This window comes from Haliotis rufescens, unplaced genomic scaffold (genome assembly GCF_023055435.1).
Source record: "Haliotis rufescens isolate VD_foot unplaced genomic scaffold, xgHalRufe1.0.p SCAF_20, whole genome shotgun sequence".
Classification (NCBI taxonomy): domain Eukaryota; kingdom Metazoa; phylum Mollusca; class Gastropoda; order Lepetellida; family Haliotidae; genus Haliotis; species Haliotis rufescens.
Window position 1 is genome coordinate 11558233 of NW_025963891.1, and position 72089 is coordinate 11630321.

At 41.6% G+C, this 72089-nt stretch overlaps 3 protein-coding genes across 4 annotated transcripts; 2 read left to right on the forward strand and 1 right to left on the reverse strand.

Annotated features, from left to right (window-relative positions):
- The first annotated feature begins 2233 nt into the window (after positions 1–2233).
- LOC124131507 (aconitate hydratase, mitochondrial-like) lies at positions 2234–20090 on the forward strand. The gene is made up of 21 exons (XM_046494802.2): positions 2234–2372; positions 4408–4482; positions 5137–5216; positions 6142–6208; positions 6582–6653; positions 6847–6966; positions 8515–8607; positions 8873–8942; positions 9622–9710; positions 9828–9978; positions 12226–12330; positions 12865–12956; positions 13890–13995; positions 14548–14705; positions 15633–15891; positions 16630–16835; positions 17297–17394; positions 17791–17884; positions 18044–18176; positions 19094–19215; positions 19623–20090. Exons 1-21 carry the CDS (start codon positions 2340–2342, stop codon positions 19752–19754), a joined length of 2355 nt encoding a protein of 784 aa, XP_046350758.2. The 5' UTR covers positions 2234–2339; the 3' UTR covers positions 19755–20090.
- Positions 20091–20846: 756 nt separating this feature from the next.
- LOC124131498 (VPS35 endosomal protein-sorting factor-like) lies at positions 20847–56206 on the reverse strand. Of its 2 annotated transcripts, XM_048400837.1 has the most exons (27): positions 56133–56206; positions 54128–54218; positions 52992–53177; positions 50967–51105; positions 49778–49854; positions 46988–47116; positions 43663–43747; positions 42477–42554; positions 40593–40657; positions 40247–40326; positions 38879–38972; positions 36934–37011; positions 36608–36777; positions 35444–35555; positions 35162–35278; positions 34315–34368; positions 33540–33683; positions 31014–31099; positions 29841–29921; positions 28997–29159; positions 27775–27852; positions 26579–26693; positions 25242–25378; positions 24106–24271; positions 22986–23104; positions 22351–22497; positions 20847–21284 (listed from the first exon to the last, which is right to left on the reverse strand). In XM_048400837.1, the coding sequence occupies exons 1-27, from the start codon at positions 56150–56152 to the stop codon at positions 21201–21203; spliced, it is 2895 nt and encodes a 964-aa protein (XP_048256794.1). In that variant the 5' UTR covers positions 56153–56206; the 3' UTR covers positions 20847–21200. The 2 variants fall into 2 exon arrangements, with proteins under 2 accessions (XP_048256794.1, XP_048256793.1); XM_048400836.1 differs by lacking the exon at positions 40247–40326 and having other exon boundaries at positions 40513–40657.
- A 4490-nt stretch (positions 56207–60696) lies between these two features.
- LOC124133755 lies at positions 60697–71296 on the forward strand. Its single transcript, XM_046498281.2, has 6 exons — positions 60697–60811; positions 62014–62048; positions 65034–65104; positions 66760–66981; positions 68064–68171; positions 70178–71296. The coding sequence occupies exons 2-6, from the start codon at positions 62016–62018 to the stop codon at positions 70386–70388; spliced, it is 645 nt and encodes a 214-aa protein (XP_046354237.2). The 5' UTR covers positions 60697–60811; positions 62014–62015; the 3' UTR covers positions 70389–71296.
- Positions 71297–72089: the final 793 nt, after the last annotated feature.

A 72089-nucleotide genomic window follows, 5' to 3' on the forward strand; every position in this document is an offset into this window, starting at 1 on the left:
TGTATGTGTCCCTCGACATGGTGTGTACAATCACTGAAATGTCCAGGCTATATTATTTACCGACTGTCAGAGAGAGAGAGAGAGAGAGAGAGAGAGAGAGAGAGAGAGAGAGAGAGACTAATGGTTAGCTGTTCATCATATTATTATTCTTTAGAAAGATCGTGTACATTATGTTTCATCACCCATGTTAATATACTCTAAAAGAAAAGAATCGCAAAACGGATATTTTGGGCCATAAAAGCAAATATAGCGGACCAAGAGGTGCAAAATGAAGAGGATTAATGTGTTATAGTGTCAGTGGCGAAATGATCACCACAAGGACATGCAAACCATTAATCTGGAAACACGTACGATTCGGAAAAACGCACCCTGTGCATGAACCAAAGCGCAATGAGCTGCACGTACTTCACGTGCAGCAGCAATATGAACGGTATTAGAGTGCAAGGGCTTTTGATTGCCTGGCATCTGCGTCAATCGAAAAGTGACACTTCAACAACATGCCAAGATTAACAGAAGTGCAAAGAAACAACGTCATAGGCCGCTTGCAGGCAGGGGAATCCCAATCAGCTGTAGCCAGAGTTTTCAATGTCGCGCCCAGCACCATCACAAGGCTTTTGGGCGACCAAGAGTAACCACCCCCGCCCAAGATCGCTACATCCGACTGCCCCACCTATTTATACGTGAAATGACGACAACAGCTGCCTCGATCGCATCCCAAATAACCGGACTGCGCAGAATCTCCGACCAGACCAGCAGCAGATCTACGAACAAGGCGTCCTGTTTGACGCGTCATATTTAGTCGACAACATCGCCAACAACGACTGCATTTGTGTTCTCAACACAGGGTCTCCTCAACTGCGATGGAAAGATGTCTGGTTCAGCGACGAATCAAGATTCCTCCTCCGTCGAGGGAGTAGAAGAGCACGGGTCTACAGACGTCGGGGAGAACGTTACGCCGGAAACTGCGTACAGGAAGTGGAAAGGTTTGGTGGGGGTAGCGTCATGATGTGGGTGGATATCTCTCATCATGGCAGGACAGGTTTGGTCAATATCCAGGGCAATCTTACGGCTCAACGATGCATCAACGAAATTCTCCTGCGACACGTCCTCCTAAATCCAGCCAACGGCAACGGTGTATTCCAGCAGGACAACGCTCGACCACATACAGCACGGATCACTAGAGCCTGTCTACACAACAACAACGTCGTTGTTCCCCCCTGGCCCTCCAGATCCCCGGATTTGAACCCGATAGAGCACCTGTGGGATGAATTGGATAGACGGCTACGCCGACGTCAACCACAACCCCAGACGTTGCAGCAGTTGGCTTTTGCGTTGCAGGCCGAGTGGGCTACCATTCCCAAGGATGAGATTCGCATGGGCCGGAGATGTCAGACCTTCACCTTGGACTTTGCCTATGTACCGATAACTGAGATGACTACAATCACCAAGTGTTCTCTCGACATTTTGGCTCTATACCTTGTACGGTTCCTCGTATTTTTTAAGAGTGTGTTACTCTTGTTCATAAAGGTAAGGCATCAACTCTTATAAAGAGTACACCTAAAATTTACCGACTGTGAACGTTAACCATTGCACTGAAGTATTATCATGTTCCATGGTTTAATTTGAAACACAGGATATATAATTCGCTTTATACCTTAAATTGGAGGCTTGGAGTGGTGGAACATTTTCCAATGATTTCCGAGGATGGGTCTTTAGAAAAATGAGAGTGATGTGAACATGTACTCAACGGTTTTAAATACATTATAACTTGCATGTATTTGACTACAAAGATAATCTCTGCAGTGTGTCTTTTCATATCAAATGTATCAACGGGATTGGACGATAAAAGTAAAACGCCGAGGAATTTTTCGACAATTGTTGATATATTTGATATTAAAGGCACGTGGGTGAGATTCTACTTATCATCCAAATCAATTTTCCAGCTTTTAAATTCGTAAACAGTAATGAACAGTGTCTTAGGTGTAATACGTACAGCTAAACAGGCTTTAGTGACAAAGGGATTATTGTGATGTCATTTGATTGAGACGTCATAATCTCCAAAGTGTTGTGATCCAAGTGATCTCATCCAAGCGAATATCTTCTGTGGAAGCCAGTTAAAAGTCTTATTTCATTTCTCTTAAGACGTATTTATCACTAGTGAGGCTATGTAATTTCTTAAGTACTGGTTGATATGTTCTTACGAACATAATAGGTTTACTCGTATATATTTCTTGCACACGGTCAAAGGGAGGGCACTCTCCAAGCCTCGTTCCGGTGTACACCCAGCGCATGCGCTTCTCTGAGTATTGGCAGGTGCAGTGACATCTCCATAGAACAGCATGGCTCATACGCTCAGATTCGGGACGCCAAAGGTAAATTCAGTATAACTCATTCAGGACGAGAGTGATTTGTGTTGCATGTCTGCAGTACATGCTTTCGAAAATATCACCTCTGACAAATATTTTTGTAGAAAGAGAAAACTGCGTCTAGGTGATATGGTAACCGGCATCACTGAGTTTTGAAGGTCAAGTCTTGCACTGATAGTTTGGTGGAGACAAATGTTTCACTTACGTTTTTGCTTTCGTATTCGAAGTTAGTGGAAATTGGTACTCATGGAGAGGATGTCACAAATTTATCTCTAAATATTAAAAAACTTAGACACAAACATAAAGTTGACGAGACATCCCATTGTCTTTACAAATGTTTTCTGATGTAGCCTAATCAAATCATCTGTTTGTTTACGTTTGCAAGACCTTTATGAGCGCTTGTATTGGTCTCAACTGAATTATGTGTATGAAATCAGTCGTTAATAAAATTGCTGATACCATGGTAACAACATTGCTCACCCAACACAAAGACATGAAAACTGAGAAACTTCAAAACACTGATCTTTTTGAATGGTTCAGTCAAGTGACTTTGTTTTATGCATTACTTTTCAAACATTATTTTTCTTGCATTAGGAACTACGGAACTACAACACACTAGGCCTATCTATTGTCTAAGCCAGCTTCTTTGTTGTTAAACATGGTAACCAGCATTGAATTGGGAATATTGTAGAACATGTAGAATAAACTAAGTAATATTATTGTGGTCTTCCTCTATCCACATGATTCAAGTTAGGGAAATATTAAAGTTGAACCACGGAACTCTACTTTAAATCTTGATTGCTGAGTAATATTTGGTGTTATCTATATTGAGTGTCATCATGTTTTGCTATCACTAAATGTTGCGCAATGCATGTCGTCATGATTCTGCCATGTCTAGCTTAATGACACGATTAGCGGTGGACTAGGTCATGATTATGGTGATTGCCTTCAGCCTTGCCTGCAACTTTGTTTGTTGTTATTATTATTAGTTACATGGTCCTGTCATGCAAATTAACTCAAAACCATGATAAGGCAACAACACCTCATCCAAAGTAAGCCAACAAGATTCTTCTAACAGTACAGACTGTATTAATACTTTGCAGTCAGTAAACTTTAACCTTGAGACCCAATGTGTAATTTTGACATAACAGCTGTAGAAACTAACAATTTTAGTCCACCAATCCTTATAATGATAACATATAGCAAAATCCTTAAAAATGGCAAATGTCTACTAGTCCTTATCATGCCTTAACTATTGGGCAGTTTGGCAAGGACTATGGGAATGATGCCAGTTTCTATCGCTGCATAATATGATAAGAGTCTGTATTAATGTTTAACAGTACCTGAATGTTCATATCTATATGTTAAGGATGGTTAGCATTGTTAAACAATGAATTTTTGTTCAGATATTGTCTGCATGTATTATTTCTTGTAGGTACTTGCTTAGCTATTAGACATGCTGAATAAAAAAATTGTTTTGTAATTGTTTGAAATTTAAGTGAGTCCTGGTGTTTGCAGTAGTCATGGTATTTAACTCTAGGGTGTAGGGACCCTGAAACATTCCTAATTTGAACACTACAGTTATGACAGGACCCCTTGAATTACATGCTTATTTTGAACACCGTTTCAGTGATTTTGAAGAAGACAAATGGCATTATGACATTACATGATTTCATCAACATTCTTCTATATCATTACCAAATTTAAATAAAATCTTCAGGACATTTTGGAATATGATCATGTCCTGGAAAATGAACTGACCTGAAACCTTGTGTTTGTGTCAGTTGTCAGGGGTAGAAACTAACATGTTTAGTCCACTAGTCCTTATAACATGTATAATGATAACATATAGCAAAACCTTTAAAAATGGCAAATCTCTACTGGTCCTTATGATACTATTGGGCAGTTAGGCAAGGACTACAGGACTAGTGCCTATTTTGAATGCTGGTTGTTTTGCTGTTGATGTAGTTTCTAATGACATTATATCCTGTGCTTGTTGCTGCTTCTATCATGTTTATTGTATTGGCTGTCTCTGTTCCAGGCATGGAACCTGCTGTCCATGGCAGGTCAGGCCAGGCTCATCCATGTCACCCCTGTAGCAGCTTATGCTCAGAAGGTAGGTTTTAGTCGAAGAGACAAAGTACAGTAATAATGGTTTGTTTAGTCAGGGATTTATTTAGGGTTCTAGATATTCCAAACACTGATATATTTGAAAATTGCCTCTTCAGTTTTATTGGTCCTGTTGTCAGTGAAGAACATCATGTACATGTCACAGTTTCATGGTGTAGATAGTCCCCGGTTAGCTTTCCTTGTCTGAATGGCCTAGTGTTTACTTTGAACATGTTAACATTCTTTATCAATTTCATAACAGGTCAGGTCGCCATCGTAATTTAAGGTTAATTAAACATGTTAAAGGTATTTACTACTCAAATTTTCCATCTTCATGATATTAGTAACTGTTTTTTTGTGCTACCCTGTTTGTGTTTGATTCCTAGAAAGTCCATCGCTATGGCAATATCAACAATGAAACATGCCATTCAAGACCTAGCAATGTATATACAATGTAGTAATTAAGACCTTTTGACAAAACACATTTTGTAATTACATTTTCCATCACTGGTTCCTCTAGACATGCTAGACATATAAGTATTATAAGATATTTTCCTTCATGTTGTCATACATTATGCATGTTGTACTCAATTATTGCAGATACATTTTCTAACCCTGATACTGAACAGATTAAGTGGAGTTTTGTCATGGTTTGATTCAGGTGGCAATGAGCCGCATGGAGCCGAACAATATGCTTGACTATGACAGGATGGACCACAACTACGGCATAGTCAAAAGCAGGTTAGTCTGGTGCTAATCCAGTGTTACCTTTTCACCCATAGAAATCATGGATGTCCTTGATCAAATACCAAGAGGATGCTTGAGCATTATTAACATTTCAAAACAAACGGTTTGTCATTTGTCACGCTACTTCTATGACTACAGTTAAAGTTATGAAAAGTAAATTGTATTTGGTTATTACCCCCTTTGCATATAATGCAGGGGGATATAGTCGACGCCTCATCTGTCTGTCTGTAATCATTTTGTTTCCTGAAGTGGTGCCTTTTGCTATTTATGGATTTTTTGCATTTTTATTTTTCTCGATTTACATTAATGACTTTTTATCCAAACCTGGTACATGCATTAACCAAGGGCTAAAGTGGTGTCTTTTGCTATTGAGGAATTTAAAACAAATATGATTTTTTCCTGTTTTCCTGGCATTTACTGTGACTTGGACTCAGTTCATAGTGGTGTGTTTACCTGGACCGTATCTCTTAAAGTAATAGGTACTGTTTCTTGAAACTGTACACACACAAAATTCATTTTGTCAACTGGTGCCTTTTGCTTTTAGGGACTTACTGTTATATTTTTTTCCGTTTCCATGGGAACAAGTTTGATTTTGACTCAAAGAAATAGAAATACAGAGTTCTGAATCCCAATTCCATGCTATTGTTTTGATAGCTCCATAACTACTCTTGCATACAGACAGACAGATGAGATATAAATTCTCTCATTAAGTTGGACTTTAAGTAACAGTCAGATGATTTGATCTTTCGCAATTTGTCGGGGCAGGGGGGATTTCTCATCTTCTGTTGACTCGTTTTACATGGACGTGTAAAAAAATGTGCACTGCCAATTGTCACATTTATCCGGAGCCTGACCATACTGACAGGTTCTGACAAATGGATATAGTTATCATAATATCAGTTTGTTTCTCATTATTCAGATTGAATCGACCCCTCACACTTTCGGAGAAAATTCTCTACAGTCACATTGATGACCCGAAAAACCAGGTGAGCAATTATTATGTTATCAATCATGTTAATGAAATGTAAATCTGTAAAGATCCAAGGTAAAAAAGGTCTTTAGCAACCCATGCTTGCTGTAAAAAGCGACTATGTTTGTTGTAAGAGGTGACTAACAGGATCGGGTGGTCAGGCTTGCTGACTTGGTTGATGCATGTCATCGCATCCCAGTTGCGTGGATCGATGCTCTTGACGTCTGGTCCAGCCTCGATTATTTACAGACTGCCATCATATAGCTGGAATATTGCTGAGTGCAGCGTTAAACAAAAAACAACAACAATAATGTAATGTAAGACATTTATATCTTAATGAACCCCTTTTTCAACGTGTTGACTAAAGTACCTGGATGTTTATCTTCCAGGCGATTGAGAGAGGCGAGAGTTATTTGAAGCTGCGACCTGACAGGGTGGCTATGCAGGATGCAACAGCTCAGGTTGGTACTTTCAGTTCATTGGACACAGGTTAGATAACCTGATTTTTTTAAGCCTAGGAAGTCTAAAGAACTTGTATTTTGTCAGGTGAATAGTGAACTGTGTCAGTGTGTTTTTTGTGTAATTTAGGCTTTGTTTAACAGTTCCATGTAAATGGGGAAACTAATTCCTAATGATGCTGAGATGTGCTTCCAGATGGCCCTGCTGCAGTTCATCTCCAGTGGCCTGCCCAAGGTGGCAGTTCCATCCACAGTCCACTGCGATCACTTGATTGAGGCTCAAGTCGGAGGAGACAAGGACCTGGCCAGAGCAAAGGTTTGTAACTGGATATGTAAAGTAACCTTGGCTGTATTAGCGTTAACATTTGGTCTTGAAATATACTAATAAATAAAAATATTCGTTCATCCACTGTGGAAAGAGAAAGAGTGAGGCTTGTGGGTTTTAAAAAAATATAGAAGTAAATAATTGTGTTTGTTTTTGTTAGGGGTGATCTAGTTTTACTGAACTTTGAACAACAGCAAAATGATGCTAGCCCGATTAGTTTTGATAATCCTTGTTATGTCTGAAATGAAAGATTTTTGGGCTTCAGATATCGTAGACCCAAAATACAACATGATACAATATTATCCGACCTCAAGTTTTATGTTGTTTAGGACCACCCTTAATATTCTCAAATTGTGGATACTGCATGAATGAATTGTACGACCATGACATCAGGCAAATCCAGTTTCATTCTCTACCTGATTTTATTCCTGATCTTCAGGAAAGTTGTATACCTACATCATGTACATAGGAAATAAGAAGAATTGAGCACTAGACCTGATCTGTGCGGGTCATGCCCTCTGTAGCCCTGTCACTACTTGTGTGGTGTTTCCCGGAGCAGGCTGAGGCTGACCTAGATAAACCAGCAGCTAATAGGTGTGAGGCTAGCACTAGGCTGCTGCTTCATGTATAATGCTGCTTACAGTTACACACAGGCACGAAACATTGTGTACTTGAATAAACAGGATTATGTCATGAGCTCTGATTACACAGTGCATGAATGCAATAATTCCTAACTTAGTATATGGCAACACCACTTGAACATGTGGAGTACGGCCCTGTTAGTCCCCTAGCCCAGCTTTCTGGACGATTCTTGTTTTTGGTGGTGTTCCAAACGACCGAGCAACTGAACACAATTTTCCAAAATTGAACACAAACGATTTTGCCCCCTCTCAGGTTCTGTAATAGTTTTGTTATCTGAGGTTAATTCACTACTTACCATTTAGTACTTGGAGAAAAATTGTGAAAGATTGAAGCCAGTGCGTTTTTGTAAAAATATCATGCTGAAGTATTTTGTTAGGGGTGATTTACTTCTTTTTAAAAACAGCAAAACGAAACAAAACGATTAATTTAGATAATCAATCAGTTTTGGGGAATGTCTAAAATGAGTTAAGGGACATTCCTGTGTACCCATGATTTGTGTATCTAGAAATTTGTTACCGTGATGTACTGTCTTGATTAACTGGGTCTCGCTGTATACAGCAATGTTATGTCAGCTCTGTCATAACTTGTTGGCTAGAGGTGGCATGATAGCCTGAAGTGACACAGCTTGTAGAGGTTTGTCAGTTTGTTGAAACCAATGATCACAAGCATGGCATTCCCAGGATCATGATCAAAACAAATATGTGATGTGAAACCACATAAGGCAGATTAAGGGATGCAACACAGCAAATTGTAATGCCTTTAACCACTTGGCAGTCTGTACTCCTGTATAACAGCATGCAGTTGAACATCAGCTATGGAGTACAGAAGGCTGTAATCAGCATGATTAGTTTTCCCTGATTGATGGGAATGATATGGAGTCCATTATTTCTGTTTCAGGATCTCAATAAGGAGGTGTATGATTTCCTGGCTTCTGCCAGTGCCAAATATGGCGTGGGGTTCTGGAAGCCAGGCAGTGGCATCATTCACCAGGTGGGCATGGACAACAACTTTTGGACTGTTCTTTAACATGTTTAGGCTGTCAATGTTTTTCTTTATATAAATTTTGTTTCAAAATAATGAACATGTTTTTCATTCAGGTAAAATCACATGGACAATGTATGTTACATTTTGTTTGAAAAAAACGTCATATATCCAGAATCAAAAAGGTTTTATGTATTAGAGCTGCATTAACATTATGATGTTGACGGTGTGTGAGATAACTTAGGATATCACCAGTGTGCTCATGTGTCTTCAGATCGTGCTGGAGAACTATGCCTTCCCTGGTGTTCTGCTCATTGGAACAGACAGTCATACACCTAATGGGGGTAAGACTAGCTATTTGTTGACTGTTTTAATAACAAAGGGAAACAACCATATGAAATGCAAAATGATCGAATTTTTTGTGATTTCACAGGTTAAGTGTCTCAAATGTAAGGCAATCAATGTTCATACTTGGAACTTATTAAGGAATCAGAAAAAAACGCCACAAAGGTAAATTGTTGCTTTCGATATTATCACTGAATGGTCATGCCCTCTGTAGCCCTGTCACTACTTGTGTGGTGTTTCCTGGAGCAGGCTGAGGCTGACCTAGATAAACCAGCAGCTAACAGGTGTGAGGCTAGCTCTAGGCTGCTGCTTCATGTATAATGCTGCTAATAGTTACACACAGGAACAAGATGGTAACATTTCTGACTATTTGCTTATAATTCTCTAAAGTTTGATGTGAGTGTACATCACACTGATCTATTATCCATTGATTAGCTGAGGTTTAATATAAGTAAGGTAAAGTAAAGACATGGTGAGTTTGCATCCTGTGGCTACCCAGTCATTGCACTGAGGATCCCTAGCCCTGTGTGTCTACTCACTTTGTATGTTGTTTTATGCCTCTGTTGTTTAGTAACCTGTTGCGAATACTGGGACCTATTCTCACCTGTGTCCACCTGGATGTTCTTGATAATGTGTGATGTACACAACTGTTCCGTAACCAAGTCGTCTGTGTTGCAGGTGGTCTGGGCGGTCTCTGTATCGGTGTCGGTGGAGCTGATGCTGTTGATGTCATGGCTGACATTCCATGGGAACTCAAGTGTCCAAAGGTGAGCAGATGCTTGTTTCACTTTCATGTTTCATAAAAATAAAAATATGTCTTTCACAAGTGTATTTTTGATCTGTAGTAGACTGTAGACTGAGAAGCATGCCTGGTCTGTGTTCAGGTGATCGGTGTGAAGCTGACAGGTGAACTGAGTGGGTGGACGTCGCCCAAGGACGTCATTCTGAAGGTGGCTGGCATCCTGACTGTGAAGGGAGGTACTGGGGCTATTGTGGAATACTATGGCCCTGGTGTGGACTCCATCTCATGCACGGGTAGGTGGCCTAGCTGGGAGCACTGACTGGGGACTCAGTGTGGGTCATGTATCTGAACAAATTAAGTTCACAATAGTGATAATGAAGCATTTGTCTCAATTGAATGCCTTTTCAGATGGCACAATTACTTTTAATTTTTAAACTTACCCTGTCTCTCCCTATGCATTTCTTCCTTCTTCGATCCTGGTGTGGAAATGATCGCAGTGAGGATTGGAGATTTTTGGACAGTCGAGATCGGGATTGATGTTTTATAGACAAGGGTATTATGTGGATCGGCAATGATGTGACAGGCAGAATCGTGATAATCTTCATCTCCTTCATTCCTTGCTCCTATCAATTATGACAGTATAAATCTCCGAGCTATATCATTTGCGTTCTATCAGTCTGATATTCAAGCTTTTGTGCATATCATATCTACCGCTCTTTGTGAACATGGCTTGCATTTGTAAATGTCACATAATCCAGGTGATGTTTCTACTAAGGTACTATTGCCTTTCCCGATGAATCATTCAGCTGACGTTGAGCCTAAACCGATCAGACAGGGAGGAATGGCAGGAGTGTTAGCCGAACCTTCACCATGAGGTTCATCGGAGAAGCAATAATCATGAGTGGGATTGTCATCGATCTCGAGATCGATACCCTCATCTAAAGAGGGAAGATTGTCACATAAGACTGCTTGATTATAGGGTCAACAGGGTCGTCATGCGTTACCCACGTCTTGGGATCATCATTCTTAACCATCATTATTTTCGCTAACATATCCAAACTCTGGCTAATGTTATTGAGGTTTATGTTAGCATTCGATGTATCTGTACCAGGAGAATATGATTAGAATCAGGAATGTTACCCCTCTCAGGATGGACATAGGTGAGATAATGAGGATCATCTGGATCGTTCATCTTACTTTCACCAGCGTTGATAGGAAAAGATTCAACATTTTTTGCCATTTTCACTTATTTACATACATTAAACATCACAAAGATCAACTTCACGTCACCCATTCTACAGGGAACTGACTGCATATACAGCATTATTTCTTAAGAACTTGCAACACCACTCTGTCTGCCATACAGTTCACACTGGATTGTCATGTGCTGGGTTTTTGTGGATGGAGATTTGTCTACGAGTTCGGCAATAATGCAGTATTCCATGCTTCTGTGCAAGGGTGATTTACATATGGTGTGTCAGGACTTTTCTTGTTTGTTAACAAACCCAATTTTGCTGGAATTGGAACAGACTGACCTCATGCTAGCTTGGTGCTTTTTACAGGTTGGTTTGCATGAACAATTGTAAGTACTGCTGTACCCTCGATGGTGTGGCGCCTGACGATACTGATTAATAAGTGACTGGGCTGCTAGCTTCGATGACTGCATGTGGAGCCGTTCACACCTTTTGTCGTCACCTTGATACAAGAATAGGGAGCACATCTATACGGCCCCTGGGACATTCCTGGCATTCAAATGTGATTGCAGTTGCAGATCACGACCGGTTCAACTATCCCTGACTGAGTGGCAACTCAATCCAGAGATATTTCAGTTCTACTGGAAATCAGAAGTTGATCTGTTTTGCAACCAGATATAACTATCAAGGTTCATCCAATGCATCTGCGGGGGGAGAGGCAGTCTTGCAGAACTTCCCGTCCCGGGCTAGGGAGGATTCGTTCTCTCTAGTATCAACCAGGGGTGAATTCTCGATTTCTCCTCTTCTCGTACAGAGCATACGCAATCATTGTGGTTGTGGTTGATATCTTTGAAGCGTCGAAAGAGATGCCAATTGCATCCATATGACTGTGTTGTTTGAGGACCGTCTTGTACACACAGAGGGTTCCCACATTAAACATCTACTCAACCATCCCCGCATCACTATACGAATGAGAATGAGTGTGCTGAGGTCGTCGTGTGTCCAGTTCGGAGTGTGTCCAGTTCGGACGGGGTTCAGGTAGCGAGCGACCCATTGTTTATGGTGGTGACCATGGCGACGGCTGGTATGTGTTCAGGGAAGGTGTTCTTTTTTAAGCTGGAATCTTGTTAAGCATCGTTTGCACACCAGGATCAAAGAAGAGGAAAAGCATAGTGTGAGGCAGGATAAGTATATATAAATATACAATTTATTATAAAATTTTCATTTATAGATGCAGAGTTTTAATCATACTTCTCAGATGATGTTACACTGTCATAGTAAGAATTATGTTTGAGTTGAAGAATATTACAGGATAGCTGATGTAATTGTTTGGTGATGGCTTTGAAGGTATGGGCACTATCTGCAACATGGGTGCTGAGATTGGAGCCACAACGTCTGTGTTCCCCTACAACTACAGGATGCAGGACTACCTGAATGCCACAAACAGATCAGGTAGGTCTTTCAAAGGGACCATCTCAGCTGCTTCATGGTAGCTGTACAAGGGGAAATAACTACACCGACTTCTGTGTGTTTCCCTGAATATCACGAGGGGAGACAACCAGGACTGACCAACTTTCAGCTTTGTACTACTTCCACTTCTTGTACTACTGAGATTGTCTTTTATCAAACCTAGACATATTATTGACCACTGTATACTGATAGATATCATCAGGCTACCATGATAACAGTCTGTGATTTTAGCCACTCGTCAGAAGCCAGAGTCTTGTAAAAGTCTGTTCTGTCTAGTGAGCTCAGATATATTAGTCCATATGATAACACTAAAATTGAAGATTATGCTTAGAGTCAAATTTGGACTGTTAACCTAATGTTTGCTGAGACTGATAAATAATAATAAGTTGATAGGACTACTAACATTGATGACTACATCTTGATCCCACTCAATCAAGTCACTCCATCTGCGTGCCATAAAGGATCTGTAGGTAGCTTTGCTCCTGATGATGAAGCCCATTGTTCTGTTGTCCCCAGATATTGCTGACCTTGCAAACAAGTACAAGCACCTGCTGTCTGCTGACCCTGATGCAAAGTATGACCAGGTCATCGAGATCAACCTCAGTGAGGTCAGTGTGATAGTCTTACAAATGTGATATTGCTGCTGTTTGCCCTGTTGCACAAGATAGACTTGGCCTATTTCATCTAACTGTCAAAACACCTACGCTAGAACAAGATTATATATGTAGTCATTTGATTTTTGTCCATCGTAGTAGTCACAACTTGTTTCATGAACCATCTATTCCAGTGATAAACCAAGGATTTATAGACCTTAAGCAGTGTGAAATCAGAAAAATGATTACTAAACCAAACGTTATAACAATCCGGAAGTTAACTTAAAACTCATAATCAGCTGAAATGGAAAGTGATTGTGTTAAACGAATTAGACATCAAACATACCTAATGTGCCCTAGGGCCCTCGATATCCAGTTTTGATGAGTTATTACAAGAATGTGTTAATCTGCAGAAATCCAGCTTAGATATAGCCCTGCTATTGTGTTTGAAGGACTTGCCTGTCATATGATCCAATCATAGACTTTATATGAGGTCAATACTTGTCTTTAAAGACCCAAAATAAAAAAACAACAATATTGACCTTATGCTTTTTCAGGTCCATAAAAACAAAGCGATATGACTTTCATAAGACTGTTAAAGTTGGGAATTAAGATCACCTAAGCACTATGATCACTTTGTGGAAAGGGGCCCTGAGGGGTCAATATGCATTTCTGTCAAATGACATGTGACCATTTCCTGGCTAATGAATATGGAGGGGCGGTCGGGTAGCCCAGTGGTTAAAACGTTCGCTCGTCACGCAGAAGACCCGGGTTAGATTCCTGACTTGGGTACAGTGTTTGATATCTCTGGTAGAGTGCTCAAAGCGGCGTAAAACCATACTCACTCACTCACTCACCCAATGAATATTGTGGAAATCTTTGCATCATATAATTATCCTTGCTACAGACATGTTTCACTGAGATAAGAATGTTGTGTTTGTGTTACAGCTAGAACCCCATGTGAATGGTCCTTTCACCCCTGATCTTGCCCATCCTATCTCCAAGCTGGGCAAAATAGCCAAGGACAGTGGGTGGCCAGCTGAAATCAAAGTTGGTGAGTGTTTTGTTTTACTTGTCTGATCATTATGAAACCAGAGGAGTATGTGCCCATGGATGAAGTTAGTGTAAGCTTTACTCACATGACCCTTTGTTCCTGCCAGTAACTGTAGCATCACTTCACTCCTGTTGTAGACCCGTGAAGATCCAGGAGAATAGGTCTTTGGAACCCACGCTTGCCATAAAAGGCAACTATGCTTGTCGTAAGAGGCGACTAATGGGATTGGGTGGTCAGGCTCGCTGACTTGGTTGATGCATCATATCCCAATTGTGTGGATTGATGCTCATAATGTCAGTCACTGGATTGTCTGGTCTAGACTAGATTATGTTTCAGACCGCCGTCATATAGCTTGTCATAAGAGGTGACTAATGGGATTGGGTGGTCAGACTCGCTGACTTTGTTGATGCATGTCATCGTATCCCAATTGCGTGGATTGATGCTCATGATGTCAATCACTGGATTGTCTGGTCAACAACAACAACAAACAAACAAATTAACAAACAAACACTTCCTGTTGTAGAGATGTAATGTTAATACCTTGTGTTTAAGGTCTGATTGGAAGCTGCACTAACAGCAGCTACGAGGACATGAGTAGGTCTGCCAGTATTGCCCGTCAGGCTATCAATAATGGGTTGAAGGCCAAGAGCAAGTTCACCATCACACCAGGCTCGGAGCAGATTAGAGCCACCATTGAAAGAGATGGGCAGGTATGTCTGTTTCAAGATTTATATTCTTATTATGTCCAGGTTAATTTGATATCAAGCTCCTAAAATTGTATTGGTCATGTTTAGAACGACATCTAATCCTACCCTCTGTGAGCCTTCCTAAGCAGACTATGTGTCCCTAACACTTCAGACTGATGATCCGACGAACCGGGGGATAGTGATTACAATATGTCACGTGGTTGATTGTGTATCATATCTGTGTGGTGTGGATCAGTACTAATACTATCCACCAATGGTTTGTCTGGTCCAACTGTTTACAGGCTGAGGCATGGTATCTCAGTGGGCAAGCACGACTAAACCGACATATGTCCGAACCAGTACAAGCACGCACACCCACGTCACTATATAAGGCTTAAAAAAAATAAAAGAATTAGTTCTCAGGAAACGAAATAAAGTGCAGGCGAGTGGTGTTTTATTTTGATTTTGCTGGCTCAAGCTAGTATGTAACCAAATGTACAGTTGTGTCAACCTTGGAAAGGGCCTCTCTACATAAACAAGCATACAAACTCCTATTGTCACCATGACCATAACACGGGATGCACAGTAAAGCAGTGTGCATGTAAAGGGAAGTAACTGCGTGCTATATTGGAGCGCATTGTTTTTAAGCATTAGGATTTTTTATTTTTTTGAAAATGGAAATAAAAACGAAACCTGCGGTGGACTTTTAGATGATTCGGGCGGTTCCTGAGAACCAAGACTATTATTTTTTTTAGCCAAAGTGCAATAATCTTGAATGCAATGTTTAACCCCATTTTACATCTCCCACGTTATTTTGTTGATACTGTTGGAAAACTGCTGATTGCAACTTGGCACAACATTCACTCAATTATGAAATCCTACTAAAAGGCAGACTATAGTGCTATAGACTATGTACCAATGTATTTGACAAGTTAATGTTAATGTGAACAGGCACAAGTCTTGGCTGAGCTTGGTGGTGTTGTGTTGGCCAATGCTTGTGGCCCATGCATCGGTCAGTGGGATCGTAAAGATGTCAAGAAGGGAGAAAAGAACACCATCGTCACTTCCTACAACCGCAATTTCACTGGCCGAAATGATGCCAACCCAGCCACCCATGCCTTTGTAACGTCCCCTGAGCTTGTAACAGCTCTAGCCATTGCTGGTGACCTCGGCTTCAACCCTCTTACAGATGAGCTCACTGGAGCTGATGGTGAGTAAACCTGTCGTCTTGTTGATCAACACTTACATGAAAGAGTCTTTGAATCCAATTAAGAAGTGATACACTTAAGGAAAAACAATTATGGATAACTTTTCTTATCTCATTACTTTTTTTGTTGTTCTTACACCTACATGTATGTTCTCTGCTTCAAAGCATTTATTCACCTGATGAAGGAATGAGTATATACTCCAAAACATTGTTCCTAATAGTAAAGAAGTTGACATCCAGTTCTCTTCCTTACTTCAGTGTACACTGGTTACACCAGTTTGGAACAAATGACATTTTCTGTTTAGTGAGATAGCCTAGTGATTAATGTTTCATCGTGCTCAAGATTTTCTGCTCCCACCATGGTATAATATTGGCAACAATACAAGATTTGTGTAAAAATGCATAGTTTTGATCTGGGTCTACTCACAATATTGTTTAATTTGCTTGTTTGTCACCTCAAACCTTCAGTCAGTTTTGAAATGTTTGTGCATTAGGAGTGATTGAGTATGGTTTTACGCTGCTTTTAGCAATATTTCAGCAATATGGTTGGGGGACACCATAAATGCATACATTGTTCTCATGTAGGGAATCGAACCCGGGTCATCGGTGTGACAAGTCAACGCTTTAACCACTAGGCTACTCAACCCCATGAGGAGAGTGTAATCAATGTAAGGTTTGCATGCTGTAAGGTTAACTGTCTTATAACATATTCTTGTATGGCCATTTCCTCTGATTTCTCAGGTAAGAAGTTCAAGCTTGAGAGTCCCTATGGTGATGAACTGCCCGCTAAAGGGTTTGATCCCGGCCAGGACACATACCAGGCCCCCCCAAGTGATGGCAACCGCCTCCAGGTGAACGTGTCACCCGACAGCCAACGTCTACAGTTGCTGGCTGGTTTTGACAAGTGGAACGGCAAGGACATCCTAGACATGCCTGTTCTCATCAAGGTGAACAACATTCGAGACACTTAATGCACTGCAGTAATGACTTTCTATAGTTGGTCAGCTCAAGCGAGACACATGATGATCCAGGGTAGAATAGGTCTTCAGCAACCCATGCTTGCTGTAAAAGGTGTCTATGCTTGTTGTAAGATGCGACTAACATCACTGGATTGTCTGGTCCAGACTCGATTATTTACAGACCACCGTCACATAGCTGGAATATTGCTGAGTGCGGTGTTTAACAACAAACAAACCAAAAAAAGGTTCAAGCGAACTAATGATCTTTGACTCCATTTTTCTGTCTTGTCACCTGAGAAAGATGGATTAGATTCTTTACAATGTTTCAATTGTTTTTTAAAAGTCCCCTATGTGTAGTTACTGAATATCCATAAATGTTGCAATACACTATAAACTGGCTATATTCCTCCCTGTCTGCTGTGTGTTGACAAGATTTGTCCCATGTTTAGGCGAAGGGCAAGTGCACTACAGATCACATCAGTGCAGCTGGACAGTGGCTCAAGTACCGCGGCCACCTCGACAACATCTCAAACAACTTGCTCATTGGGTAGGTTCCTAGTGGACTATTTACTCCTTTGGCGTCTCCTTCACTCGTTTGGGGGATCAGGAGGCCTAGGGGGCCCAGTAATCTAAGGCGCTGCAATTTGCTGTTCGGAGTTACATTCCTTGGTTATGCCAGAAAACTTAAGGTTGTGGGTTGAAATCCCGGTTCTCCTTGATTATGTGTCTAGGTTTGTCAGCTCCATACCCATGGTCCTGGGTTTTACCAAAAGTGGTAAAAGTCTGAGATTTGAATTATTTATGGCTTTCCTCCGACGCGCCCTGATACAGCTGGAATACTTTTGTTAAACCAAACTCACTAACTCACCTTTACTCTTTCTGTGAGTATTCAGGTGAGCGTCTTCATGTGCCCTCGTATATCCAATATCTGCTCCTGTTTCAGAGCTGTCAACTCAGAGAATGGTGAAATCAACAAAGTACGGAATCAGTTGACAGGAGAATTTGGTAGTGTGCCAGAAACAGCTCGTTATTACAAGGTATAGTCTAATTTGTTTTCAAAAGCATATTCAGAAATAATCTCAGACTGTGTCCTAAACCTACATATTCGATGGAGTGGTATGATGCATGGTGTGTGATAGTTTGGCTGAACCGATGTACTTGACAGATATGATCTATGAGTGTTCACATTATTGCAGGCTCAGAAGGTTCCGTGGGTCGTAGTTGGAGACGAGAACTATGGTGAAGGCAGCAGCCGAGAGCATGCAGCCCTGGAACCCAGGCATCTGGGTGGGAGAGCAATCATTGTCAAGAGCTTTGCCAGGATTCATGGTATGGCATGTGCTTATGGTTGAATAGCATGACAGTTTATTCAGCTTTACTACCTGGGAGTCCCAGCAGAATTTTCCTGTGCTCTTTGATCTAATATTGGCTCTCTACATTTCTTGGGGGCGGTCGGGTAGCCTAGTGGTTAAAGCGTTCGCCCCTCATGCTGAAGACCCGGGTTCGATTCCCGACATTGGTACAATGTGTGAAGCCCATTCCTGGTGTCCCCCGTCGTGATATTGCTGGAATATTGCTAAAAGCGGCGTAAAACCAAACTCACTGACTCACTCTACATTTCTTGAATTACGGATGACGTGATATATAATTTTTATGGTTGAAGTTGATGCAGTTTAACTGAATCTTAAAACTTTAATTGTATTTTGAAACTTGACCCCAGTTAATGAGAATACTCTTCGCTGTCAGTAGTTACTGGTCAAGAAGTCATAAATGATATTATATTTTGCCTAGACATTTAGCGCACAATGTTTATAGTGTTTGTGCCTATGCTTTGGTTAAGTCTATAACCAAGAACAAAACAATTTTTTTTCCCCCAACATAAGATGTCCCTGATCTGTTGCACACGTGACCTATTATTTCATACCTAAACAGTGAAAATCAAATCGTGGAAAAAACAGACATCCATAATTTTTTTATGTTGATATTTTTTATTGAAACATTTACAATGGCCGGGGTTCTGTAAGCTGTGATGATGTGCATCAGTCCGGATCGCATTGTCCAGACAGGGTCTATAAATTACCATTGACCTTGTTGGTTTCTACAGAGGTGTCACATAATAGGCAGGTCATATTATAGACAGCAGTATTTGAAAAGCATGAAAATTAAGTTGCCTTAGTGCTACTTTGCTTAGTGCTTACTTTCTCTGTAAATGAGTCCTGGATTTCATTCCCTTGTTTTGCTCACAGAGACCAACCTGAAGAAACAGGGCATGCTGCCGCTAACATTCTCCAACCCCAGTGATTATGATAAGATCAAGCCAGATAGTAGAATCTCTCTCCTTGGACTACAGAACCTTAAACCAGGACAGGTATGTTACAACAGTTGGATATATTTGTCTTGTTGCACTGTATGTGCTGTGTGTTTGCCTCAGTGGTTCATAAGTGCAAAAATGAATTACAAAACCTGTTGACATCTTCAAGTAATGCCAACAAACTATTTACTTACAGTATACAGACACTCTTTGAAAACTCATTCAAATTAACTTCTTCTGGGTATTTATGCATGAGATAATCAGATACAACAATGTTGGGTTCAGGTTCAAATCTCATTCAGTGTGTTTCGACGTGTACTGCCAAAATCGTTTTCTTGTCATTCCTTTCGAGTAATGTTAATTCTGCCTTTTCAGTAATGTTAAGAAGTGTAAGCAAAATTTATGTAATTAATCTGGTTCTTTATTATGCTGCTTTTTAAATATGTTGATGCTTTCCTTTTCAGAATGTTGCATGTGAAATCAAGCACAAAGATGGATCTGTTGACAAGATTGAACTAGCACACACAATGAATGACGGCCAGATTCTGTGGTTCCGTGCAGGAAGTGCCCTCAACAGAATGGCTGAGATGAAGTGATCCTCCTGTTGTTGGAATATCTGTGAATGAGTGATCCTTAGATCCTCTAGAGACAATTCAGGAATACCTGTGTATGTGTGATAGGAAGGCAGTGGGGACATCGTCTCTCACTGGCCCTCTGGCTGCAAGTGCTCTCATGTCATAATATGAGATGTGAACAAACCTCAGACGTTTTATGTCTTAGACCTCAGTTAAAGAGTGTGATTGTTATTAGAAATCAAATACTGGACAGCTGACTTGTTTGTACTTTTGTTGAAGACTAACTTAACCAGACAGATGTAGCATCACATTTTGTATGTAAATATTGACAAATGAATAAATATATTTCAATGTTAATTGTTCTTGATTAATGAATGTCAAGGCATTTTACCTGTTGTGTGGTTTGCTTACCTTAACACAGTGTTCAATACGAAGGTGAGATATTGATGTTGGCTGCTTCAGTATTTGTAGTGAATCTTCTAGTCTAAGTCTAGTAAAATTCTGTTATGTCTAGTGAGTTGTGTTTAATGCCACAAAGAACAGTATTGCTGTTATATTACGGCGTGTCGGCTAAATGTTGGAGGAAAGCCCGAAGTGATGCAGGACTTGTTTACCATTTTGGTGAAACCCACAAGCACGGGTATGGTGCTGATAAACCTAGAAACAATAGGGGTGAACAGGGATTTGAACCCACAATCATTGGTTTCTGGCGTACCTAAGGGATGCAACTCTGCACAGCGAATGGCAGTGCCTCGGACGATTGGACCATCAGGTCTAGTAAGCTCAGCTAAAAGTAGTCCATATAAATTAATATTACTCAATTCTGATGAAAATTATGCTAAGAGACATTTTTGGGTTAGTGTCTCAAAAGTTTTGGGCACAGAGCAAGAATCTATTGCATAATTTTTAAAATCTGTTTAAACAAGAGAATTAAAGCCTGGTACTGGGTCATCCTACAGATCTTATGTGTAGTTGGGTATGTGACACATCTGTGCAGTGATTTGGACAGGAGTACTAATATGATAGATAACATTGAATGAGAAAACATGAGAATTGAAGTATACTGACCAATATGACCAGTGTGTTGGCACTTCAGTAACAAACAGCCGTGGAGGTATGTGCGGAATATCTTTATTTACAGCGTAACACATTGCACTGGAACAGACTTGGGGGCACATCATCATTTAGCTGTCAAGTTCTAACAGCAGCATGGTGATCATGATACACATATATATTTAGCCATATACACACATGTAAGAAACATGTAAAGACCTTGCTAATATCATAACATGGTGATTAATTTGTCTACTCAAATTGTTCATCATTCCTTCATTGTTTTCTTCCCTACGTTGAATGCTGATTAAAACCAAAAGGATTGCACATGAAGCTGACAAATTACCTCAAGTTTTCAATGTATTCTGTGCTAATGCTTTGAACACTGCATGTGTAGGAACGGCCAACACTGGCTCATGAGAGTTGGCTGTATATCTCTTGGAAACCTTCCACTTTCCCACTTGCTGCTCTCCTCTTCACATAGATCAGGACGCGGTTCTGAAACACAATTGTGCATCTTCCATTATCCACTATATCAAGTCACCACCGTATTACGATAATAACCAGGCCAAAAGCTTTGATTTGAGTCTACTCAAATGATACAATGCTAATAATATCCATCCAATCAAATTAGAATTTACTGGTAACAGGAACTATACAGGGGTGAGAATCTTCTGCGGATCCGCGAATTTTAGTGACCACAAATTTGTTAAAATCTCATGGCTTTCCCCAAACATTGCAAAGGAAGTTTCAGCTGAAAAGGAAATATCCATTCTTATCCTTGTGTATAGGGGACTAACTCTGGTGGCCTAACATATGAGGTCAACTCACTGCCAAACTCTCATTCAGAATAGCCATAACTGGCACAGACTTACACCAGCTGTCACACTTACAGACTTGCACCAGCTGCCACAGACTTACAGACTTGCACCAGCTGCCACAGACTTACATCAGCCTCCAGACTTACACCAGCTGCCACAGACTTACACCAGCTACTACAGACTTACAGCAGCTGCCACAGACTTACATCAGCCTCCAGACTTACACCAGCTACTACAGACTTACACCAGCTGCCACAGACTTACATCAGCCTCCAGACTTACACCAGCTGCCACAGACTTACACCAGCTGCCAGACTTACACCAGCTGCCACAGACTTACAGCAGCTACTACAGACTTACAGCAGCTACCACAGACTTACAGCAGCTGCCATAGACTTACATCAGCCTCCAGACTTACACCAGCTGCCACAGACTTACACCAGCTGCCAGACTTACACCAGCTACCATAGACTTACATCAGCCTCCAGACTTACACCAGCTACTACAGACTTACACCAGCTGCCACAGACTTACACCAGCTACTACAGACTTACACCAGCTGCCACAGACTTACACCAGCTACTACAGACTTACACCAGCTGCCACAGACTTACACCAGCTACTACAGACTTAGCTGCCGCTACTGTGAGTGCTGCCTCTTGATGTTAAGGTTGTCAGATGTTTCTGTGTTGGAAAGAAGCTCTGTTTTCAACTGCCACAGATCCCTTCCCCCAAGTACTCACCCTGAGTTTGGTGTCCACCTGGCCATGTTTCTGTGCCAGAGTCCACAGATTGATGACAAGAGTGGCCAGATTCGGCTTACTTATGTCACCCTGTGCAAGGATTACATTCACCAAGTCCAAGGCCACTGCGCTCTGACGTTTGGCACTCTGAAACCAGAGGAACATTCAAGCTTCAATACAAAGGCTGGTGGTAATCACTTAGCCCACACTGACTTCTATGGAACAGTTTGATTGGCATTCTATAAGTTGGTGAGTAAATGAGAAAACGTACAACTTATGTTTTCAGTTCAACCTTCCTTAAGTCATACAACTTCATGGATAACAACTTCTGATTTATTGCATGTAGATTCTTACACCGTCACTAATGCAAGAAATCAGAAGTTCTCCAAAAAGTTGTAAAACTTCCATGGAAGGTTCAACTGAAAACATAAGTGAAACTTAAGCAAGATTGGGGGCAGTGGGTAGCCTAGTGGTTGAAGTGTTTGTTTGTCACACCGAAGACCCGGGTTCGATTCCCACCATGGGTACAATGTGTGAAGCCCATTTCTGGTGCTCCCCTGCAGTGATATTGCGGGGTAAAATAGTACTCACTCACCCACTCACTTAAGTAAGACTGTGGGCTGTATCTGACTCACCTCTGGGCTTGAGAGAGTTTTCAGGTGGTTGAGGACCTGTTCCACCAGCATGCTGCACATTTTCTCCACCTCCATCACAAACTTGGGGTCCGATCCATACAGTGCATCATTGGAATCAACTGGAACAAGGAACGTAGTTCTTGGAGTGACATGTACATACATTCCACGAGTGTTCTCTGGATATCTTATAGCCTGTATATCTTATAGCCTGTACATCTTATAGCCTGTATATCTTAGAGCCTGTACATCTTAGAGCCTGTACATCTTATAGCCTGTACATCTTAGAGCCTGTACATCTTAGAGCCTGTACATCTTATAGCCTGTACATCTTATAACCTGTATATCTTATAGCCTGTACATCTTATAGCCTGTATATCTTGTAGCCTGTACATCTTTTCTATAAAATACAGACTCTGATAAGCTGGAAAAAAGATTTGAAAATTACACAACTACAAAAGATACATATTTGTGGTCAGGTATCAGCACATTTTTGCAATAGGACACTATCTTTTATATTGACATATACAAACTCAACCTATGGTTTGATAAAACATTTTTCATCACTAAGAATCTTGGCTCTGAGAAATTCAATGAAAACTGGTCAAATTACTTGTGGAAGAATAGTAAAACCCAGATAATCTGGACAGTGAGTGAGTATGGTTATACGCCGCTTTTAGCAATACTCCAGCAATATCACGGAGGGGACACCAGAAATAGGCTTCACACATTGTACCCATGTCGGGAACTGAACCCTGGACTTCAGCGTGATGAGCGAACGCTTTAACCACTAGACTACCCGACGGCCCCAGTCTGGACAGTAGCGTTCTGGGTGAAATCTTATTGATTCGGTTAAATTTGTAATTTAAGTAAGGGAGTAAGTTTGGTTTTACGCCGCTTTGAGCAATATTCCGCAATATCACGTCAGGGGACACCAGAAATGAACTTCACACATTGTACGCATGTGGGGAATCAAACCCGGGTCTTCGCCGTGATGAACGAACGCTTTAGCCACGAATCTACCCAACCACCCCTTTGTAATTTGAGAATAGTTTCTGTTTATATATAATCATCCTACTGACGAACTGATACAGATGTCCCAATGCTCTGTAGTTGTGCTTACCTTTGTCAATATGGTAGAGATACTTTTCCTGGCAACTGGCAGACAACATGGCGATGACTCGAGTGTACACGAGGGCTCGGGCGTCGCTGCTGTTGTCCCAGGTGTAGTCCTGTAGCACGTTCAGCAGCCCTCGTAACAGATACATCACTCCTGCCTCTGGGTTGTCCTGAAACAAGTGAGTCAGTGAGTGAGTATGACTTTTCAGGAAATTATGAAACAGGACTGCCCATTTCTGGTGTCCCCCGCCCTGATCGCGCTGGAATATTCAAAACGGTGTAAAGTTTACACCCCGCCCTGATCTTGCTGGAATATTCAAAACAGTGTAAAGTTTACACCCCGCCCTGATCTTGCTGGAATATTCAAAACGGTGTAAAGTTTACACCCCGCCCTGATCTTGCTGGAATATTCAAAACGGTGTAAAGTTTACACCCAGCCCTGATCTTGCTGGAATATTCAAAACGGTGTAAAGTTTACACCCCGCCCTGATCTTGCTGGAATATTCAAAACGGTGTAAAGTTTACACCCCGCCCTGATCTTGCTGGAATATTCAAAACGGTGTAAAGTTTACACCAGCAAGATCAAGGCGGGGGACACCAGAAGTGGCCTGAGAGAAGCACCCGTAACATTTCTGTTTGAATAACAGTGTTTACTTTCCTCGCAAATGCGTTTGCTTGTTATCGCGTGTTATCAGATCTTCCACTTCCATTAAATGCCAGATATTGTGTATTTGTGTGTGCATATGTTGGTGCATTAGTGAGTGAGTGAGAGAGTGAGTGAGTGAGTGAGTGAGTGAGTGAGTGAGTGAGTGAGTGAGTGAGTGAGTGAGTGAGTGAGTGAGTGAGAGAGAGAGAGAGTGAGTATATTTTTCTGCGGATTTTAGCAATATTCGAGCAAGATCACTGCGGGGGAACACCTGAAATTTGCTTCACACATTTTACCCATGTGGGGAATCAAACCCGGGCCTTTGGCGTGATGAGCAAATACGTTACCCACTAGGCTACCCGACCACCCTAGCTGCCTTTTAACCAGTGCTGGGTACTGAGGAGAAATTCAACCCAACTTCACACATGGTCAAACAAACTGTGATGAAGCTCGGATTTCAGTAACATTACTAGGACAACAGCCATAGGACCTACCGGTGTGACAAGCAGGGTGGACACGAAGTTGTATATGAAGTCCAGTAAGAAGGGTTCCGAGGACTTCTTCCCTTCAGTCTCCAGGATACGAGGAACATCGGGGATAAGGGATATAGCTGCTTTGAAGAATGCATCTCCTGGAACACACAGTGGAGTATCACATGACTGTAAATCAGTTGTACAGGGACAGGGGAGTGTACGCATTTAGTGTGTGCGCATGTTGTGTGTGTGCACTTACATGGGTCTCTCCAAAGTGCATGTGTGTGTGTGTGTGTGTGTGCGTGAGTGCGCATGCTCATTGTTTACATGGGACTCTCCAAAGTGTGTGTGTGTGTGCATGCGTGCGTGCGTGCGTGCGTGCGTGCGTGCGTGTGCATGCTTATTGTTCACTGTCGCACTCAATAATATTTCAGCTATATGACGTCAACCTGTACAAAATCGAGTCTGAACCAGACAATCCAGTGATTGATATTGTGAGCAACATTCCACAGTCTTGACACAAGTATTGATCACAGTCACACAATAAACAAAAGATATCAAGTCATACCTTATATGTTTGCTTTAATAAATGTTATACCAAAGACAAATTAGTAGTGAAAGTTAGTTGTGAAAACATAAATATTTTCATCCATTGCACCATACTTGACACTGCCAACTGTAAATCGTCAGTGTGTCAGGTTTTTGGCAATCATGTCTGATGACTTAAGCACCACAGATAAGAGCACATGAAGTATTGCGATACGTATCTGACTGTGAGAAAGGTATCGTGATACGTATCGGATCGCACTGTTAGTGTACCGTCCAACCCCTACCATGTACCATGTACCAAGTAGTACCATAGTACCATAGCTACTGAGAGAGACCAACCCTGGGAGAAGCACTGGTTCTGCAGTCACTGTCTGTGACACACCTACCCTGGGAGAAGCACTGGTTATGCAGTCACTGTCTGTGAGAGACCTACCCTGGGAGAAGCACTGGTTGAGCAGTCACTGTCAGAGAGAGACCTACCCTGGGAGAAGCACTGGTTGAGCAGCCACTGTCTGTGATACACCTACCCTGGGAGAAGCACTGGTTGAGCAGTCACTGTCAGAGAGAGACCTACCCTGGGAGAAGCACTGGTTGAGCAGTCACTGTCTGTGAAACACCTACCCTGGGAGAAGCACTGGTTGTGCAGCCACTGTCTGAGAGAGACCTACCCTGGGAGAAGCACTGGTTGAGCAGTCACTGTCAGAGAGAGACCTACCCTGGGAGAAGCACTGGTTGAGCAGTCACTGTCTGTGATACACCTACCCTGGGAGACGCATTGGTTGTGCAGTCACTGTCTGAGAGAGACCTACCCTGGGAGAAGCACTGGTTGAGCAGCGCCACCTGGCCAGACACAAGGTACAGCTGCAGCTGGGACACGACGGACTGAAGCGATGGTATCGTGATGAAGCTGTACGCTGAACACGCCTAAAATGTTCAAGAACATGTATCTTTTCATCGTATGTTGTACCAAGGCGTCAATAGCAAAGTTTATCTAATCACGGTTACTGTTGGTGTGATCTGCCGATTAGTTCACACATGATTTCAGTGAAATTAATGTAAATAATACTGAATGAAATTTTGACTAAAACTAATAAAATAGATTACAACCACAAAGTCCAGGCACTTTTTTATAACCAGATAGTGTAAAAAAAAAGGATTAAGGTACATGTACTTCAGTATCGACTTGTTGACACAGTATTTCTGGTGTTACGTGCACATGGCTATGTCTTTGCATTGGGGAAAAAACATGTCGTGCATTATGTGTACCCCCTCCACACAGATGTAACAAATAGGGCACTCATATGTTCATATGCATGCAGTCTTGTAATGACTTGTCTAAAGTCCAAGGCGCAGTTAAAGTGTTATTATGTTCAATCAATTGGTATTCTTGTAAAATGTGCTTCATTTCATTCAATACCAATATTTGTAAAATGTACAATGTGGATCCACCAGGTAATGATAACCCTAATCACACAGAGGTGATGTCTGACGTTAGGGCATGGGTAACTCGGGTACCTGGGTCGGGTGGTACTGAGTAGGGCCCGGGTACCCACAGTACTACCCGGACCGTGGTTAGTCACATGATGTATTGTTTAATGACAAAAACTCCCTATAGCTCAAAGGTTACACTAAAAGTTGCTAATGTTCACATTTCTTTAGATGATGCACACATTCCATTTGACTTGTATATGTTTGAGCAAAGTTAAAGCTTCAGTCAACTTCAGTGCACACATGATCTGATTGCTTGATACATGTATGTAAATAGTCTTAGCCAGGGCTGCGTTAAAACAATTCCCAATCAGACATTTTGTTCCTAACTCTTGATACCTACAGTGGGTACCCAAGTAGGGTCGGGGTAATAGGGGGTCTGGTACCTGGGTAGTAAATTTGGACTCGTCCCAACCCTATCTCAAGGCCCAAGCTGCAACATCTGGACTGAACCTGGGAGTAGATCATAGGGCCTCTTTTATATAAGTTCTTTAATTAATGTTGTTCATTGACTCACCCGAACAAAAGCTGCAGTCTTGCGTGAGTGGTGGCCTTTCACTACCTTTCTTGTTTCCACAGACAGGCTGTTGACACTCTGTTGGAATGGACAGTAGTGAAGGTCAAGTCTTTGACTGGCATTTAGAAGTTGTGAGAACATGAAGACATGGCACTTTTCATGGAGAACAACTTCTGTAGTGTTGGAAACAGTATAGCTGGGATCATTCATGCAACGTTTCATCAGAGACCATATACCGCTGTATGGTCTCTGGTTTCATCTTTATTGATCTTGTAGTTTCAGAGACTGACAGATGGACCAACATCCAATGTGCCATGACAAGCTTAGGACTGTATCACCTATAGCTGACACACCCCATTGTATGTAAAAAATTTTCATTCTCCCCGTAATACAGGTAACATTTCTTTTTCACGACCCTCCTACTCCTCTCATTATACACACACTTTTATACAAAATTTATTGGAATAGTGTTCAAAGTGATGATTTTTTTTATTTGAAAAAATAGAACAGTGTCATATTTCATGACCCCTCCACACATAGTTGGGATAAATTTCTAAAAATTTAATTCCACCCACCCATCACCCTCTTAAGATCCTAGTCAGATAAGTGGTAAACCAGAAAAGTAGATTCTTTTAGCTCAATCCTTTGATTTGCCACTTAACAAGTATATGTATGCAGTTTAGTGACACACCAGATCCAACCATGTCATTTGGGTCTTGTATTTATAATGCACCATCAACTGAAAGCAGCCATACCATCGGGCAGGATAGGACACAGGAGATGTTTTAGTCCATAACTAGGTACTAGGCAGGTAAAAGATGGAGATTAGCTTCAGGATGAACATCTGCTGTGTTCTATGAACCTGCTGTGTTCTGCGTACTTGCTGTGTTCTACGTACCCACTGCGTTCTACGTACCTGCTGTGTTCTACATACCCACTGTGTTCTACGTACTTGCTGTGTTCTATGTACCCACTGCATTCTACGTACCTGCTGTGTTCTACGTACCCACTGTGTTCTACGTACCTGCTGTGTTCTACGTACCCACTGTGTTCTACGTACCCACTGTGGACTACGTACCCACTATGAACTGCGTACCTGCTGTGTTCTACATACCCACTGTGAACTACGTACCTGCTGTGTTCTATGTACCCACTGTGGACTACGTACCCTCTGTGTTCTACGTACCCACTGTGAACTACATACCCACTGTGTTCTACGTACCTGCACAAGCTGCACCAGAACAGGGTCAAGGTTGCTGAAGGATGCCCGCGCCTCCACAAAGAAACTGAGTTGTTGTTCGAAGTCCCGGTTGAAGGAGATGCGACGGATGAAACAACAGATGAGGTTGCTTATCACTCTCTTCTCATCCTCCAGAGTCAGGGCACTGAAACAGATCAATGCATGGCTTGATAATGCTGCTTTTCACATCAGTTGATGATTTATTTCTTGAGCATTCACTCTAAGATGTGAAAAGACAGGCATTAAAGTGACACTATTTTTCTGCTTATAGCAAATAGCTTTAGTTTATTTGTATCTGCCCGACCACTCTATGTTTGATAGATAAGCCAAAAAAAAGTTAAAACTTCAACAATCATACAACATTAAAGTAACTATTACTTCTGTTGTATGTGGAGGAAAGCCACAAATGACTCATGACTCGTGAAGATCCGGGGTAGAATAGGTCTTCAGCAACCCATGCTAGCTGTAAAAGTCAACTATGCTTGTCGTAAGAGGCAACTAATGGGATCAGGTGGTCAGGATCGCTGACTTGGTTGATGCATGTCATAGTATCCCAGTTACATGGATCGATGCTCATGATGTCAATCACTGGATTGTCTGGTCCAGACTCGATTATTTACAGACCGCCGTCATAAAGCTGGAATATTGCTGAGTGTGGCGTTAAACAACAAAACAAACAAACAAACAAAAATCAAATGACTCATCTCATGGATGTTTTCAGTTTGTTGAAACCAACAAGATAGACATGGTGCTGATTTGGATTAATCTGGGATTCCAAGCAACGACAAACAGGAGGAGCAGATATATATATATACTTATTTCTTACTTGACGGAGTCGTGCATTGTCTTGCAGATGAACATCATTGCGTTTATGACAATGGGATCATTCAATGGCTCCGTCTGAAACCTGGAATAGCATTGTGAGACATACATCAGAAACATGGACACATTTGGTCACTTACTGTTGCACTTGTTAATAATCAGAGAGGGAACCCACATCAAACTGTCACTGTAAGTATAACTGATTTATTAGAAATTCATTTGACTCTAGATCTGAATACATCAGACTGTGACGCAATCCTTGGCTTATCAGAAACTCAAATTATCAATGTTATTGGTTACAGGTGTTAGTCCTGTTTCATAATTGGTAGTAAGTTTCTTTATTATTTATTTGTGTACTTAATTATTCTGTTTTCACTAGAGTGACATAACACTTTATGTAGGAACTACTTTCACTGGAGTGACATAACACTTTATGCAGGAACTACTTTCACTGGAGTGACATAACACTTTATGCAGGAACTACTTTCACTGGAGTGACATAACACTTTATGCAGGAACTACTTTCACTGGAGTGACATAACACTTTATGCAGGAACTACTTTTTGACCAAAATTATCTTTGCGAGTCTCAAGGTGATCAACATGAAACCGGGAAGTACCTGGATTGTCTCCCTTAGTGTATGATACATCAAGGTCCTTCCCAGCGCGTGACACCTTCGTTACACTCTCGGTAACATCGCTGCCACCAGTGTGGGCACGGCCATTACAAGAATCTTGAAATTTGGCCTCTAACCCCAAATGTAGTAATGTTCATACTTTTGTTCATGTCTTTGGGAATGCCATCATAGTGAATTTTGAAAAGGTTTACGACGAAACATGTTTTCCAGATGAATTTACTTTGTTGTTTGTATAATCAGATTGGTTCGAGATTGCACACGAACGGAAAATCAACCAACTTCTCCCTTACATTCTTACTATATCAATGACATGATAGTTTTAATGAAATAGAAATTCAAATTGACAAACAAAGAAAGTAATTTAGCAGGGGTAAGTGTATTTGGCGTCACCACAGTCGTCATTCGGTTGCGAGTTCAACTCCAAGCATGGTTGGGGCCACCTATCACAGTGGGGAGTTTTGAGTGGTGGCAGCGATAGTATAGAGAACTCCGCGAACGGGCTATTGCTGCGAGGAGCTTGATGATACATGGACTACTTACTTAGCAAATGCCTCGGCCACACTCTTACACGCATCGACCTTGACATTCTCTCTCTGGAACATGTCCATGAAGGGGAGGAACTTCTCCTGAAGACAGAAGTAAATACACTGTACAACACACACTTGTTTGTTTGTTGTTTAAGCTGCACTCAGCAATATTCCAGATACATGACAGCGGTCTGCTCAAGACCAATTCTAACCTGGTTCATCACAGGAGTACAAACATTTTTACTGGACCATGTTACATAGGTCTACAGTGATTACAGAGTGTGATGGTAATTAATCAAATCTGTGTTAGGTAATGCAGTGGTTGGTCCCAGAAACGATCCATGCGTCCACACAATTTGCTGGGCCAAAACTTGTAAATCCTTAGAAGGATAAAAATAACAAGCGTGGCTGGTGACACTGAGCAATATTCCAGTTATATCATGGAGGCCTATAAACCAGTGGTTGATACAGTGAGCAATATTCCAGCTATATCATGGAGGCCTATAAACCAGTGGTTGATACACTGAGCAATATTCCAGTTATATCATGGAGGCCTATAAACCAGTGGTTGATACAGTGAGCAATATTCCAGTTATATCATGGAGGCCTATAAACCAGTGGTTGATACAGTGAGCAATATTCCAGCTATATCATGGAGGCCTATAAACCAGTGGTTGATACAGTGAGCAATATTCCAGTTATATCATGGAGGCCTATAAACAATTGGTTGATACAGTGAGCAATATTCCAGTTATATCATAGAGGCCTATAAACCAGTGGTTGATACAGTGAGCAATATTCCAGCTATATCATGGAGGCCTATAAACCAGTGGTTGATACAGTGAGCAATATTCCAGCTATATCATGGAGGCCTATAAACCAGTGGTTGATACAGTGAGCAGTATTCCAGTTATATCATGGAGGCCTATAAACCAGCGGTTGATACACTGAGCAATATTCCAGCTATATCATGGAGGCCTATAAACCAGTGGTTGATACACTGAGCAATATTCCAGTTATATCATGGAGGCCTATAAACCATTGGTTGATACACTGAGCAATATTCCAGTTATATCATGGAGGCCTATAAACCAGTGGTTGATACAGTGAGCAATATTCCAGCTATATCATGGAGGCCTATAAACCAGTGGTTGATACACTGAGCAATATTCCAGTTATATCATGGATGCCTATAAACCAGTGGTTGATGCACTGAGCAATATTCCAGCTATATCACGGAGGCCTATAAACCAGTGGTTGATACATTGAGCAATATTCTAGCTATATCATGGAGGCCTATAAACCAGTGGTTGATACACTGAGCAATATTCTAGCTATATCATGGAGGCCTATAAACCAGTGGTTGATACACTGAGCAATATTCCAGCTATATCATGGAGGCCTATAAACCAGTGGTTGATACACTGAGCAATATTCCAGTTATATCATGGAGGCCTATAAACCAGTGGTTGATACAGTGAGCAATATTCCAGTTATATCATGGAGGCCTATAAACCAGTGGTTGATACAGTGAGCAATATTCCAGCTATATCATGGAGGCCTATAAACCAGTGGTTGATACACTGAGCAATATTCCAGCTATATCATGGAGGCCTATAAACCAGTGGTTGATACACTGAGCAATATTCCAGCTACATCATGGAGGCCTATAAACCAGTGGTTGATACAGTGAGCAACGATCCACGTCATCAGAATCCAGTGACGTATATATATAAACCAAGTCAACGAGTCTGACCACGCGGCCCATTATGACCAGCAATGGTTACTGGGGATGAAGCCCAACCCGGAATACCCTTGGAGGACTTGCCTTGTACCTCTAGGCAGCAACACACAGAATATATATACCGTATTTGACGTAATAAGCGCCCCGCTCTAATAAGCGCCCACGGTGATATTTGCTAATATATTGGCTAGTGAACAATCCCAATTAGCACCCCTTCCAATTGATCAATGTACACAAGACTTATTTATTCGTGTATAATATGTGTGTTATATGCATCCTTAATCATGGGAAATTAAATTCTGGAAAAATATATCTGTCGTATATAAACATTTCAGGCTGTCAGCAAAAACCACAAAATTTACGGTCTTTCAACTCTATTGTTTTTCACCAAAATAATATTCTAATAAGAGCCCCCTATTTCTAATTTTGAGAGCGCTTATTATGTCGAATACGGTAAAGACACACAGTCCAAGATAATGAGTGAGTGAGTGAGTTGGGTTTAACGCCGCTTTTAACAGTATTCCAGTTATATCACGGCGTGTCAGCTTAATGTGGGAGGAAAGCCCCAAGTGATGCAGGTCTCAGACGTTTACCACTTCGGTGAAACCCACGAGCACGGGTATGGTGCTGACAAACCTAGAAACATAATCAGGGCGAACCGGGATTCGAACCCACAATCATAGGTTTCTGGCGTGTACAAGGGACGCAACTCTGCACAGCGAATCGCGGCGCCTTAGACGACTGGGCCACCCGTGCCCCTTCCAAGATAATGAGAAAATGATGGTACCGACTTACCAGAGAGAAGAGTGCTGTGAAGTTGTGTTGATGTGCCAGTATCTTGGAGACCACCGACAACATCTGGGGGTAGAAGTCCTCGAAGACCCGGTCTGGTGTCATGTGTTTGATGATGTCCGCCAGGATGGTGTTAACCTCTCGCTTCTGTACAACATTGGGATAGCTTTATAGATTTAGCAAAAGTTGTACTAAACAATTTTACTAATTTTCTACAAGGTCATGGCTTCGTTATGTGCAATGTAAGAAATGTTATATTTGGGAAAACACTTTCTTAGTAAAGTACAGATTCTCGTATTTTGGGGCGTTGAGACCCATCCGGGATTTGAACCCACGCTGCCAGAGTGAGGCACCTAATCGCAGCACACCATGTCAGTGTTTTTTAACCCACTCAGCCGCCGAAGCTTCCACAAAAATGAAAGTCTGACAACTGGTAGTGTAGATCACATACTTTGTGTACCCCTCTGACAAGTGTAAATTGGCACGGCTCCAATGTCCGAAAATGGCATTGTGTGTTCATTCGTTACATTCAGTTTTAGGTTCCATTTATCACAAGAATGTTTTTTACCATTCATGAAGGGGAATTGTGTTGGTGTGTAAGAGTGGTTCTGCAATATTTCTTTAGTTATTTTTTTTCCTTATGAAAAAGAATATTAAAATATTTTTCAGCTCACAACTGCTGCACAAAAATAGCATTTTTCAGAAAGTAACACCAACCTTGCAGTAACCATGGTAACAGATGTCAACATTTCTAAACTGTAATACGATATAAACTTACCCCAAAGTGTTTCACAACATACTCAATCCAAATATCAGCACTGCCAATGTACTCCTGAAAATTAATTGCAGTATTAATTAAAAACTTGAACACATGCAGTCAAACACTGATATTATGTACTTCAAATGGAGAACTGCATGACGTACAGTGGAAGCAGACATGAGTGAGTGAGAAAGGTTTAAACAACACTGCTTGCTACAGTACTTTACATCATGCAGCTCTACCATGCAAGCCAGTTCGGATAGGGATATGTGCTGACATGCACTGAATCAAAGGGTTTCTCGAGCTTCGGTCCTGCCCCACACTGACGCACATGTCGCATTGGTATGCTGTCAGGAAGTGTCCATATTTTCCCACCGGTTTCTCTTACAAAGCACAATATAATACCATAGTAATGGCATGATTCAAAGATGCACTGGTGCATCATCGGCATGCTTTGCCCTTTTAGGTCGGGGAATAACAAACTTCTAAGTTCAAAACATGAAAAATGTGATATCTTTTCTTAGAAAATCCACTTATCAAAATCAAACTGTGCACTGCTCATGCTCCTCTCCTATTGGAATAGAAACTGTACCCCCAGGTGGAAAAGAATCCATGGAGTAGTTTTCAAGTTATAGGTCGCACACATGTTGAAGAAGCAAAACATGCAAAAAATCATAATTCTTTCAGAAAATCCACACATCACAATCCAACTTCACACTGTACCTCTCCTATTGGTATAGAAAGTGTTCACCAAGTTTGAAAAGAAAGTTTTCAAGTTATAGGTCGCACACAAAAAATGTCCTCGGAAGGGTTGACGGAATTCCTTGGTATAATAATTAAAAATAATATGAATAGAAGTACGCACCGCTGGGTTCTTGAGTTTGACAACAGCCTTCCAGACCTCATTAAGGACGGTGAGTCGCTGGTCAGGAGGGGGGTCTGCCACAACCAGACACAGCCCCAGGGTCTTGTGAAGCTGGTCCTGAACGTAACAAGAACAACACATTAAACACTGGGTGAAGGTTCCAGCAACTGGAGGGGTTTGCAAGTATTGCAGGAACAGAAGAAGGCCCTTCACTACCATTTCCTCAAGGACGCTCTCTGCTTACCCTGGGGGAAAAACTGGGCTCGCCAACTCTCTGCTTACCTTAGGGAAGCCGGTGTCCTCGCACTCCTTGATCATCTCGGTGAACATGACGGCCCTGTGGGCGATGTACTGGGGCTGGAAGGCTGACATGATGGAGTTGAGGAGCAGGGCGCTGCAGGCACACAGAACAACACTTTTACTGAAGTCTATTCATACTGCATGCTGTCAGTGGCAACAACAAAATAATTACATATCATGACAGCATTTCTCAAGTGTCTACCATTTCCTCAAAGACCCTCTCTGTCCACCTTGGGGGAGGGGGGGAGGGGGGGAGGGGGGGAGGCTCACCAACTCTCTGCCTTATGGTCTTTTTATGTTTATACCTAAAACACATAAATGCAAAAAATATTGAAGTCAAATGTTAAATATTTCACTTACAGTCGAGCCATTTATTCACAACCTGACCATGGCCCACTTTCCAAACAGACCACAATAATTGGGCGACTCACTCAACACTGAAAACGATCTCCACTAATAATTGGGCGACTCACTCAACACTGAAAACGATCTCCACTTAGACAAGTTTTCCGCCAGCATCAACTTTAATTTCTTCAACGTAAGCCCCCCATTCAGTATATCTGTCTGTTATCTATAGTCATTTAATGGTCTAAATGAAATAAACCCAAACAATATACACTACCTGTCAAATTCATATAACTGGGTTATATCATTAATAACAAGTCATAATTCATTCTTCTACACCTTTGTCCAACACTCACAACAACAACAAGAACACTCACAACAACATCAACAACAACAACAACAATAATAATAGTGATGATGATGCTGCTGCTGCTGCTGCTCTGTTTGGAGTCTCTCTGGACTCCTGTTTATTAGGAGCCTAGTCTCTCTGGACTCCTGTTTATTAGGAGCCTAGTCTCTCTGGACTCCTGTTTATTAGGAGCCTAGTCTCTCTGGACTCCTGTTTATTAGGAGCCTAGTCTCTCTGGACTCCTGTTTATTAGGAGCCTAGTCTCTCTGGACTCCTGTTTATTAGGAGCCTAGTCTCTCTGGACTCCTGTTTATTAGGAGCCTAGTCTCTCTGGACTCCTGTTTATTAGGAGCCTAGTCTCTCTGGACTCCTGTTTATTAGGAGCCTAGTCTCTCTGGACTCTATCTGTCTGGACCTTGTCCACAACTGACGATGACTACACACTGTTTCACCTGTTACACTGCTTCTTGCACTTATCGAGAGTCTCTGTGAGGACCGTCTCGGGAGATTTGTTGGCAATGCACTGGAGCAGCCAGTCCAGGGCCGGGGAGAACAGCATCAGGTACCGCGGCATCTCCAGCTTCTGCATGGCAAGGATGTTCTGGACACTGTCCCCTTGTACCTGCAATAGGAGGACATGGCTACAATCATGTGATAGGGAGGTAAGAGTTTATAGCAAGCTAGTTGTCAAATATTTAACAAATAAAGCATCTAACCGGTGTACACCTTTTCCCAAATTCAGTAAACATGTTCTGCTATTTACACAGTTGTGACTGACCTGATGGAAGGTGGCGAGGAAGTCATCAAAGTGTGGCATCAGATGATGGCGGATACTCGGGGCCACTTTGATTCCAACCTGGAAATGTACACAGTCACATACACAGTATCTGCAGATCTGTTCCTTTGTTTCTATAAGACTGATTTCTTGTACAGCAGTGAGTCCATTAACAGTGTCAGTCAGTGAGTATGGTTTTACGCCGCTTTTAGCAATATTCTAGCAATATCACGGCAGGGTACACCAGAAACGGGCTTCACACATTGTACCCATGTCGGGAATCGAACACGGGTCTTCGGCGTGACGAGCGAACGCTTTAACTACTAGGCTACCCGACTGCCCCCGAGTCCATTAACAAATACTTGGAGATAGTAAGAGCAAGCATGATTTGATTTAATGGGACATCTCTTGTCCAGCATGGGGGCTGAGGTGAAGTCATTTGTGTCATACATATCTCCATCTCATTAATCTGATATCTTAGTTCTCACTACTGCCAAGCATCTATCTAAGGACCACCTGGTCACATCATAACTACCTTTTGCAAATTTTGACCGACCAACGAAATGACTAACAAGAAGTCAACATTAAGCAGCTTTCCCGAGCATTACGGCACTAGTTTCAAACTGGCAACTTCCATTTGAGAGTATGCTTTGAAAAATATTTTGACAATATTTGAAAACTGAACAAAAGACTGGGATGTCTAAGAGATTGTCGAGATTGTATGTCAGTACTTCTTAAGGGCTATGGAAAGTCTCTTCTGTTTCAAATGTTTATGTCATGAAAGTGAGAGACAGATGATGGTTTTGATGGAATCAGTCATACAGCCCATAACTGTCATTCAGAATAACCTGTGTTAACCTTTTTGAGGTTACATGATCAGAGTGAGTGAGTGAGTAGGGGTTAACGCCGCCTTAACAGTATTCCAGTTATATTGTGGCGTGTCAGCTTAATGTGGGAGGAAAGCCCGAAGTGATGCAGGTCTCAGACGTTTACCACTTCGCTGAAACCCACAAGCACGGGTATGGTGCTGACAAACCTAGAAACATAATCAGGGCGAACACGGATTTCGACCCCACAATCATAGGTTCCTGACATGCCCAAGGGACCTAACTCTGCGAATCGTGGCGCCTTAGACCACTGGGCCACCCGTGCCCCCTTACATGATCAGAAAACACACTCTGACAGTCACTGTCTCAATCTGGTGAGCAATGCTCTGATTTGTTGGATGAAAGGTCGTTCTGACTTGACCTGTAATGGGATGTCCTCACATCTTTGTTTAGCAGTAGTGGTAATGAATGTCTGAGTTTAATGAGACTGTATGAATCTCCAACACTGATTGCTTCGATTCCTAATGACTACATACTTGTAGTCATACACTCAGGTGATTAGGCTTAAAAAATAAAAAGAATTGGTTCTCATGCAATGGCTTTTGAAATTATATTTAGGGCGGGTGGGCTATGTTTTGTTGTTGTCGTTGTTCAAGCTAATATCAGTGAAATCATGCTGTTCTTAAGTATTGTAATATTTCATTGCTTGGGTCGTGTGTTCGAGGCGTGATATTTAAAGACTTTTATTTTTCTTCAAAAATGGAGAAAAACCCTACTACTAGGATCCTACATCTGTAGTTTTACCATGAAATCTCAACTTCTGGCATATGTTCTGTTATGTTTACAAGTTGTAAGATTCACATTATTTTCATCAGAATCATATTTTTCTAATTCAACTCATGCTTGAATAAACATTCAGGTTACAATTGTACACATAGAGCTGTGTTTTGTCTCCTGACATTTATAATACAGGCGCTTCACCATAATGCATTGGCCAGGATATGTAAGTAACAATGGCCAGGGTATGTAAGTAACAATGGCCAGGGTATGTAAGTAACAATGACATTTGACTGTTCTGTAGGTGTCAGTCTTATCCTCTGAGAAGTGCTTATCCGACTTACCCGAGACAGGTAGCATCTGGAGTAGCTAGCAACCAGCGGATCACCGATTCCTCTCGTCATACTTGCCAGACGAAGCAGAGCATCAGAGTATTCTCTGGGACAAAATCAAATGTCTGTTAGACTTGTGTAGTTCAGTGAGTGAGTGAGGATGGTTTTACGCCGCTTTTAGCAATATTCCAGCAATATCACGGCGGAGACTCCAGAAATGGGCTTCACACATGTGTAGTTCAGATTGAGGGGTCTGGAATCTTTTCTGAAGGTGCTGACAGGGTTCACTAATTGATTTCAGCTTTGGCATTTTTAAAATTTCATTACAGGTGTCCGTGTAAGCAAGTGATGAGTGTGTGAGGATGGTTTTACTTCACTTTTAGCAATATTCCAGCAATATCAGGGCGGGGAACACCGGAAAAGGGCTTCACATTGTACCCATGTGGGGAATTGAACCCAACCTTGGGCATGACGAGAGAATGCTTTAACCACTAGGTTACCCTTAGTGATGAAGGCATGAGCATCTGTACCGAAACACTGCATTAAAAGTATAACAAAGTTGAAATCATTTTGGTGAGGTGAAATGGGGTTAACGTCGCATCCAAGACTATTGCACTTAGTTGGCGACTTGCATGAACTTGTTTGTGTGTGGCTCCTTGTACTAGTCCGGACTGATGCCGATTTATAGTGCTAGCCCACTGAGATACCATGCCGCAGTTTAACATGAATACCCCACTCAGACACAGCATACTGACTCCCGAGCTGACCAGTCCTTGTTTTAGCCCCTTCATGCCAAGCGCCAGACAGGGTAAGTACCATCTTTTAATGTCAATTTACATATCTAATTAGGGTTAATGCCACTGTAAGCAATATTTTAGCAATATTTCAGCAATATCACAGAGAAGGGACATCAGAAATAGGCCTCATGTCTTGTACTTATGTTAACCTTTAGCCTGCTGAATTATTTCAAACCCTGCCCAGCATATCATTGCTTTAGGCCACACATTTATTATTTTTTGTTTCACGGGCCCACCTTCCCTACTGAAAAGGAGCTGGAAAAGAAATGAAATGAACATAAATAAATATATTTTTATTATGTCTCCCGCTAGTAATATAGACCCTCTTATACAATATAAAATGTTATTGTAAATTCCATGTCTACATCACTATCAGTGATTCAAGAAGCCAGCTGCAGTTTTAACTCTACAGCAGAAGACTTCCATATAAATATATATTGACACAGCTATTTATATATATTTTCATTTTGACCGACCTTGTGTGGAAAAGCTGGAATAAAATCGTGAAACATAAAATTAAGAAATTGTGGCCTTAAGAACTAGGCCAGCCCACCCCCCTTCTTTCTACAGTGAGGAGACCTACCCAGGGTTGAGGAAGCTGTAACACTTGAGTATAGCGGTCTCTACATAGAACCGGGGTATCAACTCTCGGATGGAAGCGATCTTGTAGAACTAGGCCAGCCCACCCCCCCTCTGTCTACAGTGAGGAGACCTACCCAGGGTTGTGGAAGCTGTAACACTTGAGTATAGCGGTCTCTACATAGAACCGGGGTATCAACTCTCGGATGGAAGCGATCTTGTAGAACTAGGCCAGCCCACCCCCATTCTGTCTACAGTGAGGAGACCTACCCAGGGTTGAGGAAGCTGTAACACTTGAGTATAGCGGTCTCTACATAGAACCGGGGTATCAACTCTCGGATGGAAGCGATCTTGAAGAACCAGTTCCGGCATGTCTCTTTGGCTGACTCCGGCACCTGCTCAGGGGTGAACTTTTCTGCAAAAATAAGAGGTGGATATATACACTCACAACTGGGGTAGTGTAGGTCAGTACAGGAGGTGTGGGTAAAGCTCTGGGTAGGGAGGTATATGGGTATAGTGCTTTAGGTTGACAGGTTGTTGGGGTTGATGTTTTGAAGTGAGTGGGAATAGTTTTACACTGCTTCTAGCAAGATTTTAAGCAATATCGCGTCAGGGCATACCCAAACTGGGCTTCACACAGTTTGCCTGTGTGGGGAATTGAACCCAGGTCTTCAGTGTGACGAGCGAATGCTTTAATCACAGGCCACCCAACCGCCCTTCTTGATTTGGGAAGAAGGAAGGTAGGATAATGTTTTAGGTGGTAGATAGTAGAGGGCAGTGTCTACTGTTGGGAGGTAGTGTTTGGCTATGCCCTGCCTCCGGCAGATACAGGAAGTGATTTGGGTAGGGAGGTAGAGAGGTAGTGAGGGTAGGGAGGTAGATAGGATTAGTGATAAGGGTAGGGAGGTAGATATGATTAGTGATTAGGGTAGGGAGGTTAAGATTAGTGATTAGGGTAGGGAGGTAGATAGGATAAGTGACTAGGGTAGGGAGGTTGATAAGATTAGTGATTAGGGTAGGGAGGTTAAGATTAGTGATTAGGGAAGGGAGGTAGATAGGATAAGTGATTAGGGTAGGGAGGTAGATATGATTAGTGATTATGGTAGGGAGGTTAAGATAGTGATTAGGGTAGGGAGGTAGATAGGATAAGTGATTAGGGTAGGGAGGTAGATATGATAAGTGATTATGGTAGGGAGGTTAAGATTAGTGATTAGGGTAGGGAGGTAGATAGGATAAGTGATTAGGGTAGGGAGGTAGATAGGATAAGTGATTAGGGTAGGGAGGTAGATATGATTAGTTATTATGGTAGGGAGGTTAAGATTAGTGATTAGGGTAGGGAGGTAGATAGGATAAGTGATTAGGGTAGGGAGGTTGATATGATTAGTGATTATGGTAGGGAGGTTAAGATTAGTGATAAGGGTAGGGAGGTAGATAGGATAAGTGATTAGGTTGGGGAGGTAGATATGATTAGTTATAAGGGTGGGGTGGGGTGGAGTGGGGTGGGGTACATAAGATAAGTGATCAGAGTGGGGAGGTAGACAAGATTAGTGATTAGGGTGGGGGTAGGGGTGGGGTAGATAGGATTCGTGATTATGGTAGGGAGGTTGATAAGATTAGTGATAAGGGTAGGGAGGTAGATATGATAAGTGATTAGGGTAGGGAGGTTGATAAGATTAGTGATAAGGGTAGGGAGGTAGATAGGATAAGTGATTAGGTTGGGGAGGTAGATATGATTAGTTATAAGGGTGGGGTGGGGTGGAGTGGGGTGGGGTACATAAGATAAGTGATCAGAGTGGGGAGGTAGACAAGATTAGTGATTAGGGTGGGGGTAGGGGTGGGGTAGATAGGATTCGTGATTATGGTAGGGAGGTTGATAAGATTAGTGATAAGGGTAGGGAGGTAGATATGATAAGTGATTAGGGTAGGGAGGTTGATAAGATTAGTGATTAGGGTAGGGATTTAGATAGGAAAAGTGATTAGGGTGGGGAGGTAGATAGGATAAATAACTTAGGTAGGATAAGAGATCAGGGTGGGGAGGTAGACAAGATTAGTGATTAGGGTAGGGTAGATAGGATTAATGATTAGGGTAGGAGGGTTGATAGGATTAGTGATTAGGGTTGGGAGGTTTATGGGGTTAGTGATTTGGATTGGTGTAGATAGGGGAAGTGAATAGGTAGGGAGGTAAACAAGGTAGTGTTTCAGGTAGGGATAGGTGTGCACTATAGGCTACCTACCCGGTAGCTTGACAGGCACTCCACTCCCTGGGGGGTAATACTGGGCCTTCTCCCTCAGTCGGTCATACACCAGGCGCCCTGAAAACATACAACACAGGTGAGACGGTACCTAGAGGTAGATGTGTAGGAATTACACCGGGAACACAGGATGAAACAATCTGTACATTTATTCAACGTATATATGTCTGCGGTGAAATCAACGGACACAACTGACAATAGCAAACACACAGAGACACAATTGGTTCAGCCCTCCGTAACACGTCATACCCATCTCAACCGTTGCCCCAAACTAACTGTCCCTTTGTCACTCCATTACATCACAATCTCATAGAATTTCTATACATACACAACATAGAATGTAACGAATGCAAGGATACAAACAAACCTCCAATGTCAGATGAGTGAGTGAGTGAGTATGGTTTTACGCCGCTTTTAGCAATATTCCAGCAATATCACGGCGGGGGACACCAGAAATGGGCTTCACACATTGTACCCATGTCGGGCAACGTCAGATGAGTGAGTGGTGGTGAGGTGAGGTGAGGTGAGGTGAGGTGAGGTGAAATGGAGTTTAACGTCGCGTCCAAGATTATTGCACTTATATAGGGATGTGCATGTACGTGTGTGTGTGTGGCTGCTTGTACTAGTCCGGACTGATGCTGATTTATAGTGCTAGCTCACTGAGATACCATGCCGCAGTTTAACATGAATACCCCACTCAGACACAGTATACTGACTCCGAGCCGACCAGTCCTTGTTTTAGCCCCTTAATGCAGAGCGCCAGACAGGGTAACAACAAGTACCATCTTTTAACGTCTTTTGGTATGACGCGGCCAGGGATCGAACCCCGGACCTTCCGTTCTCCGGGCGGACGCTCTACCACTAGACCACGGAGGCGGTAAATGAGTGAGTGAGTGATATGGTTTTACCCCGCTTTTAGCAATATTCCAGCAACATCACGGCAGGGTACACTAGACAGCGTCAAATGAAACAGGGACTTTTTGTGGAATATGAAGGGAGATAACTCTGTCATGGGATAACATAAAGGCCACTAGAAAATATGGTCAAAATATATATTCCCACATGTCACTAGTGGGGTGTATTGGGTGGTATCACCAGACGGGAGGTATGTTGATTTGGACAAAATTATCATTTTATGTCACATCACTTGAAATATTGATAAGCTCACCAAATGTATCTAGGATGTCTGTTATGAGGACAAACTTGCTGGGGTAGAATGGTATCACAGACACATCAGCCAACAGCTTGGAGCACTGCAACAAGAAAACATATCAGTATTAGTGGACAACACTCTTGATACATCAAACACAATTCTCAACCTGCCCAGTGGTAATTCCCATGCCTGTTCATGATGACTGGTAAACATAAAGCCCCTTGCATTGTAGGGAGAGTGTGTAGGAATGGTGTTGTCAGCATCTTTCAGCTACGGTAATGTACTGATTTTTTCAGCAGCCTATAATATTGTAGTATAAGGGGAGGTAACTTGAGTTCCCATCCATGTACAGGCACAAGCTCCTTCCCAGGGCGTGACACCTTCGTTACACTCTCGGTAACATCGCTGCCACCAGTGTGTGCGCGGCCATTACAAGAATCTTGAAATTTGCCCTCTAACCCCAAATGTAACGTTTATACTTTTGTTTATGTCTTTGGGAATGCCATCATATTTTGTTTTGAAAAGGTTTACGACTGACCATGTTTTCCAGGTGAATTTACTTTGTTGTTTTAATAATCAGATTGGTTCGAGATTGCAGACTAACGGAAAATCAACCAACTTCTCCCTTACATTCTTACTATATCAATTAAAGATGATAGTTTTGATGAAATAGAAATTCAAATTGACAAACAAAGAAAGTAATTTATCGGCGGTAAGTGTATTCGGCATCACGACAGTCGTCACTTGTTTGTAAACATAACGGTCATTCGGTTGCGAGTTCAACTCCAAGTACGGTTGGGGCCACTTATCACAGTGGGGAGTTTTGACTGGTGGCGAATGGACTGTCGCTGTGAGGAGCTTGGTACAGGCAGTGTAAGGGGGATAACTCTGAAAGAAGGTAGAATGAATAAGGCGGATGAAGGGGTTGCTAGGTAAGCAGGTTCAGGAGTAGAAGGACAGGGAGGGCAGTTATAGAGGTTATTATAAGAGTGTTAACCTCATACTTTGTTTACAACACCAATGTCTAAATACTGGAATTCAGGCATGAGTGTGGTAAACATAGTATGACATGATCATGAATATAATGTTCTATTCATTACCGAAGAAGATGTCTATAGGAACAAATTTTACTGTTTACCTATAAGTCGCAACAGCAGCGGAACCACAATTTGTCGAATGACGTCAACAATCTTAAGCAATGACGTCGTTTCTAGTGTGACGTCATTCCGACCTCACGTCACAATAAGATTCGAATGATGTCAACAATGACATCTGGATGACGGAAACAATACATTGTTGTCTCGTGACGTGATATGACCCTTTGGCACATATGATTTTTATGAACCCCGATATGTTTGCTCTCATGGGTGATAAAGACCTTTAGGACAGTTGGATTTGTACAGGAATGGAATAAAGACGTGCGTTGTTTGTTGCAGTGACCTGCGTGTGTTCTCTGGGAAAGTTAGATGATTACATGATATTTCTCAAAAGAACAATGCCCAATTCTTTCATACTACCATAGTTAATCTATCATGCACGTACGGCTATCTTCAGTGCCTTGACTCTCTGACAACCTACCTGTATGGCTATCTTCAGTGCCTTAAATCTCTGACAACCTACCTGTATGGCTATCTTCAGTGCCTTGACTCTCTGACGACCTACCTGTCTGGCTATCTTCAGTGTCTTGACTCTCTGACAACCTACCTGTATGGCTATCTTCAGTGCCTTGACTCTCTGACAACCTACCTGTATGGCTATCTTCAGTGCCTTGACTCTCTGACGACCTACCTGTCTGGCTATCTTCAGTGTCTTGACTCTCTGACAACCTACCTGTATGGCTATATTGTGCCTTGACTCTCTGACGACCTACCTGTATGGCTATCTTCAGTGTCTTGACCCTCTGACAACCTACCTGTATGGCTATCTTCAGTGCCTTGACTCTCTGACAACATACCTGTATGGCTATCTTCAGTGCCTTGACTCTCTGACAACTTACCTGTATGGCTATCTTCAGTGCCTTGACTCTCTGACAACCTACCTGTATGGCTATCTTCAGTGCCTTGACTCTCTGACAACCTACCTGTATGGCTATCTTCAGTGCCTTGACTCTCTGACAACATACCTGTATGGCTGTCTTCAGTGCCTTGACCCTCTGACAACGTACCTGTATGGCTATCTTCAGTGCCTTGACCCTCTGACAACATACCCGTATGGCTATCTTCAGTGCCTTGACTCTCTGACAACCTACCTGTATGGCTATCTTCAGTGCCTTGACTCTCTGACAACCTACCTGTATGGCTATCTTCAGTGCCTTGACTCTCTGACAACCTACCTGTATGGCTATCTTCAGTGCCTTGACCCTCTGACAACCTACGTGTATGGCTATCTTCAGTGCCTTGACTCTCTGACAACCTACCTGTATGGCTATCTTCAGTGCCTTGACTCTCTGACGACCTACCTGTATGGCTATCTTCAGTGCCTTGACTCTCTGACAACCTACCTGTATGGCTATCTTCAGTGCCTTGACTCTCTGACAACCTACCTGTATGGCTATCTTCAGTACCTTGACTCTCTGACAACCTACCTGTATGGCTATCTTCAGTGCCTTGACTCTCTGACAACCTACCTGTATGGCTATCTTCAGTGCCTTGACTCTCTGACAACCTACCTGTATGGCTATCTTCAGTGCCTTGACCCTCTGACAACCTACCTGTATGGCTATCTTCAGTGCCTTGACCCTCTGACAACCTACCTGTATGGCTATCTTCAATGCCTTGACTCTCTGACAACCTACCTGTATGGCTATCTTCAATGCCTTGACTCTCTGACAACCTACCTGTATGGCAATCTTCAGTGCCTTGACTCTCTGACAACTTACCTGTATGGCTATCTTCAGTGCCTTGACTCTCTGACAACCTACCTGTATGGCTATCTTCAGTGCCTTGACTCTCTGACAACCTACCTGTATAGCTATCTTCAGTGCCTTGACCCTCTGACAACCTACCTGTATGGCTGTCTTCAGTGCCTTGACCCTCTGACGACCTACGTGTATGGCTATCTTCAGTGTCTTGACTCTCTGACAACCTACGTGTATGGCTATCTTCAGTGCCTTGACCCTCTGACAACCTACCTGTATGGCTGTCTTCAGTGCCTTGACCCTCTGACAACCTACGTGTATGGCTATCTTCAGTGTCTTGACTCTCTGACAACCTACCTGTATGGCTATCATCAGTGCCTTGACTCTCTGACAACCTACGTGTATGGCTATCTTCAGTGCCTTGACTCTCTGACAACCTACGTGTATGGCTATCTTCAGTGCCTTGACTCTCTGACAACCTACCTGTATAGCTATCTTCAGTGCCTTGACCCTCTGGTCCTGGTCCCAGGCGTTGATGAGAGCCTGGTTCAGCTCATCAATTCTCTTCACATAATCTTGCTGACTCAGGTTGAGCATCTCCTGCACCGAGCCCTGTCAAGCAGTCAGCAAGAAGCTGTACTGGGCTAAATCACAATCTCATGTCTAGAGAAACCAAAACCTGACTTTTCAAGAAAACAGAATCCAAATTTTCCCTCTTATCTCAGATATTAGATATTTTCTTATGAACCTGATAGAGCTTCTGTTACTACATTTATCCTCTCAGAACACAACACCCATTTAAAAACAAACAAAGAATAAATATAGCATGATGAGTACTGAGTTTTGCTTCACAAAGGGTTCACACAATTATACCAATCACATCTGTCCATACCCTTACACCAATCAGCTCTGTCCAACCCTTACACCAATCAGCTCTGTCCATACCCTTACACCAATCAGCTCTGTCCATACACTTACACAAATCAGCTCTGTCCATAACCTTACACCAATCAGCTCTGTCCAACCCTTACACCAATCAGCTCTGTCCATACCCTTACACAAATCAGCTCTGTCGATACCCTTACACCAATAAGCTCTGTCCAACCCTTACACCAATCAGCTCTGTCCATACACTTACACCAATCAGCTCTGTCCATACCCTTACACCAATCAGCTCTGTCCATACACTAACACAAATCAGCTCTATCCTACCCTTACACCTATCAGCTCTGTCCAACCCTTACACCAATCATCTCTGTCCATACACTTACACCAATCAGCTCTGTCCATACACTTACACCAATCAGCTCTGTCCATACACTTACACCAATCAGCTCTGTCCATACACTTACACAAATCAGCTCTGTCCAACCCTTACACCAATCAGCTTTGTCCATACCCTTACACCAATCAGCTCTGTCCATACCCTTACACCAATCAGCTCTGTCCAACCCTTACACCAATCAGCTCTGTCCATACCCTTACACCAATCAGCTCTGTCCATACCCTTACACCAATCAGCTCTGTCCATACCCTTACACCAATCAGCTCTGTCCATAAACTTACACAAATCAGCTCTGTCCAACCCTTACACCAATCAGCTCTGTCCATACACTTACACCAATCAGCTCTGTCCATACCCTTACACCAATCAGCTCTGTCCATACCCTTACACCAATCAGCTCTGTCCATACACTTACACCAATCAGCTCTGTCCATACCCTTACACTCATCAGCTCTGTCCATACCCTTACACAAATCCGCTCTACCCTTACACAAATCAGCTCTGTCCATACCCTTACACCAATCATCTCTGTCCATACACTTACACCAATCAGCTCTGTCCATACCCTTACACTCATCAGCTCTGTCCATACCCTTACACAAATCCGCTCTACCCTTACACAAATCAGTTCTGTCCATACCCTTACACCAATCAGCTCTGTCCAACCCTTACACCAATCAGCTCTGTCCATACCCTTACACAAATCAGCTCTGTCGATACCCTTACACCAATAAGCTCTGTCCAACCCTTACACCAATCAGCTCTGTCCATACACTTACACCAATCAGCTCTGTCCATACCCTTACACCAATCAGCTCTGTCCATACACTAACACAAATCAGCTCTATCCTACCCTTACACCTATCAGCTCTGTCCAACCCTTACACCAATCATCTCTGTCCATACACTTACACCAATCAGCTCTGTCCATACACTTACACCAATCAGCTCTGTCCATACACTTACACCAATCAGCTCTGTCCATACACTTACACAAATCAGCTCTGTCCAACCCTTACACCAATCAGCTTTGTCCATACCCTTACACCAATCAGCTCTGTCCATACCCTTACACCAATCAGCTCTGTCCAACCCTTACACCAATCAGCTCTGTCCATACCCTTACACCAATCAGCTCTGTCCATACCCTTACACCAATCAGCTCTGTCCATACCCTTACACCAATCAGCTCTGTCCATAAACTTACACAAATCAGCTCTGTCCATACCCTTACACCAATCAGCTCTGTCCATACACTTACACCAATCAGCTCTGTCCATACCCTTACACCAATCAGCTCTGTCCATACCCTTACACCAATCAGCTCTGTCCATACACTTACACCAATCAGCTCTGTCCATACCCTTACACTCATCAGCTCTGTCCATACCCTTACACAAATCCGCTCTACCCTTACACAAATCAGCTCTGTCCATACCCTTACACCAATCATCTCTGTCCATACACTTACACCAATCAGCTCTGTCCATACCCTTACACTCATCAGCTCTGTCCATACCCTTACACAAATCCGCTCTACCCTTACACAAATCAGTTCTGTCCATACCCTTACACCAATCATCTCTGTCCATACACTTACACCAATCAGCTCTGTCCATACCCTTACACTCATCAGCTCTGTCCATACCCTTACACAAATCCGCTCTACCCTTACACAAATCAGCTCTGACCATACACTTACACCAATCAGCTCTGACCATACACTTACACCAATCAGCTCTGTCCATACCCTTACACAAATCATCTCTGCCCATACCCTTACACCAATCAGCTCTCCCCTTACACAAATCAGCTCTGTCCATACCCTTACACCAATCTGCTCTGTCCATACCCTTACACCAATCAGCTCTGTCCAGACACTTACACCAATCTGCTCTGTCCATACACTTACACCAATCAGCTCTGTCCATACCCTTACACCCTCTGCTCGGGGCAGAGTCCCCCCTATGCACAGATGACAGGCTTACCTCCTCAAAGTCATCCAGCTGTTCCAGTCTGTTCTTCACCTTGTCACTGACAGTGGTAGTCTGGGCCTTCATCACCACTAAACACATATATATCATATATTTATATCACACACAGTCTAGGCCTTCATCACAACTAAACACAGATATATATCATATATAACACACAGTCTGGGCCTTCATCACCACTAAACACACATATATATCATATATCATATATCATATATCATACACAGTCTGGGCCTTCATCACTCTACACACATATATATCATATATCATATATCATACACACAGTTTGGGCTGTTATCACCACTAAACACACATATATATCATATATCATACACATAGTCACCACTAAACACATATATATCATATATCATATACACAGTCTGGGCCTTCATCACCGCTAAACACTATCAATGCATATGCACCCATTCTTGTATAACAGACTAGCCTGAAGACTGAATACACAGATATTCTGTATGCCTAGGTGTGTAGGAGGTACAAGACTGGATAAAACATTAAATGTTTCTCTGCCACCATTTTTTCAAAAGTTAGGAGGGAAGAAGGACAAGCAAGATGACGGATGAACACTTTATATTTTGTTGTCACTGACCATAAACGACTGGGTACAGATTGAACTCGGCTCTGTGATACAATGTCAGCTGTCAAGCACAGGTGAGGTGAGGTGAAATGGGGTTTAACGTCGCATCCAAGATTATTGCACTTCTATAGCGACATGCATGTACGTGTGTGTTTGTGTGGCTACTTGTACTAGTCCAGACTGATGCTAGCTCACTGAGATACCGCAGTTTAACATGAATACCCCACTCAGACACAGTATACTGACTCCGAGCCGACCAGTCCTTGTTTTAGCCCCTTAATGCCGAGTGCCAGACAGGGTAACAACAAGTGCCATCTTTTAACGTCTTTTGGTATGACGCAGCCGGGGATCGAACCCTGGACCTTCCGCTCTCCAGGCAGACGCTCTACCACTAGACCACGGAGGCGGTGTCAAGCACAGACAACAGACTTTTCTTCATATCTCATGGGAAACTAACATTTACATTTTTATTGGTGATGAAAATGATTGAAGTGAAGGATTTAAAGTGATGCACGAGAAACTCTTCCTTTTTTCAACATGTTTAAACCTAAATACAATTTGTTAAAGCCTAAAAACAGCTAATCTTACCTCTTTCTTTGTCAGAAGCAGAGAGAAAGCTGGTTGTTATGGACAGTTTTTCTGACGTTGTGAACTTGGCCAGAATGCTCCCCTTTTTTGCTGCCCATGGTTCAAATGTCTCGTCCAACTCCTGAGCTTCCTCCTTCTCCTGAAATCATCTTTCACTGGAGTACACTGATCTATACATTACGATCTTGATGTCTTGTTTAACACTGCATTTAGCAATAATCCAGCTGTGTGAAGGCGGCCTGGGAGTCTGGGACACACATACAAGTGACTGATATTGTGAGCAAAGATTCACGCTTTTGAGGTACAATGAAACACAATCAACGAAGTCACCAAGCCTGACCATTCTATTAGTTGCCTCTTAGGACCAGCACAGGTTGCTTGGGACCAAATATAATCCAGTAACTAACGGAGGACTGATCTACTCGGTGTCTACTTCACTCTCCTATTCCCTTGAACACTTGTGTCTTGACTGTGGCCCTTTCTTGTCAAACATACGGACGTGAAGGAGAATTTATATAGCTGATAAGATTAGGTACTGGTCAATTATTGGGAGAGGGGGGGGGGGGGGGGGGGGGGGGTCACCCAAAAAAGGTGCATTGAAATTAATAAAACTTTATAAATTTCAACATTATTTTGGGACAAGATAGGTACTGTGATCCTTTGTAAGGAGAGGGTGAGTAAGTGTTTTGAACAAAGTTTGCTTGGCTATTGTGAGAGGAAAGCCTGAAAACACATAATATTTATTGTCATTGTCAGTACTAAGGTTCATTTTCAATGCAATATCTTTCTTTTTGTTCACAAAAAGCTGAGGGAGCGAGAGCCGTCACGCTGGAAGGCACTGGTACATCAAACAACGACAACAAACCACATGGTTAGCGGAAGACTATTAGTTATAATGCCAAGCCAAATACTTTTCTGCTAACCTAATATGACACTGTATATGGCAACTAAAGACACCATAACGAATTTCTTATGCCGATAGTTTACACTATCTAATAACTTTATCGCACATGTCCTGTCAAAATGAAAACATACACTTACAACCAGTATAATGACAGGTCCAGTACATATGTTTCCGATACCATGCTTCAATGTAAACACAAACGTTAACAATGGAATATATAATGCACTAAAAATGACGGTATATGGTCTCATATTAGGTCAGTAACAACTAGGGCTTGGATGAGTCCAAATTTACTACCTGGGTACCCACCCGCTATTACCCGACCCTACCTGGGTACTCAATACAGGTCTCAAGAGTTGGGTGTAAAATGTCTGATTGGGAATAGTTGGACTGTAGCCCTGGTAAAATGTATTTAGATACATGTATAAAACGATCTGGTCATGCCTACACGGAAGTTGACTAAAGCTTTATCTTTATTCAAATACATGAGTGTCAGAAGTTATGGTGCTTAGGCAGAAAGAAATGTAACATCAGTGACTTGTAGTAGGGCTGGGACGGGTAACTCGGGTACTCGGGTCGGGTGGGTCCTGAGTAGGACACAGGTACCCATAGGACTACCCGGACCTGTGGTTAGTCAAGTGATATATTGTTTAATGACAAAAAATATCTAAAGCTCTATGGTTACACTACAAGTCATCAATGTTCCCATTTCTTTCTGACAATGCACCATTTCCTTCTGACTTTTATATGTTTGAATAAAGATAAAACTTCATGCAGTAAACTTTTACACGCATTTTGCGGGGCTACGGTTAAACTTTTCCAAATCGGACAGTTTGTACCTATCTCTAAATATCTACAGCGGGTACCCGGGTAGGGTCGGGTAATAGGGTGGTGGGTACCCGGGTAGTAAATTTGGACTCGTCCCAGCCCTAACTTGTAGTGTAACCATGGAGATCTAGATATTTTTTTGTCATTAAACAATATATCCCGTGACTAACCACGTGACTAACCACGTCCTGTGGGTACCCGGGTCCTACTCAGTACCCGCCCGACCCAAGAACCCATCAGAATGTGACACTCAATTCCCAAATATTCACATATCCCCGTGTCTCCCATCTCACCTGGAAGCTGCGACTCCTAAATGGCTTAACATCCACAGTGGCCGCCAGCTGTGAGAGGGGGTCAGTGCCATCGAAGGCCGCCCCCAGAGGTCCCGAACTCAGGGGGTCAACAAACTCGGAGGTGGCATTGCTCTTTGACTTGCTGCCTGATGCTCCTCTCTTCTCAGCCTTCGACACTTGGGTAACCTAGGTGGGACAATGATACCAATAGATGAATCAGAACTTCCGAATACTTCTTATTCCTGTATCATTGTACGCTTCGGGATCTATCTGGACCTGCTCAGAGGCAGACATAGGCCCCAAGTCTGAAGCACAGACTAAATTCAGTCTAAATTCCCAAATTGGAATTACAAATTTCAAAATCCATGTTATATAGTTATAATTAATGTTATGACTCTGTAGAAGTATTTTGAATCTCATAGGTTGACTGTGAACTGTGATGTAATTGGATGGTCAGCGAGGTCACCCTGACAGCAAGGGATGTTGGTCTGATGTTTGTCTGGCCCAGAGTTATTGTGACAACGAGAATATTGCTGACTAAGCGTAAAACGACACACACCATGCAGACCAGTAGCTAATAACATTCACTGGCCATTGTGTTGATTAAGTAAGTATTCTGCTTTTTCATTCAAACATTAGTCCAAGCTGTTTGGTAAAACATGATTTCCATGAAAAAAAATGAAAAGCAGAATAAATAATAAACATTGAGGTATTCCACCATTTACTGACTAATTAAGATTTCAGAAGCAATCCTGGTAGATATTATATTAACTAACAGAATTTGAATACTGACAGAAGGCCATGAATCTTTCTTCCGACTACATCCTACTGCCTACTGGGCTAAGGCCTTAAATTGTATTGCCGACTGCTTTGTACCGCCTACTGACAGAAGGCCATGAATCTTTCTTCCGACTACATCCTACTGCCTACTGGGCTAAGGCCTTAAATTGTATTGCCGACTGCTTTGTACTGCCTACTGACAGAAGGCCATGAATCTTTCTGCCTACTGCTTCGTACTGCCTACTGACAGAAGGCCCTGAATCTTCCTGCCTACTGGGTCTTCATGCCTACTGAGCAAAGGCCTTAAATTGTAGTGTCTACTGCTTCGCACTGACCAGGCCCATCTGAATACTTACAGTGACTGCCTTGAGGGGATGCGACCCCGCCTCCTCTCGGGGACTCTGTTCTTCCTGGCGTTCTGCCACATAGTCTCGTATTCGAGGATGCCTGCATGGAAAAAATTGTCTGTAGTCACTTCCTGGTACACAGAATTCATTAGTCTCTTAAGCCAATGCACATTTTGCTGTAGACTGATTAAAACAGCTTTAAATTTGATTTGTATAGTATTTCAGCCATTTTATGATGTGTCTGTTACTTGTTGGAGCAAAACATGTAAAGCAGGCTATCATGAGCTTACAAGGACGACCCTGGCAGCTTTTAGGGCCCCTTCATGTGATTCCTGACTTATCAACCAGAGAATGAATACTGTCTATTTGAAGTGTAGTGATTATCAAACTATTGATGTATTGAAATTGCTTGCCCTATGATTGAACTACCGTATTCGACGTAATAAGCGCCCCGCTCTAATAAGCGCCCATGGCGATATTTACAAATATATTGGCTAGTGAACAATCCCAATTAGCACCCCTTCTGATTGATCAATGTACACAAGACATATTTATTCTTATAATATGTATGTTATATACACCCTTAATTATGGGTTCAAATTAAATTCTGGAAAAATATATCTGTCGTATATAAACATTTCTGGCTGTCAGCATAAACCACGAAATGTAAGATCTTTCAACTCTGTTGTTTTTCACCAAAATAATATTCTAATAAGAGCCCCCCATTTCTAATTTTGAGAGCGCCCTGGGCGCTTATTATGTCGAATACGGTATATAGATAGGAATTTAAAAACACAGTTAGATAAAATACAACATAGATTATGTGTCAGAAAACACAAGGAAAGGATTATGACAACTTTAGATTAGAGTTACTTCCCTTTGGTTCCTGTAGTACAGGGAGGTACATGGCCAAATTTGACATTGATGGCAATACTTTATTCTTTTCTATTGCATTGACAAAAATAATTATCAAATCTTAAAGATGTTTTTATACTATCGCAATACTATAGCAATAACTGACAATTATCTCGATACTACAGCAAAAGTGATTATATCTCAAATTGTCACCATTACTGTCTGCAGGTGTAACTCCTGATCATAATAGTTTAAACTGGGTTTAACATTGCGTTCAAAGATTATTGTACTTATATAGTGACGTGCATGTACATGTGTTCGTGGCTGCTTGGACTAGCCGACTAATCATGCTAATGCCAGTTCTATAGTGCTGAGATCCATGCTGCAGTTTAAATGGATACCCCACTCAGACACATTATACTGACTCTAAGATGACCAGTACTTGTTTTATCCCGAGTGCCAGCCAGGCTTATAACTATCTGTTTGCATCTTGGTATGATGTGGACAGGAATAGAATCAACGGGACCACAGAAATGCTCATAATAAGTGCTCATTTGAGCAGATACTAGTACCTGGATACCTGCGGTATATAATAATAATAATAATAATAATAATAATAATAATAATAATCGCAGAATGTCCAAAACTTGTTCTTATCAACAGGACTCTGTAATCACGAGCTAAGCTGGAGTTGACATTGACAAGAACAACTCACTGACAGTATGATTCACTTTTACACCACTCAAATGTTGGAGTCTAAAACTTTCTGGGTGTAGAGATATGTTGAAACAACTATTATTCTGACAGTAATACAAACATGTTAAAGCAATACAAATGTCTGAAGTATCAAAACCAACAGAGTTAAATCTAAACATTAACATATCTATCCTATTCTTTGTTTGTTGCCAATTACACGCCTCTTGCCTCCCAGCCGAATAACGACATTGCCACTCAAAGGACTAGCACTAGGCCTCAAATATTGCAGATGTGAAGATTTTATACAAACAATGCCGTTTTATTATGTACAAACTGCACGCAGTTGATATCTATAATTATCGTATACATCTGCGAATGTAAAACACCCGTGTGAACCCAGGCTTCTGAATATCAATCACAAATAACACTCGAGAAATTAAAATATTTCAAAGAAATTACTTACCATTCGTAGGCGGTGGCCATTTTCAGATCATGTGACAGTCAAGGCTCAACGACTGCCCACCGCTACACCTGCGCTGTTCGGAGCATTATAAGACTGGGCTCTTAACCATGTAGCGATTGCGCTGTAATTCGTAAATAAAGACGGAAGTTAGTGAGTAAAACCTAAACGATGCAATAGCTTAACCATGGTAGTGACGAAAATAAATTCATAAAAAGCATAGACAGAAAAACAGTAAAGTAAATGTAACAAATTATATTTGAAACAAACAAGATAGATAAATGTAAAACATTTCCAGACATTTTTATATCAGCTACAATGGACGCATTTCATTTATGTACAAATTCTTCCATGTGTATGTGATCTCTGCTATATGAGTACATGTATGACGTAGGCCATGGACACTATGGAAGTTAAGATCTGTAATTGACAGAATTCAGTAACCCTTGAAGCCCCGCAGTAATATTACAACCTCCCCTACCCCCCCCCCCCCCCCCCCCCCCCCCCCACACACACACACACCGCACTCACTCACTCACTCACTCACCCACCCACCCACCCACCCACTCACTCACTCACTCACTCACTCACTCACCCACCAAACACCCACCCACCCACCCACCCACCCACCCACCCACTCACCCACTCACTCACTCACGCACGCACGCACGCACGCACACATGGTACCAGCAATTGGATGTGTCTCATCTAAGTGGTCAATGGATTCCAATTTTAAACTTGACACAAAGTCATACATGTATTCGCATGACCATGACTCATCGCTTACTATATGTATCATTTGCAGTAATTGTGGCATGGGGAATGACATGCACTTAGAAAAAATACCAGTGAATTCTATTTACTTGTCACAGCGGCCAGAAGGTTAGTAAATACGAAATTACTTTCCTGCCTGGAAGATTGCACGAAGATGCTGAAGATTAGTCAATATCACTATTTAATTTAGTATAATGTGTTAAGAATGTAAACACATACAAGACATGGTAAGGAAAGTGTTTCAGTCCTGAACGGTATGCATTTTTTGGTGTTTTCTATCTAAACACGTTTAGGGTCGCCTCAGCCTAAACATCACCCAAACACAATATCCCCATAATCCAAACGTGTTTAGAATTTTACACATTTTACATGTTTAGAATTTAAACAAATGTAAACGTGTTTAATAAAGTGCATTTCATCAGGCAATATTTTGGACATCCCACTGGAAACACCTAAGATGTCAGCAAAGGTCGTATCTATTTTAAAGCATGACCAGAAGACAGCCGTACTGCAAAATGTCATTTTACCGTTGCTCGGTAATTTCTTTATGTTACTTGAATCTATATGACATGAGTAAATACGGAGTAAAACTAGGGGGAGTCCCTTTTCGACTACAGTTCGTTTCGTCTACAGTGTTATGAAAACACAGTTATGCACCAGTGATTACAGGGGCAAAAAGGTCTAAAGAAGGCTCCACCTTAAGCTAATAGTGGGCACGGGTGGCCCAGTCGTCTAAGGCGCCGCGATTCGCTGTGCAGAGTTGCGTCCCTTGGGCACGCCAGAAACCTATGTGGGTTCGAATCCCGGTTCGCCCCGATTATGTTTCTAGGTTTGTCAGCATCATGCCCGTGCTTTTTCACCGAAGTGGTAAACGTCTTAGACCTGCATCACATCGGGCTTTCCTCCCACATTAAGCTGACACGCCGTGATATAACTGCAATACTGTTAAAAGCGGCGTTAAACCCAACTCACTCACTCACTTAAGCTTATAACACAACTGACATCAGATGTGTATTGTGAGCTGCAGAGCATTGTGACATGAATGACACACATTTCACAAATATGGTAGACCATGGTTACAGATGATCTTAAATTACGCTGACCCCTTTCCCAATAGTCTCCGTTAGAGTCGACTTGAATGATGATCTGAAGTGGAATCGCATTTCGACGTGTACTGGTTCATCATCGGTTTGGTCTGGTCAAGCCTAGATATTGTTCACTCACTCATTCCACCTGATCATATTACAGGTTCACATTCATATATACGTGCTCTTGTAAGCCACTGCTGCGACACACCTATATTATTACCCACTGTGGTCCTATTTTATCAAGACCGCCACTGTGGTCTACTGGTAGAGCGTGCGCCCGGAGAGCGGAATGTCCGGAGTTCGATCCCCGGGCGCGTCATACCAAAAAGACGTTAAAGGATGGTACTTATTGTTACCCTGTCTGGCGCTCGGTCTCAAATAAGGACTGATCGGCTCGGAGTAAGTGTACTGTGTCTGAGTCGGGTATTCATGTTAAACTGCGGTATGGTATCTCGGTGGACTAGCACTATAAAATCGGCATTAGTACGGATTACCACAAGCACACACACACACGTGCATGCACGTCGCTATATAAGTGCAATAATCTTGGACGCGAAGTTAAACCCCATTTCACCTCAACTCACCACCTATTTCATCAAACAGTACTAGAATTTGTACTTGACTAAGAAAGTGATATATTGTCCCAAATATAACATTTGTTATGTTTTATTCCTTTTTAATTATAAATTACACTCTGTGGGCAATAGAAAACACGGAGTGTCATTTTATTTTCATGATAAACATGAATAGTTCCTGAGAAGATCTTTTTGCTTACATTTGTTTATTTCCAAATTCTATTTATTTCACAAATGTGAGTCCTGGTATGACTAAGATCACCAAATGTTTCCATCAACTATTGCAGGGTTGCGCCCCTTAGCCATACCAGGAGTTGTGCTCGTTGGTTTGACCACTTAAACGTCCTGTCCCATTAAGCGTCTACTTAAGTTAAAAGCAACTCACGAATTCATCCAAGTTGTATGCCAAAACGAATTGCCGCAAACAATCCATAGTTCTATGCCATCATCGTACATTCAAATTATTGTGGTCTCCAATATAATTTTCGTACCCTTGAAACAAACTTGAGTGTCTTTCAGGAGAGGCGGTGGAGTAATCTACTGGTTAAAGTGTTCGCTCGTCACGCCGAAGGCCCGAGTTCGACTCCCAACATGGTTCCATTTCTGATCCGCCCGCCGTTCTATTGCTCGGATATTGCAAAAAAGCGGCTTAAAATAATACTCACTCACATAACCTTATGTCAGAAAATGCTCTGGATCAAATGACAAAAAAACCTGGTGATATGTTGAAGACCCGGCAATGCTTTTTGTAATTCAGTCCCGTACTCTTTAGACTGAAGTACATGTAACAACCTCGCGTGAACGTCTCTCATCAGCGCCTATCTTCTAGCCCTCTTTACTTACTCATCATCCTTTGTGTCCTGTGTAAATAACATGCTACTATGTGGCTTGAGTGTGCGCGGGAAAGAATTCATCAATGCCCAACACCCGCGTCCATAGCCAGGGCGCAGTATGTCCGTTTACTGAGTTGACCTGCTGTGTTTCACCCAGCAATATATTTTTTAAACGTTAAGACCGCCGTACCCCCGACTACTGTTATTTGAGTAGATGTCACGTTAAAAGATCACAAATAACAACTTTTTATGGGTTTTGTCCTATGGAATTATGGGCATATCCCTATTACAATGTGAACAATATATATATAGCCTTTGAATGACATTTAGAAGTGGTACACATAAGGAAGAGAAGTAATGGATGTCAACTTCCTTATCATGAGGAACACAACGTTTCGCAGTAAATGCTTACTCCTTCATCAGGTGCATCCATTCACCTGATGAAAGAGAAAGCATATACTCCGAAACGTTGTGTTCCTCTAATAAATACGTTGACATAAATATATTCTCTTCCTTAATAAATGTGTCTATATATATATATTTCTTTATATCAGTCTCAAACTGATATAAAGAAGATGATGGACTAACGTGGACTTTATTATTTTATTATATATTACATGTACACCGAGTGAACAATTGCCTCATTTTGTGTGTGTATATATATATATATATATATATATATATATATATATATATATATATATATATATCGTTTACCCATGGTCATGTGTGAGTGAGTGGGTGTCATGTAACACTTCATCACGTGACTTGACGTCTTTTTCAAAGATCGGAAAAAACCCACATTTTTCTACGTTATCTTAGTAGAAAGTCTATGGGTAATATAAAACATTACCTACACCCAACCCAAGTATTTTCTTAATAATTTATCAGTTTCCTAAACATCCTAATTGATAGGTGACATAAACACAACTCTCTAAACATTGCGTTCACTTTTTAGCCGAGATAACACGGCCTTCGAGAAGCGTCATAAAAACAAAATGTTCACAATAAACGCCTTCAGAATTTGGGGAAACCGTGGCCATCATTTCAACGACGGCAATACACACCCATATACTGCACCTCAAGCGGATTGTCTGCTTAGTTTGATTATACGTCATGTGTCATTCATTCATTGGTTGTTGGGTTAGTTGATAGTAATGCTGAACATAGTTCAAATATGTTCAGTAAAATATAAAAGGCTTCTATTGACAAAAGACGCTTTTCAGAATCATCAAAACATGGAGTTACCCTTCAACAGTTACCTCCCCTGCTTATTGGGATGCACTGTCAGAAACTACCAGGAATGATTCAAGTTGCCCGGACACTGTTCTACTGGTGAAGGATGTGTTAGATACTACGTTGTTTTTGACCGTTCCACAAACCGCTACAGAGAAACAGGGAGTACACATCAGGTAGGGTCAATGTGAGGGATTTAGTGGTCGGGTATTTATTATTAAGGGTGGGGGGTGGGTGTGTACATTGTGATAATTATTGATGGAGAGCAACAAGTCATGAGATCACTTTATAGCTGGAGAAACGAGTTCAAACGCCCACATGAAAACAGTTGTTATGTAAGAAAAATGGACGGATACAAGATTAACCAATTTGGCCAGATTTGTTCTGACGTATAGATATTAACTTAATTAACCATGGGATATAAATATGTTTTATCTATCAATAAGCAAATATGATTTTTAAAGAAATAGTCAATGGTAACATTAATATGCCATTATAACCGTACCTGTCATTGACGTACTGACGCACTGATGTATCTGTGATTGACTGTATGCGAAATGCGACAAAGTCATCGGTGCATAAATGTGGAACATCCGATTATCGATATATATGTACTTGATTGTATGTGAAATAACCCAGTACCGATATATGTGTTATTGATTGTATTTGAAATACCACAGTATCGATATATATATATATATATATATATATATATATATATATATATATATATATATATATGTAATTGATTGTATCTGAAATACCCGAGTATCTATCTATCTATATATATCTATATCTATATCTATATATCTATATATCTATATAGATAGATATATATAGAGAGAGATATATAATTAATTGATTGTATCTGAAACACCCCAGACTATATCGATATATATGTATTTGATTGTATGTAAAATACCCCAGTATCGATATGTATGTATTTGATTGTATGTTAAATACCCCAGTATCGATATGTATGTTATGATTGTATGTAAAATCCCCCAGTATCGATATATATGTAATTGAGTGTATGTGCAATACCCGAGTACCGCCATATCTGTCATTGAATGTATGTGAACCCAGTACCAATATATCCTGCCTTGATTGTATGTGATATACACCAGTACAGACATATCTATAGTACCCGAATGATCAATGATCAATCGTTAAACAGATAATCGATGTGTCGATAATTGATAATCTTGGAATTACCTGATTCACCGAGCAAGGATTGTCTCGGCAAATATCCGAGTATTGATATTTGGTGATTGGTTGTAAGGGAAACACACGGGCACTGATGATTGCAATATTCGAGTACTGATTACAAACTAAACATTCAACTCTGTATTTATATGTAATGTGTATTTTATTGCAGCTATGCCAGGAAAACGCCCAACGTCGAGAGTATGGGTAGGTTGCTCTTTCCTTTCAATGGCTGTAACCAAGCGTTTTCAAGCCTTGACCAGAGTAAAAGTAGTTATTTTTTGTTATTTTGAGGAAATGAGCATGCGACAGACCTATTGTTTAATATACAGTACAATGCAAGTATGATGACGATATCATTATGAAATACAAACATATACATATATTAGATAGCAATATTCCAATACACAATATAAGTTTAAAGTAGGCACAAACTTACATAAACAGCCGCCAGAATATTTGATCAAACAAAGTCTTGGTCTTTATGGTCTCCCACTATGTAAAGCGTAGAGTAGCGTGTGAAAAGGCAGAGTTGGTGCATATCCAGCTTGTGTTTGATGCGTCACATATTGCTTTTGCAGAATATACATGTTCTGTTTCTCTTGTGCTCTTTTAACTCCAATTAACTGCCATAAAATGTCAAATAATTTATGTTCTTTGCAGGATATACACAACTCAATCTCATTTATTCAATCCATCGGAAGTTCTTCCAACAATTAAGCGAAGACAAATATTTTTTAAGTCTTTCCAAGTTTTCAATCAAATTCGCCCTGGTACTGTGCTTGCAAGCGGTACGATGATGAGAGGAGTCAATAAACACGACTGTAACACAATCGTATGAAAGTGATTTACCGCCGATGTGTTTGTTGACACGAACATTTCTTTTCCATCTGTTAAAATTCCAAACGATTGCCTTTATTTGTCTGTCAGGATGTTTTCGTTATTTCATTGACCATGTCGTCGTCTATGGCAGTCGCCATCTTTGTGAAGCCATACGAGCTAAGAACAGCGATCTGATTGGATATCGCGCTTTCATTACAAGGGGCACAACTCGTGTTCCACGCGACGTGGCGACACGATCGAGCCAAGAAAAGTAAACCGGCGTTAAGGAATTCGTGATTATATATGTTAGGATGTAATGTAAGTCAAACTGCGTTATTAAAAATAATATGAGCACTTACCGGTAATACTACTTGGGGTTACAATGGTGTGCGATATGTGACTTGAAGAATTAGATTAGAACATAGAACGTTTATGGACTTGCTACCTGGATCATGACCCAATGGGCCATTATCAACGGTTTAGCTGCACGATTTTCAAACTATTTTGTCTCCACATTCGAGAACGAAAAAAAGAGGTTGACACTCAGTGCATGGGCACAACCAGATACCAGTTCAATTTTTAGCAATGATTGCCTATAAAATTGGAAACAGGTGGATGGTAAGCGCAGTTGAAGCATGATGGGTCGCGGACGCTCGATGACAAATGATCAACGACAACAAGCCATAGCACTGATTCAAGATTGCCGACCACGACGTTATGTTGCAAGAAGACGTGGTGTATCACAGAAGCTGTAGGAAATCTATGGTCAAGGTTTCAGCAAACTCTGTGCAGGATAGACCCCGATCCGGAAGACCAAGGCAACAACCAGAAGAGACGACCAGTACCTTCTTGTAACCGCTTTGAGCAACCGACACACCACTGCCAGAGCTCAGGAGGATTCGCTCCATACTGCCACTAACAGACTGGTGTCCACGACAACTGTTACACGTCCTCTAAGAGCGGGTGGCATTCATGCACGTCTCTGAAGCATCATCACAGGAAGCATGATGTGGTCTGAGAGCATGTTGCGTAGGATAATCGGAGATGGGAATGCGTTTTGTTCACAGATGAATCTCAGTTTAATCTGTGCAACAGGGACGGACGCAATCAATGTATCTATAGACATAGCGATATCTGACAGAACTGCAGTGATGACATTTAAGTTTACACCAGGGCCCACTTGCACAAAGCGATCCTAGACTTTCGTAAGCTAATGTTAAAAGTATGGGAGTTACGAGCACTAAAGCTAAAGGGAGACAACTCATATCTCCTTACCACGTTAAACAAGCAGATGTGATTAAGATATGAAATAAACCCAAACATTTTCGCATTATACACAACTGCTGATGTTTTTTTAGACATCTTATCGTAATAATCAATATATTTGCTTTTTTCGGCACAAAGGTAAAACATTAATTTCCATCATGTTAGGTGTCATGTGGTTGCATTTTCATTTCTTACCCCAGTCTTCATTAGACCAATGTCTTTTTACACAAAATTACCCAGTCACAGATTACTTTTTGCAAACTGTTATAGACACAGTCATCAGTTCTTTCAATCTTCAGTCACAATAAATTAAACCTCGGTACGCTTTCTTTTACCCCTCAGGGCTTGTAAGAGTTTGTAATCTGGGCCCGTGAAGATGACAATCAAAGCTCCACTACAATGTAACGTGAAGAACACCATGCAAATCAAAACAGTTTACCCAGGTCGTTTCAAGACCTCTGAACAAAAAATGATAATCGACTCCCACCGACGACAAATAGCTTTTGTCTCCCCACAAAAAAAGTTGCGCGATATGTTATAATCATTCAGTTATACACAATAAATGTCATGTATAGATCATGCCGCATTGAATTATTTAGAATCAACGATTTACAAATATATTCAATCTCGTCTTTAATCAGACGAAACGTAATATAACACCCAAATGTGCCGTTAAAGGATCTGTATTCATCTCACACGTCAATATTATACACGTTATCGTCAATATATGAAACGGATATATTACGTGCGCTTCATCGTCTTGCTCTTCTCGATTTTGGCGCTGTGTGTCGTGATCGTCTTTACTATTTATTTGTCGTAAAAGGCGACTATGTTTGTCGTAAGAGACGACTAATCGGGTGGGATCGCTGACTTGGATGATGCATGTCATCGTTTCCCTATTGCGTGGGTCGATGCTCATGATGTCAACCACTGGGTTGTACAGTCCAGACTCGATTATTTACAGACATCCGTCATTTAGCTGGAATATTGCTAAGTGCGATGTTAAACAATGAAAAAATAAACTAATAAACAATCTTTAATATTTGTCAATCATAAGTTCCTTGTGTAGTTTCCTATATAACCCATCAACGATGTCTCTTTCAGGTTGTCGTTGCTGTCTTTTTCTTCCTAGCGACTCTCTCATTGGCAGGCTACATTCTGTTGAAAGAGTTTTGGTAAGTTAGAACTCTCGTCAATAGAAATCCTTACATGGAAGGAGATTTGGTAAATTAGTACTCTCGTCAATAGAAATCCACATATGGAAGGAGATTTGGTAAGTTAGTACTCTCGTCAATAGAAATCCTCATATGGAAGGAGATTTGGTAAGTTAGTACTCTCGTCAATAGAAATCCTCATATGGAAGGAGTTTTGGTAAGTTAGTACTCTCGTCAATAGAAATCCTCATATGGAAGGAGTTTTGGTAAGTTAGTACTCTCGTCAATAGAAATCCACATATGGAAGGAGATTTGGTAAGTTAGTACTCTCGTCAATAGAAATCCTCATATGGAAGGAGTTTTGGTAAGTTAGTACTCTCGTCAATAGAAATCCTCATATGGAAGGAGTTTTGGTAAGTTAGTACTCTCGTCAATAGAAATCCTCATGTGGAAGGAGATTTGGTAAGTTAGAACTCTCGTCAATAGAAATCCACATATGGAAGGAGTTTTGGTAAGTTAGTACTCCTTTGCTGATACTACACAATGCAACCCCCGTGTGAAGCACGCGGGAATATTCCCTGAGTACTCCAGGTGACATTAGGAACGACTAGGCATTCAACAAAGTCAGCGAGCCTGACCACCCGATCCATGTCGTCGCCTTTTACCACAAGCACATGTTGATACGGACCATTATTCCTACCCGGAATCCTCAGGTCTCAGTTATCTAAGAGGTGAGCATCGCAGGGACTTAGGGAGGCGCAGATACGAGCTCGTACAGCTCACACTAGGCTAACTCTTTTAAAGAATGACACGATCTCAGGCAAATCGTCACAGCATTACAAAAGACACTCAGCTAAGTTCGTCAACAGAATCAAAATGAGGCGACTAACGAGATCGGATGGTCACACTCACTGACTTGGTTGATGCATGTCACCGTGTCCCAATTGCGTAGATCGTTATTCATGATATGAGGGCGGTCGGGTAGCCTAGTGGTTAAAGCGTTCGCTCGTCACAACGAAGATCCGGGTTCGATTCCCGACATGGGTACAATGTGTGAAGCCCATTTCTGGTGCCCCCCCCGTGATATTGCTGGAATATTGCTAAAAGCGGCGTAAAATCAAACTCACTCACTCATGATATGAATTATTTACAAACCTCCGTCATATCGCGGGAATATTGCTGAGTGCGGTGTTAAACAACGAACAAAAAAGACAAAAGTTACTTTAAAACCGAGTGATTTTTGCTTACGCCGAGAATCAGCAATCTTGAAGCGACTTACTCAATGAAGGAACCAGCATCTCCACCGAACGCCGCAGTGATAGTCAACCCTGTCTTCAATAAGGATTTGTTTGTTGTTTAACGTCGCACTCAGCAATATTCGAGCTATGTGACGGCGGTTGATAGATAATCAAGTCTAGACCTGGCAATCCAGTGATTGACATTATGAACATCGATCCACGTAATTGTGATACGATGACAAACACCAACCAAGTCAGCGAGCCTGACCACCCGATCCCGTTAGTCGCTTTTCACGACAAGCATAGTGGCCTTTTATGGCAAGCGTGGGTAGCTAAGTCCTATTCTACCCCGGATCTTCACGGGCCTTCAATAGGCTAGCCACGGCGATCTTCATTATGTGGGACCATATTTTATACTGACGGGTACCGTGTTTACAGGTTCAAGAAGAGCACAGAACAGCGGATCCTGGAGCGATATCCAAATATGTTTCTGACGAGGGAACAGATGCTGCAGCTCGTCAATTACACAAACCAGTATAAACCTGTATACAGTTATGTCCGGGAGTCTAAAACCTGTAACCTGAACTGTTTAGAAGGCGATCCACCAAGGTTTGGAAAACAAAGCTCACGCTTTATCTGGCATCATGCATGCTGTCAAACGTAAGTCAACTTTTAACCCATTGCGAGTGTGTGTGCCTTGCGGAGTGTGGTTTGATGCCGCTTTTCACAGTATTTCCGCTATAGCATTTGGGTGTCATCTGGATGTGTGTTTAGATACGTACTAATTAAGTTCATTAAGATGCTTCAAGTTTTTGAAAGGCATTTAGAAATGATACATATAAAGAAGAGAATTAATGGATGCCAACTTCTTTATTATACTGACCGACCCGTGAAGATCCGGGGTAGAATAGGCCTTCAGCAACCCATGCTTGTCGTAACAGGCGACTATGCTTGCCGTAATAGGCTACTAACGGGATCGGGTTGTCAGGCTCGCTGACTTGGTTGATGCAGTGAGTGAGTGAGTATGGTTTTACGCCGCTTTTAGCAATATTCCAGCAATATCACGGCGGGGGACACCAGAAATGGGCTTCACACATTGTACCCATGTCGGGAATCGAACCCGGGTCTTCGGCGTGACGAGCGAACGCTTTAACCACTAGGCTACCCGACCGCCCTGGTTGATGCATGTCATAGTATCCCAAATGCGTGGATCGATTCTCATGATGTTAATCACTGGATTGTCTGGTCCAGAGACGACTATTTACAGACCGCCGTCATATAGCTGGAATATTGCCGAATGCAGCGTTAAACAACAAACAAACAAAAATATTATAGTGACCGGTTCCTCATAATAAATAAGTTGACGTCCATTAATTCTCTATAATGATGTTTGTTTGTTTGTTTAAAGAAAGATGTACGGCAGTAAAACTAGAACTACAAAGATTTGATAACTGCAGAAATAAACTAATTGAGTGTAATAGTTTTGGAGAAAAGTTATTTTGCATCAGGAACAAGTTCAAATCTGGTCTAAAGGCCTGTTTGTTTTGTATCGGGAATAAAAACTTATAATTTTGCTGCTTGTGCTCTTAATAACTTGCTGCCAGACATTTATTTAAAGAATATTTACCGGCAACTGTGCCATACCAACAATATAAACATTTTGTATGTGAAACAGCTTGAGGATAGTGTTAATATAACCTTTCAAAGATTTTGTTGCAAATATCCTTGACGTGATGTTACAGACAGATATTCTACCGTGCCGAAGACAACATGACTAATGTATACGGTCATGTGAAGAGGATAGCCCAGTTTAAGAATCGGAAACAGTACTTCAAGACGGAGCAGTGCAGGTTTGTGAAGAAGAGCGCTTAAACTTCACCGTTCAGTCACTCGGCGACGTCACAGTCAATGGTCCCGTTTTCACAAAGTGTCCTTAGTGCTAAGACGATCGTAAATCCCATACTTTAACATAGTTTAGCAACAGGGGTAACTATAAAACGTCAGGGATGACACCAGGCGTTCGCAAAATCTAACGCCACTTTGGGGAACTGGGGCCTGTCTATCGTCTCTATTCAGTATAGGACATTGTATGAACTTTCCTTTTTCTTCCAACAAATTTACCAAATCCTACGTTGGCTTGGGAAAATCCCTTCCTGGAATCATTGCATGTGTTTACCATAAGAGTCACCATGTTCATGTTTATGATTCAAATATGTCACGACCCGTGAAGATCTCTTAAAAGATTTTAAAATCTTCATTGTCCTTTGCGACACATTTGCTTTTGTTTGTTTGTTTGTTCGTTGTTTAACGCCGCACTCAGCAATATTCCAGCTATATGACGGCGGTCCCCGGGCCAGGACCAGACAATCTAATGATTGATATCATGCGCATCGATCTACGCAATTGAGATACGATGACATGCATCAACCAAGTCAGCGACCCGATCCCGTTAGTCGCCTTTTACGACAAGCATAGTCGCCTTTTAGGACAAGCATGGGTTGCTGAAGACATATTCTACCTCGGATCTTCTCGGGCCGGGCGATACATGTATTTATATTTGTTTGTCTGGGACAGTTGCACCTTAACACGTATAACTATCACTCTCTCCATATATGTCTGCTTTATTTATTACGCCTAGAGAGACATAGTGCGCGGTATATCTTCGGAGCATTTGTAAGTAAATGAAAATTTGAACGACCCCAGTCTCTCACGGAGTGTCCATCCCGTTTAAACATGGTAAATACGGTCAACTGGACTGGAAACAATTTTTGTTTCTCAGTAAATTAAAACATGACTGTTAAAATTAACCCAGAGGTATTTTTGTTTATATCGTCGCAGATCTGTTTCATTTTAAAACCTTTCGAATTTCGAACAACTATCATTCATTATTTCCAAATATTTCCAGTGACATGTATGTTTAAAATATACGTTCATATGTTTATGAACTGAAGGACAAAAGCGCGTATACGGTGTTTGTTTTTTATGTAATTGAAAATTGAAAAAAACAACTGTTGTTAAAAGTGATTGTAATCCGTGACTGGGTAACTTTGTGTAAAAACATAATTGGTACAATGAAGACTGGGGAAAGAATGAATTTGCAACCAATTGACCCCAACTATGTTTGAAATATTTACAGTTGTGCCGAAAAAACCCACATTTATTGATTTACAAAGATAAGATGTCTAAGAGTTGTGTATTTTTTAATATTTAAAAGTTTCATAAATAATATAACTATGTTGAAGTATTCCTTGAGTGCCGACAAGGCGCCAGTACAGTTCATTTTGTGGATATAATATCGCTCTTAAGATATTTTCAATCGAAACTCAAACATGATGAAATCAACTGTGAGGTGTAGTTTCTTTTGCTCCTTAGTTTAGGTCAAGCTCGATACACTTTCAAAAATATGTCCACATATAAGACAGGCAATATATGTGAAGGTTCAACCTTGTATGATGTTTACATTCATTTTATGTTTAGTTTAAACATATTAATCACGTCAAGTTCTTACAAATTTGAGGGGGTACGGGTGGTCCAGTCGTCTAAGGCGCCGCGATTCGCTGTGCAGAGTTGCGTCCCTTGGGCACGCCAGAAACCTATGATTGTAGGTTCGAATCCCGGTTCGTCCCAATTATGTTTATAGGTTTGTCAGCACCATACCCGTGCTCGTGGGTTTCACCGAAGTGGTAAACGTCTTAGACCTGCATCACTTCGGGCTTTCCTCCCACATTAAGCTGACCCGCCGTGATATAACTGGAATACTGTTAAAAGCGGCGTTAAACCCAACTCACTCACTCACTCACTCACTCTTTCAACTTTGGAAACCCCTCTATATTTGGTGGATTTCTTACTGTTTCAGTTACGTTGTCAACTTCGGATATGGTGTGTGCTCCCAAAACATGGAATACGTGACGGCAGTAACCGTAGATGGAGACGACGACGACATGGCGGCTATGTCTGGTGAAGACCACGTTCACTACGATGAAGACAGATATCAAATTGAATGGGTCAAGGTCAACGGAAGTTGTAAATGCCTGAACAGAAGTCATCTTCAAAATGCCAATAACTAATTTACATAATTATATAAATACATGGGTAATTAATTATTTCTTTAAATGAATAACTCTTTTTGAAACTATCATTATCTATTAAACATGCACTCGCCACTCGTGAAACGGTGTCACTACTGATTCTTACTGTTTGTTTGTTGTTGAACGCCGCACTCCAGCTATATGACTGCGGTTTTTAATAGTCTAGTCTGGACAAGACGATCCAGTGATTGGCATCATGAACATAGATCCACGCATTAGGGATACTATGATGTGCGTCAACCGTATCAGCGAGCCCGACCACCCGATCCCGTTAATCGCCTCTTACGACAAGCACAGTCGCTTTTTACGGTACACATGGGTTGCTGAAGACCTATATCACCAAGTGGTGATTTTCACTGATCTGTGTCGACAGATAATCGAGGCTGGGTATTCTCAGCCGTTGACGTTTTATGTTTTTATGTCTTTAGGTTAATATCCATAACAAAACATACGATATTATTATAATATTGGCTTGTATGGTGTCAGTGATGGAAACGATGATTATGAAGTTATGAAGTATTTGTTGTTGTTAGCTTTATTTATTATATACAGATGTAAGTAACTTGGAATGGCTCATTTAAATATATTCGAATATATTTGTATTACGCTGCAAATTACTGACGTACATCGTCACCCATTGCATCCAAACTAAAAACTGTTCTTGGTGTCAATATTTACTTTTACCGACATGGGTACAATGTGTGAAGCCTATTTCTGGTGTTCCCCGCCGTGATATTGCTGGAATATTGCTAAAAATGGCGTAAAACCATACTCACTCATTCACTTATTACATGGAAACAATATCCCCTGATACGCCTGGCCTCGTGGTATTGTACATGGTTGTAACAACATAGAATCATGATGTAATAAAAAGACTGAAAAGGAAAGAAAATGTTTTGGTGATGTATCAATTGCGGGCCACGTGATAGAACCAAGACCAGTGACCCTCTGTATGGACACTGTAGTTGTAACATAAGTAAATATAGTGGAATAAGTTTTGGTGCGAAAGAAATACGGATTAGACAGATGTCGGATTACACAGAGTCTACTGTAGATACGTCCAGGAAGGTTCAGCTGCAGGTGTCAATAGTTGGCAATATAAATATATAAGTGGCTTAAAAATATGCTTTACAAGACACTTGTGTAAACAAATATACTAAATGAAAAACAAAAACAAGGGGCGGCTATATCGTGAATCATGTGTTTGGCGTGAAACCTTTAACTTGCTTTGGGTTTCCGTAGGCCCCTTCACTAGCGACGTATTGCCGTTCCGTGTCGCCGTGGTAGGTCTAAGGTCGTTGGTTCGATCCCCAGCCGGGTCATACCAAAAGACGTTTAAAGATGGTACTTCTTGTCATCCTGACTGACGTTCGGCATTACTGCAGCTCTCACACTTTGCCGAGGTGGCTGCCGAGCTCTCCCGAGCCTAACTCGGTTAGGACTCGGGAGGAGACTACATATATACGAGTATCATACGAGTACGCTAAGAGCGTGTTACGAGCCCCATAGGACTCCAATAGAAGTCTAAAAGGAGTCAATTAAGAGTTGCATACGAGCACAACGATCTCCATACGAGCTGTACGACTTTGGTACGAGGTGGCACACTCGTATAGCTTGTATTAGACTCGGTCAACTCGGCAATACATTTTGCAGACGATCCTCATACGAGTTCTGTACAAG

What these genes read in the sequence shown, in the direction of transcription:
- LOC124131507 (XM_046494802.2), top strand. Translation starts at nt 2,340, where the DNA reads ATGGCTCATACGCTCAGATTCGGGACGCCAAAG. An exon ending in TTGATGACCCGAAAAACCAG is followed by an intron (nt 6,209 to 6,581) that starts GTGAGCAATTAT and finishes TTTATCTTCCAG; the next exon opens with GCGATTGAGAGAGGCGAGAG. An exon ending in TGCAGGATGCAACAGCTCAG is followed by an intron (nt 6,654 to 6,846) that starts GTTGGTACTTTC and finishes ATGTGCTTCCAG; the next exon opens with ATGGCCCTGCTGCAGTTCAT.
- LOC124131498 (XM_048400837.1), bottom strand. Translation starts at nt 56,152, where the DNA reads ATGGCCACCGCCTACGAATG. An exon ending in TGCTTCTGACAAAGAAAGAG is followed by an intron (nt 49,855 to 50,966) that starts GTAAGATTAGCT and finishes ATATGTGTTTAG; the next exon opens with TGGTGATGAAGGCCCAGACT. An exon ending in AGACTGCAGCTTTTGTTCGG is followed by an intron (nt 26,694 to 27,774) that starts GTGAGTCAATGA and finishes TGAACATTTTAG; the next exon opens with GCGTGTTCAGCGTACAGCTT.
- LOC124133755 (XM_046498281.2), top strand. Translation starts at nt 62,016, where the DNA reads ATGCCAGGAAAACGCCCAACGTCGAGAGTATGG. An exon ending in GCCCAACGTCGAGAGTATGG is followed by an intron (nt 62,049 to 65,033) that starts GTAGGTTGCTCT and finishes TGTCTCTTTCAG; the next exon opens with GTTGTCGTTGCTGTCTTTTT. An exon ending in TTCAAGACGGAGCAGTGCAG is followed by an intron (nt 68,172 to 70,177) that starts GTTTGTGAAGAA and finishes TTACTGTTTCAG; the next exon opens with TTACGTTGTCAACTTCGGAT.